General features: G+C 38.1%; 4 protein-coding genes across 4 annotated transcripts; 2 read left to right on the plus strand and 2 right to left on the minus strand.

The window, feature by feature from the left end:
- Window positions 1-10,598: 10,598 nt before the first annotated feature.
- Window positions 10,599-12,819, minus strand: LOC107762796 (uncharacterized). The gene is made up of 5 exons (XM_075245838.1): window positions 12,322-12,819; window positions 12,134-12,186; window positions 11,920-12,007; window positions 10,988-11,237; window positions 10,599-10,729 (listed from the first exon to the last, which is right to left on the minus strand). The coding sequence occupies exons 1-5, from the start codon at window positions 12,817-12,819 to the stop codon at window positions 10,599-10,601; spliced, it is 1,020 nt and encodes a 339-aa protein (XP_075101939.1).
- A 545-nt stretch (window positions 12,820-13,364) lies between these two features.
- LOC142177362 (uncharacterized) lies at window positions 13,365-14,282 on the minus strand. Its single transcript, XM_075245839.1, has one exon. The coding sequence runs from the start codon at window positions 14,280-14,282 to the stop codon at window positions 13,365-13,367; it is 918 nt and encodes a 305-aa protein (XP_075101940.1).
- Window positions 14,283-37,218: 22,936 nt separating this feature from the next.
- Window positions 37,219-38,867, plus strand: LOC107782604 (uncharacterized). The gene is made up of 4 exons (XM_016603502.2): window positions 37,219-37,949; window positions 38,048-38,113; window positions 38,450-38,501; window positions 38,613-38,867. The coding sequence occupies exons 1-3, from the start codon at window positions 37,389-37,391 to the stop codon at window positions 38,453-38,455; spliced, it is 633 nt and encodes a 210-aa protein (XP_016458988.1). The 5' UTR covers window positions 37,219-37,388; the 3' UTR covers window positions 38,456-38,501; window positions 38,613-38,867.
- An 11,949-nt stretch (window positions 38,868-50,816) lies between these two features.
- Window positions 50,817-62,259, plus strand: LOC107782603 (E3 ubiquitin-protein ligase HOS1). Its single transcript, XM_075245459.1, has 10 exons — window positions 50,817-51,167; window positions 54,177-54,567; window positions 54,828-54,962; window positions 55,042-55,217; window positions 55,531-55,941; window positions 56,069-56,227; window positions 56,997-57,491; window positions 59,936-60,073; window positions 60,870-61,534; window positions 61,655-62,259. Exons 1-10 carry the CDS (start codon window positions 51,051-51,053, stop codon window positions 61,830-61,832), a joined length of 2,865 nt encoding a protein of 954 aa, XP_075101560.1. The 5' UTR covers window positions 50,817-51,050; the 3' UTR covers window positions 61,833-62,259.
- The last annotated feature ends 9,830 nt before the right edge of the window (window positions 62,260-72,089 follow it).

The following is a 72,089-nucleotide window of genomic DNA, read 5'->3' on the forward strand; positions in this document are numbered from 1 at the left end:
ATTGCAATAGTATATATATCCATGGTCAAAGGAAGAGATTCAAAGTAATATATAAATGTCACTAACGATAGTTGAGTTTAAGACCTATAAAATTTGAAATACCTTCTTCTTTTAATATTTATTTTGGAGCTTGATTAATTTAGATATGTGTCTGCGACGATTCGATTGGACGATTTGTGTAATTGCGCCTTGTAATCCTTTTTTATGCTTCACACATGTATATTTATGATTTTATGACTTACGGGGTTGATTAGTTTTATTCCGGGAAGATTTCGAGTTGATTTGGACCCTTTAATTCTTGGCTTAGAAGCTTGAGTTAGAAATGTTGATCAAACTTTGACTTTTGAAAAATAACCCCGGAACATTATTTTGATGGTTTCGATAGTTTCGTATCATAATTTTGGACTTGGGCGTATGTCCAAAATCAGAATCGGAAGTCCGTAGGTTGATTTGTGTTGCTTTGCCGAAATTTGGCAATTTGAATTTTAAAAGTTTGACTGTAGGTTGTCTTTTGGCTATAGGGATCGTAATTTCATTTTTGGACTTAGAATAGGTCTGTTATGCTATTTAGAACTTGTATGCAAAATTTGGTATCATTTGGAGTTGATTTGATAGGATTCTGACGTTTAGTTACAATTCTAGAAGTTCTTGAAATTTACTTTGAAATTCATGCATTTTGGTGCCCGATTCGTAGTTTTAAGTGTTATTTTTGTATTTTGATCACGCGAACGAGTTCGTATGATATTTTTAGACTTGTGTGGATGTTTGGTTTGGAGCTCCGAGGGCTCAGATGAGTTTCGGACATGTTTCAGAATAGTTTGAATTGAAAACAAGAATCTGGCGTGCTGATGCCTCTAGTATCGCAATTGCGAATACCAAGTCCGCAATTACGAGCTTAGCAGGGGGCGTTCAGGTATCGCAATTGCGAAGTAGCTCAGGAAAACGGGTAGTTCACATTTGCGACAAAAATGTCGCATTTGCGAGGAGGACAGGCTTCGCAAATGCGAAGCTAATGTTGCATTTGCGACCTCCTCTTAGGTTGTCAGTGGCCGCATTTGCGAGGATCTCTTCGCAATTGCGATATCTACAACTGATCAAAAGGGCTAGGAGTTGGGATGTTTTAATATATTCTCTCATTTTAGAACTCCTAGACTCGGTATGAGGCGATTTGGAGAGGAAATTTTCATCTACAAATATTGGGTATGTGATTCTTATCAATTTCCAACTATATTTGATTACATCTTAGATTTAACATCAAATTTATGTGAATCAAAGAAGAAAAATTGAGAAACTTTGTCAAGTTTTTGAAAAATAAGAATTTGAGTTTTGAGAGCCGATTTGGACTCAGATTTTGAAACTAATCTCATATATGGACTCGTAAGGTTATGGGTAGTCGGAATCTACCCTTGGACCCGAGTTTTGACCAGGCAATCCCCGAGTTGACTTTTGTTGACTTTTTGGAAAACGTGTAAAGTTCATAACTTTATCTATTATAATTATTTTTTCTTGCATTGTTTGATGATATTAAGTCAATTTTGGTTAGATTTGAGCCGTGTGGAGACCAATTTTAGGGGAAAACTATCTTTGAGGGTTGAGTTGGCCTAGTTGAGGTAAATATCTTGCCTAACTTTGTGTGTGGGGGGGGGGGGGGAACTACCCCTTAGGAATTGGTTTGTTTATGCTAATCGTTTTATGTAAAAGTCGTGTACGCAAGGTGACGAGTGGGTACACAGACTATATTTGATATTTGACCAGTTTAGGCTATTTAGACTCTTATCATGCTTTTAATTGGATTGTCTTAACATGTTATATTTTTCACTATTAATCCACCCTTTCATGTGCTAATTTACCCATACATGATTTATTTTACATTGTTAATACTTATTTCACCTCCTACTTGCTAATTTGATCTTGTATGCTTTAGTTGAAGTTATTGTCTTCCTTGTGTTTTGTTACATTTTTAAATTTTTGACTTACTTGTAATTGAAGTTGTTGTTTCGTGAAATATTTTATTGTTGAGTTATTGTTGTTGAAGTTGAGAAAGTCATTATCACATTGAGGCGAAGTATTTAATTGTTGAGATACCTTTTTTGTTGAGCTATTCACTTTTATTTTGTTATTACTGATATTCTTGTTTACATTATGGTTGAGCCATGGCTATTTGTTGTGGAAATATTGATATTGTTGGTTCTTTTAGCAAGTTGTGGCATATGGGCACTTGGGGTGAGAGTTGCGATTATGCTGTGATATTGATGCACATGCGGCAGTATAAGGCTTGGGATTGATACGCATGCAGTAAGATAAGGTGGGATTGATACGTGTGTTGCTAGTAGGGGAACTACTTGAAGTCATGCGGTGGTGGGCTAAAACGCGGGTAGCTATTTCAGAAAAAATAATTTTTAAAACTAAATAAGGCTCCTGCGGTGATATAAGAAAATATTGTGATTGAAATTAAGAAATGTGGATACGAGGTAGTACCTCGGTTGTGATTCTTGTTGTACACGAGGCACTACCTCGATTGTGATTCTTGTTGTACATGAGGCAGTACCTCGATTGTGATTCTTGTTGTACATCTCATGTTGGAAAAGAGTTATTGATGGAACACTTCTTGTTGTTTTGATTCTTCTTGTCCTATTAGTTTTGCATGTATCTGGTTCTCTTTAATTGCTTCCTTTATTTTATCTTTATACTTACAATTCTATCATTAGTTTATGTTATTTACTTGTTTTGTATCATTTATTTCTCCGCTTTTCATTACTTCTCGCTATTATGTTTTTATTTTGTTTATTATGTCCTAGTAGGTATCTTGACTTGGCCTCGTCGCTACTCTACTAATGTTAGGCTTGATGCTTACTTGGTACCGTTGTGGTGTACTCATACTACGCTTCTGCATATATTTTTGTGCAGATCCAGGTATGCCTGCCCGTGCTGGGCGTTAATGTTTGATTGTAGCTCATCCGGAGACTTCAAGGTATACCTGCTTGGCGTCCGCAGGCCTCGGAGTTACCTTCTTTTATCTTTTCATTCTGTTGTATTTCTCATTCAGACAGTGTTATAGTAGACATTCTAGATTATTCTGTAGAGCTTATGACTCAGTTCCACCGATTTTGGGAGAGTTGTGGTTGTGATCCTATTTGGAAGTTTATTTGAGTTTATCAGTCTTGCTTTAGTATTTCTGTTTGATTATTTTTTTAAGCTATTATTACATGTTAGGCTTATCTAATCTTAGAGATTAGGTGCCATCACAATATCCTAAAGTGAAAAACTGAGGTCGTGACAATGTCGTGGTTCATGAAAAGGAAAACACTTCCCCTAGGAGTATAAAATTCAAGATCTCAATCTTACCACTTTAACAAAATCCATAGGAGGAAAGAATTATTAGAATGAATAAAAACGGAAACTTGGAGGTGTTTTTTGAGTTATTTGTCAAAATTGTATGGTGGCACATTCATGAGTAAATTTTATGGTTGATTATTCAATTATGTGTTCATTACCCTAAAGTCATATTTTTTTTATTACGTAAAAGTCATTCAACTTTGTATTCATTACCCAAAAGTCACTTTTCTTTCTTTTGTTACACAAAATTTATTTTACTATGCTTTAGTTATCACAATAGTCACTTTGACCAAATTTTATAAAACCTTTACCTGAAATATCTATTATGCTCTTGACGTAATATCTATCCCAATTTATGTAATACCTTCTATATTATATACTGTATAATATATTTTTGCCTAGGTATTTTACTTATAATTTAAATAACTTAATATTATTTAATTTATTAATTTTATAATATATTTGACATTTAATTTTCCCTTAACGTTAATTTTTAAGATAAAGAGGTAGCATTATTAAATTTGTTAGTAACATTACCGTGAATAAATCTCAAGTCAACATTCATAACCATACCTAATGAAATTTGTTTAACGAAAATTTTAAAATTAAAGCTCACAGATTTATCAGTCAAGTCATATTCGTTAATCGAATAAACAAAATACCCACATTTAGCACACTAACATATCAAATTAACACTTTCAAAAAAGAATATTTACAGATAAAAGCTTTAAAAGACTTAATATTAAATACAAATATCTTTGAATTTTTTTGAAAGTTTTACTGACTATAAAAAACTATCATTTGTTAACTAAATATGTTTTTGCTATTTCAAATAAATATTAAAAAATTAAATATTTTTTGCCGTTTTTATGTTTCAATATATGTTCATGTTTGAATATGATTAAAAAAATTGAGTGCCATGATAAAATTAAATATATGAATATACTATAAAATAATAAATAAAATAATATAATATTATTTTAACAAGAGTAAAATACCTAGGTAAAAGTATATTATATAATATATAATATATAAAGTATTACATAATAGGAGGATTTATAATGCCAAGGGCATAATAAACTTTTCAGGTGAAAGTTTTATAAAATCTGGTCAATGTGACTATTGTGATAAACCATAATAAGATCATTTTTGTGTAACATAAGAAAAAAACGTGACTTTTGAGTAATGAACACAAGATTGAATGACTTTTACGTAACAAAAAAAATTTTAGGATAATAAACACAAAGCTAAATGACCACCTATAAAATTTAATACACATTCATTTGCCTTTGACATTCATGGTATATCACAAACCACACACATGACGATAAATGAGGATTCTGGTACAAGTCTACACTAAAAAAATTCATTTTTTAATTAGAAGAAGAAGATGTGACAAGCATGGTTTTAAGTCTCCAAGTTTTTTCAATTTATAATTATCGGAGAGTGGAGGCTGGAGACCCTTCTATCCAAGAAATCGACCAGGTCAAATAAGGAAAATAATTAATGAATCTAAGAGGACTTTCCCTTCAAGTCAAATGAAATATAAAAATCTTGCATAAGGAAAAAGAGAAGCAAATACAGCATATGACTGGTAGCAGCCCTCTATCTATATCCCCCAATTCAAACGTAGCAAATAGAGATCTCGTTTTTTGAGCAAAATATGTGGGAGTGTTTTGATCAAAGTGATGAAAATGGGAGCTAACAAGTCTGTTGGCAGAGCATAAGGCGGTGACCTTATATTTTTTCAAATATAAGTAGGATAAGTTTTGGCCTGGCTTACAACTATGAGAGTTATAAGTAGGATAATTTTGGATGGCTTATTTCTTTATAATTTTTGCCTCTTCTGCTCTGGTTTGGCTTGGTGAAAATTCTGTCACTATATGGTTGAAGTATGCTTAATCATAGCTACTTTATTTTAATTGATATTCACTTGTCTGTTAGTATTTTAGAATTGATGGATCAGCAGCTGGATGATATCTTTGTGATTTGTGAATAGTAGAGCTTACTGTATACGGTCAAAATCGTGTTTCCTCTTCGTGTGACTAATCGAGATTGGGACATGATGGACTGATGTTCGTCATTGTAATATCGAGCTATGATGCGAAGTCGAGCTGCTGAGTTCGAGCCCTAGAAACCGATCAAGGTCGGGATCAGTCAAGATCGATATCGAGCCCAGATAGAGGTCGAGCAAATAGAGACCGATCGAGATCGAAATCAGCCGAGACCGAGATCGAGCCCAGATAGAGGCCGAGCGAATAGAGGCCGATCACGATCGAGAGCGGCCGAGTTCAGGCTCGAGCCAAGGGACAAAAGAGCCGTTATAATCGCATTTGGGGAGAGAATCTCGACGGAAATCAAGGAAAAGCCAATTAATTAATCTATCACGGGATCCCACTATGTATTTTTAATTATATCAAAAGTAAGATTCCTCCACTATATTAAGAGTAGGTTATCATTGATTCAAAGGACTCAATTCATTTATTCACATATTCATTCATACACTCTCACATTCAGAAATTATTGCGATTTACATAACATCTAGCTAATATTATCCTTTTTTGGGCTTTTGATATTGATTCATCTTGTTCATTTATAAATCATTCTCTACTCAATTTGGGTTTGTATTCATTCCTTTTTACAGTCAATATTCAATATATTTCTACTTATTTTCCGATTTGTACCAATTTATGCTACGTATCCTTAGAACAACGTATAAATTTAACTCTATCCGTTTTTCGGGTAAACAGTTTAGCGCCCACCGTGGGGCTAAGGATAACAGTAGTTATTTGGTACGAATCTCTGCAAAACACACCATTTTACACTTGCTCTTGGAAGTGTCTTTGATTTCAGGTTAAAAACGACGAACTCTCAATTAATGGCCCTACCTATCGACAATGAAGCTGGCCTTCAAGATGAGAACAACAACCTGGCGACCGGGGATGATAGGCCACCCGTCGATCCCTTTGGAGCTCGGGCCGTAGATCCAATTGACGTTAACTCACATGTGGCCATCGTGGCGAACCAGCGTTCCGACCCCGAAAACAGCATTCATGGTGGAACTCGATATGCAGTTCGAAATACCCAAAATGTTGGAGAATGTGGGATCAGCCTGCATATGATTTTCAAAATATTGCAAGCTCAACAGGTAGCAATAGCTCAGTTGCAAAGCCAAACCCAGGCACCGGGCAGGGCCGAGCCCGGTCCACCCCGAGAGTTCACCCATAAAACGGGGCCAGCTGTAGTTAGATCAAATGAACAAGAATCGGGGACTAATCCCGAAATTATTAAGAAGTTCGAGGAACTGACAAAACGAATTGAGTCAGGAGAAAAGAGGATTGAAGCAAACGACAAAAAAATAGAAACTTATAACTCCAAGGTTGACCAGATCACGGGGGAACCACCGGTATTGAAGGGCTTGGATTCCAAAAAAATTCGTACAAAAGTATTTCCCCCCGAGCGCAGCTCCCAAACCGATCCCCAAGAAGTTCCGCATGCCCGAAATTCCTCAGTATAATGGGACGATCGACCCTAACGAGCATGTCACCTCTTACACATGCGACATTAAGGGGAACGATCTAGAAGACGACGAGATCGAATCCGTATTATTGAAGAAGTTCGGGGAAACCCTGTCAATGGGGGCAATGATATGGTATCATAATTCACCGCCTAACTCTATCGATTCTTTTGCTATGCTTGCAAATTCTTTCGTAAAAGCACACGCCGGAGCCATAAAGGTCGAGACCAGGAAGTCGGACCTTTTCAAGGTAAGGCAAGAAGATAACGAGATGCAAAGAGAGTTTGTATCTCGTTTCCAAACGGAACGAATGGATCTACCACCGGTCAAGGACGATTGGGTTGTTCAAGCTTTCACTCAAGGACTGAACGAACGAAGCTCGATGGCTTCACGACAGTTGAAGCAGAATTTGATCGAGTACCCTGTTGTTACCTGGGCCGATGTACACAATCGATATCAATCGAAGATTAGAGTCGAAGACGACTAGTTGGGTTCTGGGTCCATTATTAAAAGGGACATCGACCGAGAACCAAGGTTGAACAAGGACTGATATCGGCCATATAACGGAGATCATAGGGGTAGCGAACCTGCATGCAACTCCGTACGAGGCAAAAGGAGAAGTGATTGAGGCCAAAGGTCTTGGGGGCTGATAAACAGGAATGGGTTCGACAGGCATACCGGACCTAAGGAAGTACCACGGTTATCAGAATATAACTTCAACATCGATGCATCCGCCATCGTGTCGTCTATCGGACGCATCAAAAATACTAAGTGGCCTCGACCTCTGCAGTCCGATCCAGCCCACAGAAATCCCAATCAAATTTGCAAGTATCATGGCACACATGGCCACAGAACCGAAACCTGCAGGCAGTTGAGAGAGGAGGTAGCCTGATTATTCAATGAAGGGCACCTTCGAGAATTTTTAAGTGACCGGGCCAAAAATCATTTTAAGAATAGAGATTTCAATAGACAAAACAAACAAGAAGAGCCGCAACACATCATCCATATGATCATCAGAGGGATCGATGTCCCCCAGGGGCCGGTGCTTAAACGCACTAAGATGTCTATTGTAAGAGCGAAGCAATCTCGGACTCAGGATTACACACCTAAAGGAACCCTGTCCTTTAGTGATGAAGACACGGAAGGAATCATGCAACCCCATAATGATGCACTCGTAATATCTATACTTATGAATAAAACTCAAGTTAAGCGTGTGTTAATTGATCCATGTAGTTCGGCCAACATCATTCGATCAAGGGTCGTAGAGCAACTCGGTCTACAGGACCAGGTCGTGCCCGCAACCCTGGTACTGAACGGATTTAATATGGCATGTGAAACTACTAAGGGCGAGATAATCTTGCCAATAAACGTGGCCGGGATCATCCAAGAAACGAAGTTCCACATGATCGAGGGCGATATGAGATATAATGCCCTGTTCGGGAGGCTGTGGATCCACAACATGAGAGCAGTGCCCTCGACCCTTCACCAGGTTCTGAAATTCCCAACATTGGAGGGAATCAAAATGGTCTACGGGGAGCAACCGGCCGCAAAAAAAAAATATTTGTCGTCGATGGAGTGATTCCGATATCTTCACTACCATCGACAAAGGGATTAGATTCGAAGGAGGAACGGGATACCAAATAGCAATCAGAAACGCCAGCCTCGACCCAACTAGAGAATCAGAAGACTGACGAAGATGTTGACTACGGGGTCTTGTTGGTTCCCCAAGTACACGCAAGTATACGTGGTCGTCAAGTAATAGAGTGACTCGAAAGTCGGATGTCGAACCCATAGAGACTTAGATTGATCGTTAACTAAGCAAACTAAAATCAATTAATTGTCCAAACTAAACGTTGTTCGTCCTCGAGCAATCAAACTACACTTTATATAGACACGACCTTTTTACACAATTCTCCTAACTTATCACGCCAAGAATCTTTAAAATAGACTAAGCACAAGGGTGTAACATCTTCACCTTAAGATTTGACTCACAAGTACCATGCATTATTCAAAACTCACTCACTTACTCTAATATAGAGGTTAATGACATTACCTTTCCTTCATGAATCAAGTGCCCTCACACAACAAAAGAGAGTAGTTCCACACACAATAAAATTTAAGAACAATTAGGAACTCAAGATAGAAAGAATTCACTCACTCTCAGAAATAGCATTCATATGCCACAAAAGATGCACCATAGGCTTGCCCGTAGTTTACTACTCTACTAATCGAGCTTATTCAGTCTAAGATCAAGTAGGACTTTAATTGATTGTAATGTCGGGTACAGGTCGGGTAGGATACATTTGGATATAAGAGTGACTACACCTCCCTAAGCACTTTAATACATATACTTTAACATTCAAACCCACTACTTATGTCAAACCATAACTCCGCCTTCACATCGATGTATATTAACTCCACACTTCTTTAAGTACAATTGCATCAAGAGTCACCACTATCAAGGAATATTTTTCACAACAATACAACTATTTTTTTCTTTTTCACTTCAAGTGGCTTTTAGTTTTCAAAACAGTGCACTTTTCTCCTTATTTCATTCGTTCCACTCAAAAGCCAAACCATTCACCCCACTCTTTAACTTCTACAAAGTTCATAACAATTCAAGTGCGCATGAGAGGTGGAAAGGTTCAAATAGACGGTTAATTCTAACAAATGGGTAAAACTTGTAATGTGGTTGCCAAAGAAACAGGATTACAGGCTCAACAGGGTTAACTACGATACATAACAATTAGGCGGGTAAAATATATATATCTGGCTCAACAAAAGAAACGCCTATATCACTTCTAAGACTGAACAAAACTACTATTTTGCTTTGCAAACATACGGGGCAAGTTCTAAACCTCAAATGCAATGCACAGAATACATAAACCTCACACACACGGCACATAACTCACTCAGGATTGGACTCATCAAGACACTCTAGTCAAAGCAGTGAAGCAAATTTAAGATCAAATGATTTAAGGTACTTATACAAGAGTCAAAAATTGAACCTAAGCGTCACAACCAAAGTACTCACTATTCTCAAGGCATAACAAAGTCAAGAGATATTGCTCCAATTCAATTCATCTCACAGTGGCTCCTACTCCTAAAAAAATAAAACTAACTATACCCGGTTCAAATAAAATCCTTGAAAAAGAACCGAGGCACAAAGAAAAACCAAGAGGGAATTACTGCACTACATACAAAGAAAATCTTTTTGTCCTTTTTCCTTAGACTTAAATCCCTCAAGAAAACTGTCTAGGAGATCCATCGTCGGGAAAAGTCCAATTTTTCTACTTTTTTTCCATTTTTTTCATAGCTACTAAAATACTACATAACTACGAAAATAAAAATAAGAAGCTAAAATCAAAAGAAGAAGTTAATATTTTCTAACATACTACTACTAATTATCTAGAGGAATTCTTCCACCCCGCACTTAAAAAAGTGCAATGTCCCCAATGCACAAATAAAGCAAAAAAATAACGAGAGTGGACAAGAAACTCCATGTAAGGCCAAAAGCCGAAGCAATCACGACTCACGGGGTACTTAGACTTCCCCCAGGCATGGTCCTTTGTATGAGCACCCTACACTTAGTTCTCACCATCTAGCTCGCTTTTGCACTCTTCCAATGGCTTTGATTCCTATTCTTATAATCACAAAATAAAAACAGACACTACAAAAATAATATAATAAAAATAAAAATAAAAGAAAGCAATAAAGATGGGTTTCCTCCCAACAAGTGCCTAATTTAACGCCGCGGCACGATATAGAATCTTGTCAAATCATTGGCAAGTAACACCTTCAACTTCTGACAATCAAAGTCACCTCCATAATAGTGCTTTACTCTTTGTCCGTTCACTAAGAACGTTCTCTCGCCACCTAAGACGCGCAAATCAATTACACCATGTGGAGTGACTCTTACTACCTCAAACGGGCCTGACCATCTCGATTTGAGCTTCCTCGGAAAGAGTCTCAACCTCGAATTGAACAAGAGAACCAATTGGCCCGGTTCGAACTCGTGATGTTGAATATGCTTATCATGCCAGCGCTTGATATTTTCTTTATATAACTTGGCATTCTCATACGCATGCAAGCGAAACTCATCAAGCTCGTTCAGGTGCATCAACCGCTTTCTACCCGCTAAGTCTGCATCAAAGTTCAGCTTCTTTAATGCCCAATAGGCCTTGTGCTCAAGTTCCACCGGTAAATGGCGTACTTTCCCATAAACCAGCTTGTAAGGGGAGGTTCCGATTGGAGTTTTGTAAGCGGTCTGGTATGCCCATAGAGCATCATTAAGCTTTGTAACCCAATCTTTCCTACTTGCACCAACCGTCTTCTCCAGGATCTGCTTTATCTCTCTATTTGAAACTTCCACTTGCCCACTAGTCTGAGAGTGGTAAGCGGTTGCAACTTTATGTTTGACCCTATATTGCGCTAAGACATTGTCCAAAAGCTTGTTACAGAAATGGGTGCCCCCATCACTTATCATCATTCTCGGAGTGCCGAATCTTGTAAAGATATGCTTTTTTCACAAACTTAACCACAACCTCGGCATCATTGGTAGGAAGAGCTATGGCCTCCACCCACTTCGACACATAGTCAACGGCCACCAAAATGTACTTACACCCACTGGACGAGGAAAACGGACCCATAAAATCAATTCCCCAAACATCAAAATTTTCAACCTCCATAATATCGTGCAATGGCATCTCATGCCTTTTCGTAATTGTTCCTGTTCTCTAGAACCTATCACATCTCCTCACGAACTCATGGGCGTCTTTAAACACCCTAGGCTAATAGAAACCCGATTGCAATACCTTAGTTGTTGTTTTGTCACCCGCATGATGACCACCATAAGGAGATGCATGGCATTCATGTAAGATAGCATTTATTTCAGATTCGGGCACACATCTTCTCATTAGCTGATCAATACACGATTTGAACAGGAATGGCTCATCCCACACATATGACCTCACATCTCGCAAGAACTTCTTTTTAGCATAAGGTTCAAGATCGGGCGGCATCTCTCCACTTGCCAAATAGTTCAAAAAATCTGCATACCATTATACCTCTCCAGCAGTAATGGCCAACAATTGCTCATCCGGTAATGTTTCCTTGATGACATCTCCCTCAGCTATATGATTCTGAGTTTCTAACCTGGACAAATGATCAACCACTTGATTCTCTGTTCCTTTACGATCTCGGATCTCTAAGTCAAATTCTTACAAGAGTAAAAACCAACGTATTAGCCTTGGTTTAGCATCTTTCTTTTCAAACAAATACCTGATGGCTATATGGTTTGTATAGACGATGACTTTGGTGCCAACCAAATAGGCCTAAAATTTATCGAATGCCCACACTACAGCAAACAACTCTTTTTCTGTCACAGTATAATTTATTTGGGCGGGAGTGAGAGTCTTGCTTGTGTAGTAAATGGAGTTAAATATTTTGCTCCTCCTCTGGCCCAATACGGCCCCAATTGCACCATCACTGGCGTCACACATCATCTCAAATGGCTCGTTCCAGTCAGGAGCCACTATGAATGGTGCACTCACTAACTTCTTTTTCAGCTCCTCGAATGCTTTCAGACAAGCACCGTCAAACTTGAATGACACATCCTTGTCTAACAACCTGCACAAAGGAGAGGAAATTTTTGAAAAATTCTTTATAAATCGGCGATAAAAATCTGCATGTCCCAGAAAACTCCTAACTCCTTTCGCTGAAATCGGTGGTGGTAACTTTTCAATTGCTTCCACCTTAGCCTTGTCAACTTTCAGTCCATTTTTGGACACCTTGTGTTCCAGCACTATACCTTCACGTACCATAAAATGGCATTTTTCCCAATTCAGTACCAGATTAGTCTCTTCGCACCTGGAAAGCACTTTAGCAAGATTGGTTAAGCATTCATCAAAAGACGGACCAAACACAAAAAAATCATCCATAAAAACCTCCACAAACTGTTCCACCATATCGGTGAAAATAGTCATCACACACCTTTGAAAAATCGCAGGTGCATTACACAACCTGAATGGCATTCTCTTAAATGCATAAGTGCCATAAGGGCATGTAAAAGTGGTCTTTTCTTGATCTTCCGGGGCAATAGCAATCTGATTATACCCCGAATAGCCGTCAAGGAAACAATAGTATTCCTGTCTGGCTAACCTATCAAGCATTTGATCAATGAAGGGGAGAGGGAAGTGATCTTTTCGTGTAGCATTATTCAACTTCCTATAGTCTATGCATATTCGCCAACCAGTCACAGTCCTAGTTGGGATTAATTCATTTTGTTCATTTACTACAACAGTCATACCCCCCTTTTTAGGTACATATTGAACAGGGCTTACCCACTTGCTATCGGAGATAGGAAATACTATACATGCGTCGAGCCACTTAATTACTTCTTTTCTTACCACCTCTTTCATGATTGGATTGAGGCAGCGTTGATGCTCCACGCTAGGCTTGTGTCCATCCTCCATGAGTATTTTATGCATGCAGAATGCAAGGCTAATACCTTTTATGTCAAATATCGTCCAACAACGGCATGCTTGTGCTCCCTCAGCACCCTTAAGAGCTTTTCTTCCTGCAATTCAGACAAATGAGAAGAAACAATCATAGGTAAAGTGATAGAATTTCTTAAATATGCATAATGAAGATGAGATGGTAAGGGTTTAAGTTCCAATTTTAGGGCCTCCTCAACTGAGGGTTTAGGAGGCGGGCCGATTAGCCTATCTAGAGGCTCAAATTGGGTTCTTTCTCTTATGTATTCACACGATGCATCCAGAATGTGCAACATCTCCTCAACCTCTTCTTCAAGTTCCAAGTGATTGAACAACATCAATGCCTTTTCTAGTGCATCTTCTTTAAACGCCCTTGGCTCTACGGCTAGTTCATTTAACTCCACCACCGAAATCATGGTCAGGTCCTCGTAATGACGATGCAACTGAATGGCTCGATATACATTGAAGGCTGCTTCTTCATTGTCCACCCTCAGGATCATCTTACCTTCTCGGACTTTGATGATTGCATCTCCAGTGGCCAAAAGAGGCCTTCCTAAGATGATAGGAACTAACTCATCAGCCACGTAATCTAGGATGACATAATCAGTAAGAAAAATAAACTTTCCAATCTGCAGCAGGACGTCCTCAATTACCCCCTCAGGATAAACATAAGATCTATCAGCTAATTGTAGCATCACCGTAGTGGGTCTCGGAGCTCCTAAGCCCAATTGTTTGAACACTGACAACGACATCAGATTGATACTTGCACCCAAATCACACAAGGCTCTACCCACATCAAATTCACCAATCCTCATGGGGATGGTAAAATTACCCGGATCCTCAAGCTTTTGTGGAAGCTTATGTTGAATCCTGGAAGTGCACTCCTCAGTAAGTGCTACGGTCTTAAACTCATTTAACCTCCTTTTATTGGCCATTTTGTCCTTAATATATTTTGCATATTTTGGGACCTCACGGAGCATGTCCACCAAAGGGATGTTCAAATATATCTGCTTAAGCATATCTAGGAATTTGTGAAACATGTGGTCATCATTCTTATTTCTCAATCTTTGAGGAAAAGGGGTGGCAGCCTTTCTGATTTTTGCTCAGGCTCTGTTTTGTCTCTCTCATCTACCTCTACAAGTTTTGGCACTCTTTCTTCTTCGAGCCCATATTGCTCCTTTTTCTTCTTAGGCACTTCTACCAACTCAGACTTGAGCATTTTTCTCTGTATCACTTGGAAGAGCTCCAATAGGTCTAGTATTCTAATTGTTAGCCATCTACCCAAACTGCCTCTCTAGATTTCTGAACTCTGTGCGCAATTGTTGATTCTCAGCCCTGACTTGTTGACTCTCTACCATAACTTTCTGATTGTCTATCAAGAGCTTTTTCATCATGTCAGTTAGACTCTCATCTGCTTGCTGTAGCGGTTGAGGTGTATGATTGTAATTCGTTTGATGCCTGATATTCTGATTTCCACCCCAAGAGAAGTTAGGATGATTCCTCTAGTTCGGATTATATGTGTTATTATATTGAGCATTTTGATTCATCGGCCCTCTAGCTTGTTGCCCCACGTAGTAGATGGATTCAGGATTCACGGGTCATATGTCACTTGTGTGACCTTCACCACATAACTCGCAGCAAGTAGACATCTGTTGCACATGTTGCATTTGTTGTGTGTGGTGCATTGTCATTTTATTCATCTGATTCGCTAATCTCGCTATATCTGCCCTCATTGCTGAGAAATCATCAAGCTCGATCACATATATTGTCTTTTATTTAAGTGCTCTTTGTGGTTCCCCATCTCCTTGCCAATTATTATCATTAGCAGTGAAATTGTTTAGCACGATCTGGATTTCACTATACGGTCTTTCCATGCAACTACCCCCACATGCTGAGTCAAGATTCATCTTTGATGCCTCGTCCAACCCATCAACGAAAGTGTGACCCAACACCTCATCAGTTTGATAATGGTGTGGGCAGTCTCTAATAGCCTCTTATTTCTTTCCCAAGCTTGTCGAAGAGTCTCACCATCTCGTTGTTGAAACCCAAGAATCTAGCTCCTCAGTGACTTTGTCTTCTTTGTGGGAAAAAACTTGATTAAGAATTTCCTTGCTAGATCATCCCAATTCTGGATTGAGTTCTTGGGCTCCTTTTGTAACCATTCCTTAGCTTCCCCCATCAGTGAAAAGGGAAACAATGTCAGCCTGACATAGTTCTTGGAAATGTTCGGATAATTGTAAGTGTCTGTAATTTCTAGAAAGTTCTGAATGTGCCTTTGCGGGTCTTCATGAGATAGACCTACATATTGCCCTATGGATTGAATCAACTATACCATGTACTGTTTAAGTTCAAAGTGACCCGTGATACTAGGCTTCACAAATCGCCAAAGTCATAAGAGCCAGATTGGGCCTTGCAACTTCTATCATCGTACGCTCTTCATTACCTGCCATCTCTATTGGCTGTGGTTGAACTACGATGTCCAACTCTCTTTAAATTATAGTTCTAGCTTCAACTTCCCTCCTCACTCTATGAAGTGTTCGTTCGATTTCAGGGTCAAGAGGAAGGAGATTCTTTGCGCTTCTACTCCTCCGCATTCAAGGGAAGAGCCTGCATTATCACAAATAAAGCAAACTAAAAATTAAAACTTGAACAAATAACGAATAAAAGCTTAACTTAACTAAACAATCAATAACTAAGTCTCCGGCAACGACACCAAAAACTTATTGGTTCCCCAAGTGCACGCAAGTATACGTGGTCATCAAGTAATAAAGTGACTCGAAAGTCGGATGTCGAACCCATAGAGACTTAGATTGATCATTAACTAAGCAAACTAAAATCAATTAATTGTCCAAGCTATTTAAGAGTGACATTTTTCTATTAATCTACTATTGCGAAAATTAAACAAGTAACAACTAATTTATCAAGAATGCAAATGCGTATGATGAGATTTTACTTCAGAGGAGATGAAAATTCCAGGGTTGTGGTTGGTTTATCAATCCTATTAAGTTCAATAATTACACTCGTTAATCCAGATTATCTATGGTTGCTAATTAACCAGATCGTTTATATGAATAGTATGTTCCCACAATACTACTCGCCTGCCCACAATATATCAATCTTATATTCCTATGGTATTGAGTCTATCATGAACGAATATAATACGGTATTAACTAAGCAAGACTGTTAGGTATATTCCTATCCTAACCGCGAAATCTTCCCCCAAGCCACGGGTTCAGAAACAAGCTTTCTCTAATTCTACTCTAATCTAAACACGACTTTCCCAAGCATAGCATATATAGTAGGGTGAATTGGTAGCTACAACAATTCACAAGTAAAAACTAGAATTAAAGAAACAATCACAAGATGATAATCCGAATTAACGAAGATGTAATTAATAAACGTTAATAATCATATCAACCACAACCCTAGAACTTAGAGTGATTAGCCACTCATATTCGTAGTAACAATTTTTCAAGTATTTTGCATAAACAAATTACAAAGAAAAGATAAAGGGATGAAGAACTCTATGATTTTCTCCTCCAAGAGTAGTTCCACGTGATGTTCTTGCCTCCGGTCACAAAACTCCTCTAAAAATGGTGTTTAATGACTATTTATAGGTGTAGGAAAAAGATCCAAACGGAATAACCAAATCCAAAACCAAATAGGAGACAAAATAGGCTTTAAAAATCCGAACACCCTCGCTACAGACCATACCTCGTGACCTCTATAGCGCACTCCACCGCGCCTCAGGCCTTGCCTTGCCAGCTCGGTAGCAAGCCACAAAGCTTGCGCCGCCTTCTCAATAGCGAGCAACAGAATTCGCGCCGCATGCTTTCTAGCGAACAATGAATCTCGCGTAGCCTGGGGCTGTTTCGTTTTCAATTTTGTTGCTTCAGTCTTGAATTGTTTCTTTGCCTAACTTTGTTTCAATTGTTTCTTTGCCTAACTTTGCTTTCCTTCCTTTCTCATTATCGTTTCTTCTTTCAACTCCTCTTTTGCCTTGTTTCCTTTTTTTTGTCTTTCTTTAATTTGCTTTTCCAATATTAATCATCACTCCATCATCAAATAATCACGACAAATATTCATGAGCCACTCATGACATCAAAATTATTCCCATCGTCAAATAGTCACGATTCATTCTTGTAGTGCATAAAATACACATAAAATCTCTACTTTGCTCACAATTTCGTTTTCAACGTACCTACACAAAAAATAAGCTCAATTAAGCGCAAATATAGTGTAGTTTAGCATTAAAGCACTGAAATATAAGGTAAGTAATGCACTAAAAATATAGAATTATAGCCAAATATCAGGTCCCTCGATCCTTCGTGGTCCCCGATGATTCCGACGCTACCCAATCAACGATAGAAGAACTGAAGTAAATCACGCTAATCGAACATCTGCCCAAGCGAAAGGTATACCTGGGCACGGGGTTAGATCCCGAGCTCAGGAAAAAGCTTATTCAATTTTTTATAGCTAACATGAAATGTTTCGCTTGGTCCCATCTTGACATGACAGGGATCCCACCGGAAACAACCACTCATAGACTAAGCTTGGATCCGAAATTCCATCCGGTAAAGCAAAAAAGAAGGCCCCAGTTCTAGGTCAAACATGCCTTCATCAAGGATGAGGTAACTAAACCTCTTAAAATAGGATCCATTTGAAAAGTAAAATACCCCGAATGGCTAGCAAACGTGGTGGTAGTCCCTAAGAAGGGAAACAAACTTAGAATGTGTATAGATTATAAAGACTTGAATAAAGCATGCCCTAAGGATTCTTTTACTTTGCCTAATATCGATCGTATGATCGATGCCACGGCCGGCCACAAGACTCTCAATTTTCTCAATGCCTACTCCGGGTACAACCAGATACATATGAACCCGGAGGATCAGGAAAAGATCTCGTTTATCACTAAGTACGGTACCTACTGTTATAACGTAATGCCACTCGGTCTAAAAAATGTTGGTGCAACTTATCAACGCCTAGTAAACCGAATGTTCGAAAAACAAATAGGAAATTTAGTGAAAGTTTATATTGATGACACGTTAGTTAAGTCCCTGCGAGCAGAGGACCATTTAAAGCATTTGCAGGAAATTTCAGACATACTGAGGGAGAATAATATGAAGCTCAACCCCGAAAAATGTGCATTCGGGATTGGCTCGGGTAAGTTTCTTGATTTCATGGTATCCAATCGAGGAATCGAGATCAACACCCGATAAAATCAAAGTTATCGAGGACATCACGATAGTAGATAATGTAAAGGCCGTGCAGAGGCTAACGGGACGGATAACCGCCCTAGGATGATTCATTTCTCGTTGCCGAGGCTAACGGGACAGACTAGGCATCGTACTAAAATTGCCCACAAGTAATGTAGTTAGACAATCTATCAGAACTACAAAATTGACAACAATGAGGCCGAGTATGAGGCCATGATTGCAGGTCTCGAACTAGCTAGAAGCTTAGGAGCGGAGGTCGTAGAGTCTAAGTGTGATTCCCTCCTCATGGTAAACCAAGTTAACATGATTTTCGAAGTTTGAGAAGATCGAATGCAGATGTACTTGGATAAATTACAGGTGACACTACATCGATTTAAGGAATGGACTTTGCAACATGTACCCCGAGAACAGAACAGCGAGGCGGACGCCCTTGCAAACTTGGTTCATCGATCGAAGATGACGAACTCAACTCGGGGATTGTGGTACAACTCATAAGATCGGTGATCGAATAAGGTCACGACAAACACCACGAGTCTAACCTGGGATTGGAGAAACAAATATATAAAGTACTTCAAGAACGGGAAGCTTCCATCAGACCCAAAGGAATCGAGATCTCTGCGCATAAAGGCAACACGGTTCACCCTGTCCGAAGACGGAATGTTTTTTAGAAGGACGTTCGATGGATCATTGGCAATATGTTTGGGACTGGGAGATACCGATTACCTCCTACGGGAAATTCACGAAGGCACTTATGGAAACCACTCCAGTACCGATTCGCTGGTCCACAAAGTAATCAGAGCAGAGTATTATTGGACCGATATGGGCAAGGAAGCAAGGGAGTTCATTCGAAAATGCAACAAATGCCAAAGACATACGCCCATGATTCATCAATCCGGGGAGATACTCAACTCTGTCCTATTTCCATGGCCTTTCATGAAATGAGGAATGGACATCGCCGGCCTCCTCCAATCGGCCCTAGGTAAAGCTCAGTTTATTTTGTTTATGACTGATTATTTCTCTGAATGGGTTGAAGCACATGCTTTCGAGAAAGTCAGAGAAAAAGAAGTGATAGACTTCATTTGGGACCACATCATATGTCGATTCGGGATGCCATACGAGATTGTATGTGATAATGGAAAATAATTCATCGGCAGCAAAGTAACTAAATTTCTCGAGGATCATAAGATCAAAAAGGATCCTATCAACACCGTATCATCCCAGCGGGTACGGACAAGCCGAATCGACCAACAAAACCATCATCCAAAATCTTAAGAAGAGATTGACCGACGCCAAAGGAAAATGGAGAGAAATACTACCCGAGGTCCTATGGGCATACCGCACAACATCGAAATTCAGTACCGGAGCAACGCCCTTCTCGTTGGTTTATAGCGTCGAAGCTCTGATCCCGGTTGAGGTCAGAGAACCTAGCATTAGGTTTCGATATGCAACAAATGAGTTGAATAACGAGACCATGAATACGAGCCTAAAATTGTTGGACGAAAGACGAGAAGTCGCTCTCGTCCAATTGGCCGTCCAAAAACAGCGGATCGAAAGGTACTATAATCGAAGAACCAATCTTCGACATTTTAAAATCGGGGACTTGGTGCTAAGGAAAGTCACCCTCAACACCCGAAATCCTAATGAAGGGAAACTGGGTCCGAACTAGGAAGGACCGTATCAGGTTCTCGAAATCGTCGGAAAAGGATCCTATAAGCTCGGTGTGATAAACGACAAACAACTACCGAGTAATTGGAACGTATCGCACCTAAAACGATACTACTGCTAAGGTACGACCCTCCCATGTTCATTTGAATTTCGAAATTAACCCTTGCAGGTGTTCGACCAGAAACAAGGATGGATTCTTCAACTCAAAGCCTTTAGGTTTGAAAACACGCGTTGCACTCTTTTTCCCTTAGACCGGTTTTGTCCCAAATGGATTTTTCAGCGAGGTTTTTAATGAGGAAACCATTGATCGTGCTAACTTAGAACAATTCGATAGTATCCGATACCTCTTTACAATCAACCTCGAATACTGGGTATATCAAGTTCGATGCAAGGAAATTACTTCATGGCAACAGGGTCTCGATAGGAAAAATTTGTAAGGGCCACATGGTCAAACGAACCATGCCCGCATAGTTTGCTCGAGTCCTGGCACAAAACATGAATGCATGTATAATGACATATAAAGAGAAATTTCTTCTTTACCGATATCTCATATCTCAGAAAGATTCTTCTACTTCATGTTCTCGATCTGTTATGTAAACAGGCTTAAGGGCCGACCATGACCGGAGTTCGAATGATTACCCCATAAATCGGGGACTGCCATCCGAAAAATCAACGAGATCAAGCTCTACAAAGCCTAAGGGCTACCTTAATTCGAGTTCGAGAAATCACCCTCACTCGACTACAAAGCCTAAGGGCTACCTTAATGTGAGTTTGAGAAATCATCCTCACTCGACTACAAAGCCTAAGGGCTACTTTACTTCGAGTTCGAGAAATAATTCTCACTCGACCATAAAGCCTAAGGGCTATTTTTTACTTCGAGTTCGAGCAAACACTCACTCGACCATAAAGCCTAAGGGATACGTTGCTTCGAGTTCAAGCAAACCCTCACTCGACTACAAAGCCTAAGGGCTACCTTAATTCGAGTTCGAGCAAACACTCACTCGACTACAAAGCCTAAGGGCTACCTTAATTCGAGTTTGAGAAATCACCCTCACTCGACTACAAATCCTAAGGGCTACTTTACTTCGAGTTCAAGAAATCATTCTCACTCGACCATAAAGCCTAAGGGCTATTTTTTACTTCGAGTTCAAGCAAACACTTACTCGACCATAAAGCCTAAGGGCTGTTACTTTACTTCAAGTTCGGGCAAACCCTCACTCGACTACAAAGCCTAAGGGATACCTTAATTCGAGTTCGAGCAAACACTCACTCGACTACAAAGCCTAAGGACTACCTTAATTCGAGTTCCAGAAATCACCCTCACTCGACTACAAAGCCTAAGGGCTACCTTAATTCGAGTTCGAGCAAACACTCACTCGATCATAAAGTCCAAGGGCTATTATTTACTTCGAGTTCGAGCAAACACTCACTCGACCATAAAGCCTAAGGGCTGTTACTTTACTTCGAGTTCGAGCAAACAATCACTCGACCATAAAGCCTAAGGGCTGTTCTTTACTTCGAGTTCGAGCAAACACTCACTCGACCATAAAGCCTAAGGGCTATTTTTTACTTCGAGTTTGAGCAAACACTCACTCGACCATAAAGCCTAAGGACTGTTACTTTACTTCGAGTACGAGCAAACACTCACTCGACCATAAAGCCTAAGGGATGTTTTTTACTTCGAGTTCGAGCAAACACTCACTCGACCATAAAGCCTAAGGGCAATTTTTAACTTCGTGTTCGAGCAAACACTCACTCGATCAAAAGGCCTAAGGGCTACACTAGTTCGGCTATGATCAAATTATCTGAACCCCGACATTAGAAAACAACTTCACAATTCTATAAGGCAGAAAGGAAGAAAGTTTTTTATACATGTCAAAAATCATTTACAAGGGCAGCATGACCCAATCAAATTTCTTTACAAAATACCAAAACGGTCTTATAAGAAACACAAAAAATACTAAAAGACTTAGTCCTCTCCGGGAGCAATGTCTTCGCCCTCGAGGCCCTCTTCACTTTCAAATCCGCTCGCACTCCCGGTATCATCATCATCAGGAAAGGCCAACACTCTAGCTTTGGCTTCAAGCTCCTTAGCTTTATCTGTCTCGGCTGTAAGATCGAATCCACGAGCATGGATCTCTTCGAGAGTCTCCCTCCTAGACTGGCATTTAACATGCTCGGTAACCCAGTTTGCTCAAGCCTAAGAAGCCTCGGCGACCTCCATTGCTCGAACCTGAGCAGCTTTGGCATCAGATCGATAAACGGCCACCATTGCATAAGCATTGTCCATGGTCTTCTTGACCTCCGATTGGCCGTTGTAAGTTATGTGGCCAGCCTCTCTCGATCAGAATTTGTTGAACCCAACCGAGACTGGAACTCCTCGATTTTCTTGGCTTATACCAAGACTTTATCTTTCAAGCTTCGGAGTTGGGTCTCAGCCGAAGCCAGTTGAGTTCGGGCAGTCTCCTTTTCTTAGGCGAGGTGGTCCATGTTCTTTTTCCATTCCTCGGCATCCGATTTCACTACGTCTACTTCAACACGAAGTTGTTTGATCACATCAAACTTTTGCTCGACCTGCGGGACCGAACTATTAGCCATCACTCACGAGTCAATATCATCAAATTCAAAGATTATTTTTACCTGCTCGGATAGCTCAGCTTGTTCTTTCTAAAATGCTTCCAGCTCAGTCCGAAGTCCTTTTACTTCTCCTTCTTTCTGCTCACTCAGAAGCTTTAAGGCGTCTCTCTCCTCAGTAAGCCTTCGAACTTCGGCTTCGTACCGGATCAGCTCCCCTCGGGATTGGAAATACGCCTCGTGATGAAGCACAAAAGCCTACAAAAATAAGAAGGAATTATACAAGGAAAGAAAAACACAAGTATGAAAATTGGCAAAGAAAGAATGAACTTACCCGATTCAGGGCTTGTTGGGCTTTGTTAAAAAGGCAAGGCACTCCCACCTCGCTCGAGCTCTTCTTCGGAGCCTCCAAGTCACTCGGACCAGTGACATATTCTACCCCGATAAAATAACCACGGAAAGTATCCTCCCCTCCATGGGCTCCTTCCCCGTGACAAGTCTCCACAGCTTAAGCGTCACGTATCATCGATTGGGTGAAAGAAGGGAAAGAAGGGGAATCTCCGATCTCTATTTCCTCGAGTAGGTCTTTTTGGGCATCGTCTCCGTCTTGGGGAGCCTCAAGCTCGGTTTGCACACCGGCATCCGCAGCTTCTTCGACGGTCTCTTTGCCCCGAGGTAAAATATCCTCAGTCTCCCTCGGCTCAGGAACTAGGGTCGAAGTCCCCTCCTCGACCTCATTAAGCCTGGTCGGAGCAGTATCAACTCCCACTGATACTGAAGTATTCTGAGTATCTAGCCCGTGCACAGGCCAACAACCCGCAATTACTTTCTTCTTCTTCTTCATCTCTTAGACTCAGGACCTACTCCATATTCAAAGGGATTATGTTCACCTTGGGTTTACGAGCCGCTCTCTTTTTGGGTTTTTGACCCTCGGAGTCCAAGGCCCTTTTTCTCTTAATCACCTTCTCCGATTTGAGATAGGCGGTAAAACTTTTTCATCACCTGATGGGGGTCTCATAACCGCATCTTTTACGAGACCTACAAAGAAAGAAAAGTAAGTAAAACTTATGCATTAAAAAAGACTTGAACAGATCGGTGAGCCAAGAGGAAGGTTTACCATGAGTACGAGCCTCCCACCGGTTCTTTGACAAATCGTGCCATGCGTGCTCGGCGTATGTTGACGTTGAAACTAGGCTCTTGACCCAGTTCTCGAGATGGGGAACCGCATTCGGCATCCAAGAAATGGCTGTGTCAAGAAAAATACTGATAAGAAAAGATAAAGAAGTAAAAACAACAAAAATTAAAAACGGAATCACATTTACGGTTCATATTCCATTTCTCGGGAAATGGCATACTCTCAGCCGAGATTAGGTCCGAGGTCTTCACTCGAACAAACCGGATCATTTAACCCCGATCTTTATCTTCATCTATGCTTGAGGTGAACGCCTTGGTGGCCCGGCGTTGGAGTTTTATCAGCCCACTTCGGTAAAGACGAGGGCTATATAATCTCACGAGGTGGTCGAGGGTGAAGGGAAGCCCGTCGATTTTGCTCACAAAGAAACGGAGCAGTATTACAATCCTCCAGAAAGAAGGATGTATTTGGCCAAGGGTCACTTGGTACTTCTTGCAGAAGTCGATGATGACCGGATCGAGGGGACCTAACTTGAAAGGATAAGTGTAAACACTCAAGTACTATTCCACGTGGGTAGTGATCGCTTCCTCCGGTGCCGGTATCACAACCTCTTTGTTTTTCCAACCACAATCTTTCTTCACCAAATAAAGAAGGCTTTTGGGTATCGAGTATATATATCTCGATACCGGCTCACATCAACCAGCAACTGATGAGAGTTTCTCGACCTTAAAGTCAGAATCGATAACACATCCCTCGGGAATGAGTTCTTCAAGGCGTGGCTCTACCACCGGTTTCTCACCGGCCGGCCGAGATGAGGAAGCAGCCTCTTTCTGAGGAACAGTTTTAGATATCTTGGCCATCTAAATTTTCAAGAACAAAGAAGATGGGAAATTGAAATTTTTTGGTGTTTGGTGAAGAACAAGAAAAGAAATTTTTAAACTTGGAAATAGAGAACTTTGGAAAAGGCGAAGAACTGTGAAGGTTAGAATGAGAAGAGTTGAAGGTAAAGGTTTAAGATAATGAAGAAGGGGGACTATTTATAGATTTCACAATGATGGTTCAAAATTGGCAGTGGCCGACCATCGACTGATGCGCATTTAATGCCTTGGTAACTGAATCGACGGGACATTTATCACATACGTCACAATCGGGCTCAACGCAGACATCAATGTGTATCTAGTCAGAGATTGAAAAATCATATCGTTTCTCGTCACATTCTTTCTGAGAAACGAGGGGACTATCTGTATACGGTCAAAACCGAGTTTGCCCTTCGTGTGACTAATTGAGATTGGGGCATGATGGACCGAGGTTCGTCATTGTAATATCGAGCTATGATGTGAAGTCGGGCTGCTGAGTTCGAGCCCTAGAAACCGACCAAGGTCGGGATCAGCCAAGATCGATATCTAGCCCAGATAGAGGTCGAGCAAATAGAGACCGATCGAGACCGAAATCAGCCGAGACCGAGATCGAGCCCAGATAGAGGTCGAGCAAATAGAGGCTGATCACGATCGAGAGCGGCCGAGTTCAGGCTCGAGCCAAGGGACAAAAGAGCCGATATAATCGCATTTGGGGAGAGAATTTCGGCGAAAATCAAGAAAAAGCCAATTAATTAATCTATCATGGGATCCCCACTATGTATTTTTAATTATATCCAAAGTAGGATTCCTCCACTATATTAAGAGTAGGTTATCATTGATTCAAAGGACTCAATTTATTCATTCACATATTCATTCATACATTCATACACTCTCATATTTAGAAATTATTGCGATTTACATAACATCTAACTAATATTATCTTTTTTTGGGTTTTTGATATTGATTCATCTTATTCATTTATAAATCATTCTCTACTCAATTTGGGTTTCTATTCATTCCTTTTTACAGTCAATATTCAATATATTTCTACTTTTGTACCAATTTATACCATGTATCTTTAGAACCACGTATAAATTTAACTCTATCCATTTTTCGGGTAAACACTTACAATTCAAAAGAACTTTTACAATGCTGTGAGAGAAGGAAATTTAGTATAAAAGTGCTATCATATGTTTCGAGTGTTGCCTCTAGACTTTTGCTTGTAATTCAAAGTTCTTATGTTGTTTTTGTAGAAGTTGCTGCATTTTGGGGATACAAAAGCTTTGTCTTGTTGATTGTATCTTGTACTCTACACTAAGTTTTGAATTCTATAAATTATCAAAGTAATCTTTCTAATATTTTTTCTCAGGTTTACAAAATTAAGAAGACCGAAACTAATGAACTTGGGACCAAAAAAAAGAAGTGGGTAAGTTTGGAAAACATGCAAGACACTTCAATTTTTTTTAGTTTTTTTACATAGTTGTGATTCTATTTTATGTGATTCTTTTGCAGAGCTTCTGAAGAATATAAGATCAATTATTGAAAAAGAATGCTTGACTAGTGGAAAGATGGATCCATAAAGCCTTGTTGCAAAATTTATTCTAGAAGTTAAAATTACTTTATCTTTTATGATTTAGTTAGAGTTAAATTTTATTTGAGATATAACGGGTCATTTGATTTGAACGTCTAATTTGTAAGGAGAACCTCTATTATCTCAGTACTATGTTCTTTGAATACAACGTCTAAAGACATTTTCTATTTCATATTTGTTACATTGTGTATAAAGGCTGATATTTATGAATGTAGAAATTAAATATATATTTGAGTCATGACAAAAAGTTAAATAAAAAATTATTATTCTTATATTAGAAAATTTGATATGGAAATTTTAATGTGATATTTCACAAGATTTTAAAAAATGTCACTAAATTACTTGACATTTACTTAAATGTCATAAAAATTTTATTGACATTTACCAAAATGTCACAAATTATAATGCGACTTTTTTAAAAAGCATTAAATAAATGTCATAATTTATTTACCAACATTATTTTAAATGTCAGCAATTTATGTGACCTTTCAAAAAATATCATAAATAAATATCGTAAATTTCTTACCGATATTTATCTAAATGTCAGAAAATTTTCGACCCCAAAATTTACGACATTTGATACAAATATAAATTAAATGTCGGTAAATGAATTTGCGATATTTACGCAGCATTATATGACATTTATTTAATGTCGCCGTATCCTTACTTTCTTGTAGTGAGATCAAGCAAATTAAAAATAAAGCATAAAATATGATATATTGTAGAAAAATTGTTAGATATGTAAACAACTTATGATGGTTCATGTGTATGGATCCAGAAATAAGGTATGACAAAGGATTAAAATCAAGGGTCAAAGGCGGATCATCAACGTTATAAGTTCAGATTCATAACTCTATCATATCTCATTTTATGGGTTCAAAATTCATTATTTATACATATTTAATAACTTTTTGGGCAAAAATACAGAGCGTGAGCGAAAGCTGTGTGTTCAAATAAACCCATAGCATCTACATTAGATACATCATTGTTAAGGATTGTGGTGTTATGAATATGATTTTTTCATCTTTAATCAAATGTCTCAAATTCCAACCCCGCAAATGGAAATAATTCTAATATGGAGCTTCATTTTTAATGGGCTATACACCATGCAAATTAGAATTAATCAAGGTTGTGAGTGAAAAACTAACTAAAAAAGAATAAATGTGGGACTTTGTATCCTAGTAAGCTTCCACGTCGATTAAAGAAAGAGCAAACAAGCACCATGCAGGAAGCATTGTGGTCTCCAGCATCAGAAGTTCACAACACTTCTTGTTACTTTTTTTATTTTGAAACGGCCAAGACACTAATGGAATTTTGTGAGAAGACGAGGGTAGTTATGATATTGCAAAAATGTGTACATCCTTCTTGTATCTTAAATCTTGAAAGTTGTTAATTCAGCTTGAAACCTTCTATGCGCACTCTCTTTCTTTTTGGGATTAGATTTGAGGCAGCTTGCACTTATTCTCTTTTTTGTTTTGTTTTGTTTTGTTGTTGTTGTAGATAGTTTACTATTTTCAAGCTAAGGTTAAGTTCTTTATCGGATTGTGGTTAACATTTCAAACTAATTTGTACTTATGTAGAAACAAGTAACTGAATCTCATTAATATTTAATGTAGCCTATATTCGTAAGGTACTTCAACTTTCACAAGAAGTGATCACGTAGATTTCAAGGTTCAATTTTGCCAATAACCATGAAAGAGATGTAAGGGATATGAAGAGAAAGTCGTGCTAGCTTATAAGAGACAATATAAACTTTCCCGTTTGAGTAATTTTGTGAGTGAAGTTAGCGAGTTATTATAGAGTAATATTAAAATTCGCCTCTCTTATTCTAACTCAATATCACGTAGAAATGTAAACCTTTGATTAAACTAATTAATTTTATATAAAAAGAGATTAAATCTAGTTAATAATAATATTCCCAAATTTATAACTAGTCAGCTCAAATAAAATCGGACAGTGTTGGTGGAGGATTAAATGTTGTGTACATTCAATGTTTCAAGATCTTTAATGATAGAAAAATTTCAAGCAATAAATAATAATAAATGGTATTAACGTAAATAAGGAGAATGATTCACCCAATATTGAATGGGTAGATGATTCCTCCTTCTTATGGTGATGAGTGACAGGGAAATGCTATAATATTGGAATTATTCTCGGATCTAATGGAAAAATATGAAATAATATATAATTGAATCTTCTCAAAAAGGTAGTGTTTGTATCTTTTCTAGAGAGAAAGTCTTCTTCTCAAAAAGTGTTATTCTCAGAGAATGTTGCCTCCCCTTTTCCCCTATCTCTTTTCTTATTTATATGAGACATACCCTAATCAACCCTAAAAGTACAGACACCAAGAATATTCAATGAAATATTCTCTTGAATATCCTATTACAAAAACTAGTCGTTAGCACTGCCCTTGATACTCGACCTCGGACGTTATTGGCTGCTCGGTTACGAGCCCCGTTACCTACTAGTCAACCTCGATCATATCGTTTTCCACGATATCGCTCCATGCTAAATCCCACTGAGGCAGATTTTGACCTATAAAGTTAGTCCCTCTGTTTATTGATGTCAACCATGGGTGACCTTGATGAGCGGACTCTGTTAGTTAGGATTAAAAAGTTTTATGTGAGCAGGTCGAGTAGTAGCGCTTCGGACGGGATGGAAACGTGGCCTTCCGTGAGCCGCAACCTAGGGTCATATCGTTTTAGAGTGATGTCATGTCACATCATTATTATGCGTTTTTCCGATACCCTATATCGTTTCCCGCGCCTTTGCCGTTTCGATTCTTGAGCTGGGCAACGACGATTTGATTCCTCGATATTGATGCTCTAACTCTTATAAATAGGGATACTCAATCCTTCGATTCACTATTTGCATTCTAAAAATTAGATTTTCATATCTTCTTCTTCCTTCCTCAATCAGAATCTCTGTTTTCTTGACCTTACTTCATACTCCTGCCTTCACTGATTTTGGTGGTTCCTACTACTCTTGACTCTTCTGCGTTTACATCTACTCTATTCATAAACCAAATGGTTAATGTGTCTTCCAGTTCTAGGGGGTACCTGACCCTGTTCCCTTAGCAGCGCGCATGCCTCCCCCTGACGATGGGGCTACCATTGTTGCAGAAGATAAAAGCTTTCCTACAGTGGAGAAAATAATTCCCCGTGACGAGAAGGCTAGAACTGACTTCTCAAAGCTTCCCGAGGATGACCCTGAGGTCGTGGAGTCTGATATGGACGCGGCTGCCCTTGCTAATTTCAGGGCGAAGTTCAAATTTCTAGTCCACATCGATCTGGTCCCGGCTGGACGCAATGTGGTGCAAATACATCACCCTGGATATTGGGTGTTCTACGCATATCCATTCTATGTGGGCTACTCTTTTCTCATTCTCCCATTGGCAGAGGAATTCTGCCGCTACTACGGCGTCTGCCCGGCTCAGCTTTCTCCTTATATCTACAAGTTCATCCTCATATTGACAAAGTACGCGGAATTGGCTGGCTGTGGGGTCTCTCTTTGACACCTAATGCACCTCTTCGCGCCGAGTTTCCATAGGGGACGATGTTGCACCTTCGTCATCGTGGAGGCAAAAGCTTGGTAGTAAAGATGGACGATAAAGCAAATCGTCGATTCTGGTTTAATTACTTCTACGTCAAGACTGAGGACATGGTGGCGAACACAAATGGATCTCCTGAGGCGTGGAATTACGCCCGTAATTATTTTTACTAAGTGCTCGTTCTGGTCGTAGTCTAACCGTTCTGTCTTTTTCTCGTTCAGCCGAGACCAAGTCCCCTCCTTTGGTCGTGGATATTCACGATTGGGTTGGCGAGGTCTTGCCTCACACTGTGGGGATTCGTGCGTGGCTAATCTTTTTCAAGAGGTTCGGGCCTAAGCTTTCAGCAACCCGTGAGTTTGTCCGTCTGTACTCATATATATAGTGACTTTTTACATATGTCGTCATAAACTTGTGGTCGCATGTTCGTCATGACATTAAGAGTTGGCATTCTAATCCTTTTTGCATGCCGAGGGTCTTTGAGGAGGTAGAAAGCTCCTGCTCCGGCATTCCGTAAGAGGGTTTCTGTTCCTGTTGCTACGGTAAGACTTGCTCGGTCGTCAACTACTGTGGCGGGTGTTTCTACTTCCCTTCTGCGTCATCTAATTGACGAGGACGATGAGGAAGGATCGTTGCCGAATGATGATAATTTGCTTCCCCGCAAGAGGCGATCTGTCGGTATCGGCGAGGGAGGTGTCCGCGTGGGGAGTTCGGTGATGGAGGGCTTTGTCATTAGAGAAACAGCGACCATAGATCTCGGAGATGATGCCAAGCTGTTGTCCAAGATTCGGCCATCGTCGGGGGCCGAGGGATATACGTTGCTCCCTGAGGTCGAAACGAGTTTTGAAGGATCGTCGGTGCAGGTCCCTGACGTTTTACAAGGGGTGAGACATCGACCTCGTTACCAGCCGGGGATTCTTCCTCTCGGGTTGATACCAAGGGCAAAAGTGTAGCCGAAGAGGATTATGAGACGGACTCTGATATAGACGCCGAGGAGATTAGGATGATGGGAGAAGGACTCACCCGAATTGAGGTGAGGTTGGAGGGGTGCACGCGGACTATTGCGATCCCTCTAGACCGGGATCTATTAGTTAACACGGAGGACGTGTTCCCTTATCTTGGTCCACTCTGTTCCGATGTGGAGGGTAAGATACTCGAGAAGCTGAAGGATTCCACTTTGTCGAAGAGCATAGCCAGCCTTGCTCTTAGGATAAGTTTGGTATTCCGTTTCCATATTCGTTTTTCATGTCGACTCTGACTGTGTTCTTACTCGCTCTGGCTTTCTTTTCAGACCGTGATTTTGGAGATTGAAAGTTCCCACCGAGAGGAGAGGCGTAAGGACATCTTCCAAAAGATGGAGCAGAAATATTGCGAATATTGTGATAAGCACTGTGAGCTTTGCCGACGATTTTGTGGCAGTAGAAACTTCCGGGCCCTCCGAAACGAGCTAAAGGAGAAGGGTGACAAATTGGTAAAGGTCATCAGAAAATGTAGTGATATCGAGGGGGCGTTGAAAGACAAAAAGGAGGAGCTCGAGGTGAGTAAGGGGTCGAGGCCCAATGCAACGACCTTCAGGCCCAAGTGGTCTCGTTGCGTGCCGAGCTGGAGGAGTGTTAACTTCAAGCAGCTGTTTTGAGTGGCGAGGTCGCTGAGAAGGTTGCGGGTTTGGAGAAGGCAGAGTCGGCCCAGTTATCCGCTGCGAGTAAAGCGAAAGCTTTAGAGGACACGATTCGTGTTTTCCGTTCTGAACGGGATTGCGCCATGGAGATGGCTAGGCTCAGAGAGGAGCGGCTTGATGAGTGGATAGGGGAGTTAGAAAAAGAGGTTGCAGACCTTAGTGATCGAGTTGTTACCCTCAAGGTCGAAAAGGCACAGTTACTGGCTCAGTCGTCCTCATCCCGCACTTCTGCTTTTCCTAATGTTCCTCGAGATCTATATGAGGAATGGATTCACGCCAAGGCCCAGCTGGATATATTCAAGGATCTGATGGAGACGAGGGCTGTTTCGGAAGCCGACTTAGAGAATGCACGTGCTAAGGCACATGAAGCTCGGTTTGCTTGTGGCTATGACCCCGCTACACAACAAACTGGTGATGATGAGGAAAACGTGAAAGGGATTGAGCAGGATGCCTGGTACGAAGATGAGTATCCCGACGGAGACATCGATGGTGGAGATACGAGTGGAGATGATGTTGCTGAGTTAGTTAGCACGTAGTTGCTTTTCTTTCTCTTGCTTGTAACTCTTGTACGTATTTTTGCTGGCATCTGCTTTAGCCTTTGTAAGGAATATATTTGAAGTATGAAATGTCATTTTCGTTGTTTCGTATCTAATTCTTTTCTTTATGTTCGGGCTTGCACGCTTCTTTCTTTTGTTTTGTCATTTGGTTGCTTCAATCATAAAAATTTCATTTTCGTCATGGCCAAGAATTTGAACGAAGTCGAATGTGAGTTAATTTGAACGAGGTCGAATGTGAGTTAATTCGAGCGAGGTCGAATGTGAGTTAATTCGAACGAGGTCGAATGTGAGTTAATTCGAACGAGGTCGAATGTTAGTTAATTCGAACGAGGTCGAATATTAGTTAATTCGAACGAGGTCAAATGTTAGTTAATTCGAACGAGGTCGAATGTTAGTTAATTCGAACGAGGTCGAATGTTAATGAATTCGAACGAGGTCGAATGAGAGTTAATTCGAACGAGGTCGAATGTGAGTTAATTCGAACGAGGTCGCATTAACTATGTTAGTTAATTCGGACGAGGTCGAATGTTAGTTAATTCGAACGAGGTTGAATGTTAGTTAATTCGAACGAGGTCGAATGTTATTTACTTAATTGTGGCCGGGGGCCGAGTAGATATTGAGGCAATTTTGTTCTGTCGAAAACATGGGCGAACTTCATACATTTGTGTTTTGCTCATATACTTGGAGAAATTTACATGTTTTTCGGGCTGGCATTCCAGTCCCAGTTTATCTAGTCTATTCATTGGGTGACCTGGAGACATGTTGAGAGGTTGGGCAATGAACTGACCATCCAGTGTCTCTTTCCGTTCGTATTTCGACTTGAAGTGTCCCCCTTGTCGCCTCGTTAAAAACCTCCTTGAGAAAACCCAATTGGGACACAACTCAAGTTAGGGAAAATGAGTACGACTTGGAGGACGCTTTTTCTTAAAAGTTGAAATACTTGAAGTGGGCGACATTCCCATTGTTTGGTAGTAGTTTTCCTTCCATTATTTCTAGTTGAAATGACCATTTATTTGCTGTTGCCGTAATTTTGTATGGGCCGACCCAATTCATCCCTAGTTTGCCTTCCCGCTAGTCTTTACTTGCTTGTGTTTTGGCCTTGAGCACGTAGTCCCCGACTTTGAGTGGTCTGATCTTGGCCTTTTTGTTGTAATAGTGTTCTGCCTGCTGTTTTTGGGCGATCATCCTCATGTAGGCCATATCTCTCCGTTTTTCGGCTTCGTCGAGCTCTTGCCTTATGCTTTCATTGTTCCTCGGCCCGCTCTCATAGGAGTATCGCAAACTGGGCTCTCCGACTTCGATTGGTATTACCACATCAGTCCCATAGACCAAAGAGTAGGGCGTCTCTCCTGTGCTCGTTTTTGGCGTTGTGCGATAGGCCCAAAACACTTCTGTTAATAGCTCTGGCCATAATCCCTTGGCGTCCTCAAGCTTTTTCTTCATGATGTTTAGTATTGATTTATTGGAGGATTTCGCTTGCCCGTTGCCCGTGGGGTGGTATGGTGTGGAGAGTATTCTTTTGATATGCCACTTCTCAAAAAATTCGGCGACCTTTTTTCCAGTAAATTGGGGTCCGTTGTCGCAACTGATCTCTTTGGGGAGGACGATGCGACACACAATATTTTCCATATGAAGGCGATCACTTCCTGTTCGCGTATTTGGGCGAATGCTACTGCTTCTACCAATTTAAAAAAATAGTCAGTTAAAACTAAAAGAAATCGTATATTACCTCGCCCCGCAGGGAGGGGGCCGGCGATGTCCATTCCCCATTTGATGAAAGGCCAAGGGGAAGTGACCGAGTGGAGATGATCGCCCGCTTGATGGATCATTAGGGCGTATTTTTTGCATTGCTCGCATTTTTTCACGAAGTATGCGGTCTCTTTTTTCATAGTAGGCCAGTAGTAACCTGCCAGTGTGAGACATCTGACCAGAGCTCGATTTCCTGAGTGAGCTCCACAGTGGCCTTCGCGGAGTTCTTCTAGGACGCGCCACGTTTGATTCGGGCCTAAGCATTTCGCTAGGGGGCCGCCATAAGTCCTTTTGTATAGGTAGTTGTGAATGATGTTGTACCTGGCCGCTTACATCCAGATCTTCTTGGCTTTCTTTTTATCATCTGGGAGTACGCCGTCCTTCAAGTATGTATCAATACGGTTGCGCCAGTTCCAAGTTAGATTTATAGTCCTTACCACAATTTGATCTATCGATGAGTGGAGGAGGGTGACCACGTTTCCTTCTCCGGTTATGCTTTTAGCTGCTGCCGCTAATTTGGCGAGGCCGTCTGCTTCGATGTTTTGCGCTCGAGGGATTTGGTCGAGCTGCCATTCGTCGAACTCTGGTAGTAGTTTGCAGATCTCGGCCTGGTATTTTTGTAACCTTTGCTCTTTGATCTGGAAAGTCCCTGTGACTTGGTTGACGACGAGTTGAGAGTCGCAGCATAAGATGACCCGCCTCGCCCCGTACTTGAGTGTTAGCCTTAACCCTGCAATCACGGGCTCATACTCGACCTCGTTGTTAGTCATGTCTGGACATCTTATGGACTGGCGAACCACTTCGCCTGTCGGGACTTCGAGCATAAGTCCCAGTCCGGCCCTCGACGCATTGGAAGCACCGTCGGTGTACAAAATCCATAGATCTTGTGTTTGTGGAGAAGCGTGGGCGGCTTCTTTTTCGACTTCGGGCATTATTTTTGCGCTGAAGTCGGCGACAAAATCGGCAAGGACTTGTGATTTTATCGCCGTCCGCGGTTGATATATGATATCATGCTCACTTAATTCTATGGCTCACTTGGCTAACCTGCCCGATAGCTCAGGCTTGTGCAAAATACTTCGCAAGGGGGAAGTTGTGACTACCGAGATGGGGTGACACTGAAAGTAGGGTCTAAGCTTTCGTAAAGCTACGACCAGGGCCACGACCAATTTTTTGAGCTGGGGATACCTCGTCTCGGGGTCGATTAAGGTTTTGCTAATGTAATAGATGGGAGATTGCGTACCTTTATCTGGAATGTTGGCGGAGGATTAAATGATGTGTACATTAAATGTTTCAAGATCTTTAATGATAGAAGAATTTCAAGCAATAAATAATAATAAATGGCATTAACGTAAACAAGGAGAATGATTCACCTAATATTGAATGAGGTGGATGATTCCTCCTTTTGACAGTGATGAGTGATAGGCAAATGCTATAATATTGGAACTATTCTCGGATATGATGGGAAAATATGGAATAATATATAATCGAATTTTCTCAGAAAGGTAGTATTTGTATCTTTTCTAGAGAGAAAGTATTCTTCTCAAAAAGTGTTCTTTTTAGAGAATGCTACCTCCCCTTTCCCCCATATCTCTTTTCCTATTTATATGGGACATAACTTAGTCAACCCTAAAAGTACAGATACCAAGAATATTCAATTGAATATTCTCTTGAATATCCTATTACAAAAACTAGTCGTTAGCACTGCCTTTGATATTCGACCTCGGCCGTTATTGACTGCTCGGCTACGAGCTCCGTTATCTACTAGTCGACCTCGACCATATCGCTTTTCACGATATCGCTCCATGCTAAATCCCACTAAAGCAAATTTTGACCTATACAATGTCCATAGTCGAATTGGACTGCGAAATAACATTAAGAGAGCTAGGGGTGTACAAATCGAATCGGAAAACTGCACCAAACCGAAAAGTCAAACCAAACTGATTAAAAAACCCGATTAAGTTTGGTTTGATTTGGTTTAGTACTGAATAAAAACTTTTTATATAATTTTCTTTAAAATATCAAGAAATATTTGCGATTCTCTTATGTGATGTAATATTTAATTAAATATAAAGTGCTCCATATTTATTAACTTTAAATAATGGGTTATATGATCACTTTCTTATCAAGTGTAATTAAAATACGTCGTTCATCTATTTATTCTTCCATATTCATATCAATATTTCTTATATTTTTTTTATCGAATTTGAAATGGTATTTCGATAATTTTAAATTAAATAGAATATATCATTATACAGGTATCAAATTATTTTTTATGTTTAATTACTAAATTCGATTAACCTTGAAAGTGTGCATGAATAAAAATTTTTTTTGAGACAACTAATAATATAATTATCATGTGTTACTAAAAAAAATCCTCCTATAAGAATATCTTAATAGATCATATGTTTTACTAAACATATTTTTTTTTCAACACTAAACATATATTTACTTATAAAAAATTTAACAAAGTAAGATTGAAATAATATTTATATAATAAAAAAATCTGAAAAACCCGAAAACTCGAAAAAACCGAACCATTCAAAACTGATAAAATTAGTTTGGTTTGATTTTGATAAAAAAAATCGAACCAACCCGTTCTATGTACAAAGCTATGAATTTGAATGGATGAAGGAGTAATAGTGCAGAAAATATACTTGAGTTTCACATCAGGTGGGAAGAAAATCTCGAGCAATTTATAAACAGACTTCATAAAATATTTTCCTTTGAGCTAACTAACTTATAGGAGTACGTGGAAGTCAAAGGATTAACGTAGAAAGTGGTAGGTAGTTTGATCGTATTTCTTTTTTATGCTAGTAATATTATTTCCTTATTCATAGTTTGTTTTACTTCGTGTTGTTTCTTTCACTTCAGTTATCTTATTATTTTAATGTTGTTACTGCTTGATACTACTGTTTCTTTTTCTTCTTTCCTTGAGTCGTGAGTCTATAAAAAAAACAGTTTTTTTACCTTCACAAGGTAAGGTATAAGGTCTACATATAATGTATATATTATAGACCATACTTATGAGATTTCATTGGATTTGTTATTGTTTTTGTTGTAAACAATCAGGAGAAAATGACCAGTTAAATCTCAATTTTTTGTTGCCAATTAATTTTTTTGATTAATTATATTAGATAAAGAAAAATTACTCTGGTTTGACAGAGGAGTGCGAGAAGCACTAAAGGGAGTGTCAATAGCATGATCTAAAAAACTTAAATAGTCCCCCCCACCCTACGTGTCATTTTATGCACATTTTATACGTATACTCCTATATCCCATATCTTTTTAGTACATCATATTAATATCCCTCGTTCTATTCCTCATACCCACAAGGCAAACCATAAAAAACCTCCTCTCGTTCCTCTCTTTGCTTCCACCGGCGCCGTCCTCATTTCTCTCCTTTGAACCCATAATTCTTGCACACATAGTACAATCTTTGGCCCAAGTGTTTTTCTTTTCAGTCCTCTGTTCTGTAATGGCAACGGCACCGGTCAAGTCACAGCCACTGCATTATTTCTCTTTACCCCAGTTGAAGTGGGGCCAAAAAAGCCACACTAACACCAACCACCGCTTCCGCCGCCGCGAGTCTCCTTCGTCTACAGCCGATAACCACCTCAATACACCCCAAACCACTGACTTGAACGGTGGTTCTGACTCCGACAAGCTCCCAGTAGAAGAACAAAGACAAGAAGAACATGTAGTAGAAGAAGAAGAAGGGCAAAAAGAGGAAAAAGTGTTGTGGAATTTAAGGCCAAGAAAGAGTGTAATGAAGGTGGGGTTAGAGGCTGAAACGGCGCCGTTAAAGAAGAACGTTGAAATGGAAGTTGAAAGCAGTAATCATATAAGGTCGCAGAGGGTGAGAGATAATAACGTGGATAATGGGCATGGATTCGGGTCGGGTAAGAAAGAGAAAAAGAAAAAGTTATGGATCTCGTTGTCAAGGGAAGAGATAGAGGAAGATGTGTATTCTATGACTGGGTCAAGACCCGCTAGGAGGCCCAAGAAACGATCCAAGACAATTCAAAAACAACTCGATGTATGAAAAAAGCTAGCATCTTTTTTTTATTTCTTTAATGCTTTTGCTTTCTTTTTTTGTTCTTATGGTCTGCTTGGTGTGTGTGTGTTTTTTTGCAGAATGTTTTCCCTGGGATGTATTTAGTAGGTCTCACGGCTGATTCGTTCAGAGTTAATGATACTACGGTATAGGCTCAGCTCACTTTCTATGTCTGTGTTTCTTTCAAAACATTACATCCTCAGAATTTATGTGGCATACTTTCTTTTTTAGTATGTCGCTGAAAATGTCATACGTCCCCGTTTAGAAGTAATTTAACGTTTAACTTCCTATTTTATCCGTAATAAGATGAGTTTTAACTACAAATGTATATGACTTGTTTTAAATCACAATTTTCAAAAGTCTCTCTTTTCTAACTCTGAGCCCAATCAAACACCGCCACATAAATTGGGAGTATTATCTTTGGCAAATGTGATGCTTTATATGATGTTAAGATATAATTGAGAATTGCATGTTTGTTGCAGAAGTAGATATGGCATAGCTGGTGTATACAAACTTTTCCTTCTCTTGCAAAAGGTCTGGCCTTTCTCTTGTTGACTATTTGTGTTTTTGATGGTTCTCTATCATGTTTGATTTATTTGGTGGGTATTATATAGAGTTTTAACGGCTTAATATTATGGATTGCAGATTTTGCAAGGATTGAGGAACCAAGGTGGAAGCTTAGAGCTTGAGCATTGCTGCATTCATGCCTCAATTTTGGAGGTATAATGTATTGAATTACGTAGAAGCAATAGGATAGCATCTTGGGATTGTATCTAGTGTTCGTCTAGTTTATTTCAATTAAGACTATATGGGTATATTTTGAATGATTTTGGTTGCAATGGTGTAGCCTAATGTATGTAAAAAATAGAATTTGAGATATGGATGGATATAATTTGTTACTTTCTGTTGTTATTTGATTTTCCCTCATAATGTGGCTTGACAGGCTTCCAGACTCTGTTTGGGGGCAGGGGTCATTATTTGTTCACAAATTGATTCTGTTCCGCGAATGTCAGTGGAGATGCTGCTTGCTTTCCTATATTGGGAAGGAGATCTCCAGCTTGTCTGGAGCTACAGATGACAAAGGGTGAACAATTTATGTGCTTTCTGAACATACTTCTTGATTTGCATGAGTCATGATTAAGACTTGAGGATAACTTTCGTGTCACTGACGAAATTATGCTAGGGGAATTTTTTTCTTTGGATATTGCAAAAGAAAGGCAAGTATTAATTTTTATCGAAGATAGCATGTAAATTAATGTTGCCTTGAGATGTTTCGTGCCCTCCAAAGAATGATGTACATACTGTTTTTTGCTCGTTGAAGTTCTGTGGCAATCATATGATAGAAACGTACAGAATTCATAGGGATCATGAAATTAGAAAGTTTGTTTATAGATTTTCAAAGTGCAAGATTTGGTCGAATGTCGTTTATACTCTCAAGCTGTGTTCTCTACAGTGTGCAGCGAAATCTGCCATATAATTTTCAAAGTTTTAATGCATTTTGATATCTGGACAATATTGGTGCAGTATACTAAACTCTACTTTCAGACAGTCTTACGTATTAGTGCCGAAAATGCTACAGTGTGTATTAGTTAATTTATGGCTTTTAAGCACTCCTCATCCGTGATTTCAATGGGGAGATTATTTCCTTATGATCTAGCAGGATTAGTAAACTCTATCTCCTTTTGGTTATTGAAATTAAGTGCATCATGCTTATGTGACTGGGAAGGATTGGATTTCTTTTTTCTAACTTAGTATATATTGATTTATCGGGTAAAATATGTCAGTCAAACTTGAATATAGAATGTGTGTTTATTCAAGTATACAGTCAAACCTCTCTATAACACCCTCGTTTGTTCCGAATATTTTTGGATGTTATAGTGAAGTGCCGTTATAGAGAACATATATTATAACATAACATAAAAATTGGTTCCGAAAAAGCTTGGCTTTTATAGAGAAGTGTTGTTATATAGGGATGTTGTCATAGAGATGTCTGACTGTACCAGTTTTGGTTATAGAACATACTTGAGTCTATTAGAACTAGCAAGACCAGGAAAGGAAAAATGAAGAAGATCATCCATTTATTCTGTTACTAGCTCTGATGAGTAATCTCCTGCTCTTCGAGATTATTTCCTAATCGGAAGATTCGCCCAGCCTGTTCCTGCGTAAGAGGGAGGTAAGAGATTTAACCTATAAATAGAAAGCAAAAATCTTTCCATTTGGTGTATAAAGAAAAGTAGGATGAAGCAAACAATGAAGGATCAAAACAACAGCTTCTGTAGTATCAGGAATTCTGCGTTCCCCATCAACTTTCTTTCCTCTTTGCAGTCTAACTTATTAAAATGGTGCATGCACTTAGATTCTTGCTCTTAAGAACAATATACCTCTTTACTATCATTGTACTTCACCAGACCATCAGTGCTTGATCCACAAATATAGCAGCATCTTCTGCATATCTCTGTGCCCTCCCCTCAACCTCCCCCGTCAGAATACATACTAATTTGTAACTAGGCTGCTGGTTATAGAGGAACAGAAATGTTAGTTTTGAACCTTTCAGAAACTTGGAAATTTTGAGGCTCTTTATGCTTTTCATTTATAAATGATGTATTTAGTTACATCTCGTATTTTTATGAAATTTCTGTTATATAATATGGAGGTTAAGTATATTTTATGATTTTGAATACAAAATATGTACAAAAACATACATATTGCACATATATATAATTAATTGAAATTTATATTATAGGTTAGAGGTGTGTTCTCACTTCCCTCCGAACTCCTGTCTCTTGTTCACTTTCCTCCTCTGGCTTTATGATATTTTGACTCTTCTCTCCTCCTAAGCATGGTAAGAGGTGTGTTCTCTTGACCGTTTCATTGAAGATATATTCTACGTTCCTTCCGGGCCCGTAGTTGACATCTTTGACTGGTACGTTGGTGTATGTGTGTGTGTGTATATATATATACATACCATTTCCATATAAAAGGGACAATGGAATGTATGATCCCACAGAGTTAATGTTATTGCTCTATGTAATGCTTCTCCTTCTTCGTACTTCCATATTGCTTATTCTTTTTTCTTTTTTTTTGATAAAGTAAGCGGAATTTTATATATGGCATCCAGAAGATGCAAGGTGTACAAAAGAGAGTACTTAAACAAACAGTCAGCTAGGAACAAAAAGGAGCTAAGCAAGAGCTAAAGAGGTGAACAACAACAACAACAACAACCCAGTCTAATCCTACTAGTGGGGTCTGGAGAGGGTAGTGTGTACGCAGACCTTACCCCTACCCTGGGGTAGAGGCTGTTTCCGATAGACCCTCGGCTTCCTCCCTCCAAGAACTCCCCACCTTGCTCTTGGGGTGACTCGAACTCACAACCTCTTGGTTGGAAGTGGAGGGTGCTCACCACTAGAGCAACCTACTCTTGTCGGAAAGAGGTGACAAAATAAAAAAACTTCATATGACAGTCATTAGGAACTAAGATATGCCAACTATACAACCATAGAAGACATCTAGCCTTAAGCACCATAGGAGGAGTTGATATCCTGTCAAAACACCTCCATATTGCTTACTCTTAAATGGTTGTCCTGATCACCTTGTATGAAACTCGAGCTGTTTTTGTGTTTCCTGTGACTGTGTGACATTAATTCCCTTTATAATGAATGGGAAATGGTTTTTCTAGGAAAGCAAATACAATGTGAAGATGAATAGGTCTTGGGGCTGATCCCTCTTGCCCTTCAAGGGCTGTTGTTTGCCTGCCCACAGAGAGGAACTTAGTTGAAAAATCAATCCACCGAATCATAGTTCTGTAGCATTTGGTAGGTTGCTTCAATACGTGGTTTATGTTAAGGTAGGACTCCTTTTTACTATGGTGTTTTTCCATCTATAGCTTGAGGCTGTTTTATTGATTTCTGGTAATCTAAGAGTTCGTTAAGGAAGTGATGGATGTCTTAGTTGGTTTTTCTTGTCGGTTGATATATGAAAGGCTTACGTTTTATGGCGCGAGGTCTAGATTATAGATTGGATTTTCTCGTCGAAGGGGCAGTTCCAGTGCATGAAGCTTTGCTATGTGCAGGGTTGGAAAAGAGGGTGAACTACATTGGGTCTACTTTTTTGTGACTTCTTTGATCACGGCGGAAATAAGTCATGAGATTGCACGGGGAAAATCTTGATCTGCATACAGTGCTGGCGTTTTCATCAGTGATTTTCTTTGATCTTCTCACACTAATGAATATACTTTTCTTTAGATGAAAATTTGCGATAGGTTGATTCTCAGTGAATATAAACTATGATATCATGAATCTTCTAAATTCAGGGCCCTCGAAATATTGATTGGACTAAAGCGGAATTGCTATAGATCATTCGTATAGTTGATTTTCTTTGAGATTAACATGTAGTTGATTGAATAACACATTGACCACCTCTTTAATCATGCTTCAAACATCTCGCGATCTTCTCTCTTTGCTTCAAAAGGTTTAGAAGATAGGTTTAACTAAACAAAATGAAAAGAAAAGAAAAGAGGGATTGAGCTCGCATCATTGAATTGAACCAGCAAATCTGTAGAATAGAATAAACTTGGTGTTACAATTTAAAAACAGAAAGTCGAATAAACTGAATTGTTAATTACAATGTTCTAACTTCTCTGTTTATATATAGTACTAATAATTTATTTTATAGCATTTGGATTAAAAAAAGGTTTTGATTTTTGTTTTGCTTCTAGGATAGTTGCTTTGATTTTAGTTAGAATAATTCGTTTTGAACATATTTTGCTAGAAGTGGTGTTGGCTTTCGCTTGTCTGAGGGGGAAAAAAAAAACACTCCAACACAAATTCATTCAAATGATCTATAATTGCATGACAAGTCAATCTTGATGACCGGCATAGGCGGATGTAGAGTAGTGGCTCTAGGTTCATCTGAATCCATAATTTTTGACGTGGAATATAAATTTATAAATAAAAATTTATTAAAATTGCAACAAATGGTAGGTTTGAATTCATAAGTTTAAAAGTATAATGAGTTCAATGCTAAGAGTCTTAAAGGTCGAACTCATAAAATTTAAATCCTAAATCCGCCTCTAAGAGTCTTAAAGGTTGAACTCATAAAATTTAAATCCTGAATCCGCCTCTAAATTAATCGAGAATGAGCTACCTCCAAGCTATTACATGGATACGCAAGAAAAAAATGTATTAATACAGTCAGATTTTTCTATAACATCTTTATATACCAGTCATTCACTATAAAAGCCTAATTTTTTTCGGAACCGATTTTTATGTTATTTTATAATATGTGTCATCTATAATAATATTCCACTATCACAGTCAAAAAATAAAGGCTTGACTGTATAACAAAGAAGTTTTCTGTATCCTTGCCATTGTCCCTTGATCACAAGTGGTCTAGTCAATGTTATTTGACAAATCAATCATGCAAGGATTATCATCAATTGCAATTTGGTTAGTCAATTGCACTAACCAAATTGCTCAATAGGCGATAATCCTCCTATGCAACCAGGATGGCAGTAAAAAGTGTTAAAGTAAGCAAAAGCAGAGATAGGTAAATGTATATTCCCTTACTAAAAAGGCGGACTACTACTGGAGAATAGTTTATGATTGCGTCTTTGATTTATATTACTCGCGTTAAACCTACCAAAGAAATAACATCAGCCTCCTAAAAGTGCTTTCCTAGGTGGGAGAAAGAAAAAGATATTTAGCTTTTCTGTCCGCCTCCTCTATGTAACAAACTAAAAGTAGACAACAACTCTCTTTCAATAGAACTGACCGATTATATTAAACACTAAACTGAAATTACAAAGCAAACACTAACTAGAGTAAAAAAGATTGCAACATAAAGCTAAGAAGAAAGGACATAATTGGGGATGGGAAGATACCAAAAATACCTTTGGACATAATTCACGATAGCCTACTGATAGTGTTACCATGTACTATTTAAATTCAAAGTGCCCTCAGTCTGAATCCCAGAGTAACCTTTGTGAAAGCCTGACCCAGTTGCTTCTTCTCGGCCCAATATTAATTTGTGTGACATCCTTGTCGGTAGGGGTGTACATAAACCGGGTTGGTTCAGATTTTATCAAAACCAAACCAAACCAATTATATCGGTTTGGATTGGTTCGATTTTGTCGGATTTTTCGGGTTTTTCGGCTTTTTTTGTTACATGAATATTATTTCAATCTTGCATTATTAAAGTTATAGATAAAATTTTGATAAGTGAATATATATATATGTTTACTAAAAATTTAAAAAAAAAATAACAAACATATGACCTATTAAAGTAATCTTATGGGAGAATTTGTTTTAGTAACACATAATAGTTTGTTTTTTTAGTCGTTTACCAATAATTTTTGGTTGATGTATGCTTTCAGGGTTAACCAAATTTAATAATTAAACATAAAAATCAATATGGTACCTAAATAATGATATGTTCTATGAAATTTTAGATTATCGAAATACCACTTCAAATTCGAAAAACATATAATAAATCTTGATATATGAATATGAAAGAATAAAGAGATGAATGATGCATTTCAATAACACATAATAAGAAAGTGATACAATCTATTAGTTAAAGTAAATAAAAATGAATGCATTTTATAGTTCTATATATTATATCCCATGAGAGGATCTCAAATATTTCTAGATATTTTTAAATAAAATTCTATATAAAGTCTTAAAATTATATATAAAAAACTATATATTTATATGTCGGTTTAGTTCGGGTTTTTTTACTCAATACCAAACCAAATCTAATCGGATTTTTAATCGATTTGGTGCGGTTTTCTGGTTTGGTTTGTACACCCCTACTTGTCGGTATCCATATTGGGCTGGGCTAGATTATTCATAACACTCTACCTAATTATTTACGATAATATGGGCTAATGATTTGATTTTCAAAATTATTTTTCTGTTATCGGTATGTTAATAATAACGGTATCAATAAAAATACATTCAATTAGAAGAAAATCAAATCTTGAATGTTCTAATATGCTAGTGTTGTGAATTTTTTCGAAAAATGTGTAATTTTTTTGGCTTAATAATTTTAGTGATGTGATGCCTTTAAGGAAATATAAAAGTGTTTGTTGAATGTAATTTGAGGATAAGCCATAATGAAAAGAATAAATGGAAGTCGTTAATAAAGGCTCAGTCCTGGAAAATATCGCATTACAACAATGCAATTATTAGACTTGTGTTATAAAATAAAAGCAACTTAGTAAAACATGAACAAGACATGTTGTTATATGAAGTAAAAGTAATTTAGTAAAACATGAACAAGAAATGGAGATAGAGAGAAGGAAGAGATTTTCTTCTTCAATTGTGTGTATTTTCTTATCTATTACAAGGCCTTTATATAAGCATGAAAAGTGAAGAAAAATATGTCATTGAATATGTCATTAAGCATTTGAGAAGATCATGGAGGAAGAGTAGACATCCACCATAATTTGATTTTTCTTATAACACTCCCCCTTGGATGTCCATAGATAATGTGCCTCGTTAAAACCTTATTAGGAAAAAACCCTATGGGAAAAAAAATTCTAGTGAAGGAAAAAGAGTACACATGTTTAGAAATACGCCTTTTGGTTGCCTCGTTAAAAATCTTGCAAGGAAAACCTAGTGGGACAAAACCTTATAAGGGAAAAAGAGTACAACGCGTATTAACTCCCCCTGATGAGAGCATCAATTCACATCCTTGAGCCTTCGCTCCCAATCTTGTACACTAGTTTCTTGAAGGTTGACGTCGGTAGAGATTTGGTGAACAGATTAGCCATATTATCACTTGAACGGATCTGTTGCACATTGATATCATCATTCTTTTGAAGATCATGTGTGAAAAATAACTTTGGTGAAATATGCTTTGTCCTATCCCCTTTTATGAATCCTCCCTTCAATTGGGCTATGCATGCTGCATTGTCTTCATACAAAATTGTGGGTAGTTTGTCACATTTCAAACCATATTTGTCTCGAATAAGGTATATTATAGACCTCAACCATAAACATTCTCGACTTGCTTCATGAATAGCAATTATCTCAACATAATTAGATGAAGTAGCCACGATTGATTGCTTAGTCGATCGCCAATATATGGCAGTGCCTCCATATGTAAACACATAGCCTGTTTGAGATCGAGTTTTGTGTGGGTCATATAAATACCCAGCATCGGCATAACCAACAAGATCGGGACTACAATCATTGCCATAAAATAATCTCATATCGGTAGTCCCTTTTAGATACCGCAATATGTGTTTGATTCCATTCCAATGTCTCCTTGTAGGAGCAGAGCTATATCTTGTTAAGACATTAACTGAAAAAGTTATGTCAGACCTTGTAATATTAGAAAGATATATTAGTGCACCAATTACACTAATATATGGTACTTCGGGACCAATAAGCTCTTCATTATTTTCATGAGGTCGGAATGGATGTGCTTTATCCATATATAATCGCTTTAAAATTATTTTAGTGTATGCTGATTGATGGACAAAAACTCCATCTTTCATATACACAATTTGTAGACCAAGACAAAATTCTGTCTTTCCAAGATCTTTCATTTCAAATTCTTTCTTTAAATAGTATACTGCTTTAGGAAGCTCCCTAGGAGTTTCAATGATATTTAAATCATCAACATACACGGTGATTATAATAAATTTAGATCTATATCTTTTTATAAAGATACAAGGACAAATTGAATCCTTCTTGTACCCTTCTTTCAACAGGTACTCACTCAGGCGACTATATCACATGCGCCCTGATTGTTTCAATCCGTATAAGAATTTTTGAAACTTTATTTAATAAATTTCTTGGAAACCTTAATATGCTTCAGAACAATTTAAATCCTTCAATAATTTTCATTATACGCATATCACATTTTTTTTTGTATTTTCAGATTAAAACCTGAAATGGCGACATCCACCACAGAAGAACATGTCTCTATATAATCAATGCCAGAATATTTACAAATTTTTTTGTGACACAAGTCGTCTTTATGTTTATCGACTTGCCTTTTTTTTTTCCGCACAAGAACGCATTTATACCTCCATTGGCTTTATACTTTCAGGTGTTGGGACTATCCATCCAACTTTATATTTTTCAGGTGAAATCAATTTTTATTGCGTATTTTTCATTTGGCCAATCATTTATCTGTCCAAATTTTATGATAAATTTGAGCTCAAGATCCTCGTCAATATTAATACTATTGAGCGCTATATTATATTAACAATATTGTCGACGATCATTTTATATCGGTTCTACTATTACCCAATAAAGACATAACTTATTGAGATCTCTTTATCTTATTATTTTCAGGTACTTGAGCCTCTCCCATGAGGTCTTATGAAGTGTTATGTCGTGGTGCTCTTCTAGAGCACTTGCCTCCTTATTATGACCATCTTGAACATTTGCTCCTCTCCTTCTTCAAGGAGTTTTATCTTTGGAACCGATTAGTTTATTATGCTTCATGCATGCCATAGACTCTATTCATTATGAACTTTATTTTATTTGGAGCATTAGCAGTTGAATATGACATTTAGTTTTGGGTCAGCAAATACGTCTGGCAATATTTTGTAAATGAATTACCACTTGAACTTCAAGTTCACATTTTCTCATACGAGGATCTAGATGTACTCATAATAATTCATTATATGCATTACTTTTTCAGCTGCCCATTTTCTCCCCCTATTGTTGGGATCACCGACACATATCCCTAGCCTTATTTGAGGATCCATCTTTGTACATTGTGGTGGAACAATTAAATCATATAGCACATTCATATTTCTAGATGGAAATTATTTGGTTCCTGACCCTGAACCGATTGTGATAGGGAGAACTTATCTTAATTTGGCTAGATGCGTACAAGTGCTGTTGTATATTAAATAATACATCACATACCAAATTTTATTTTAGAAATTTTGTTCTCATAAATAATAGTTTAGCTATAATTGGAGGCATACAATTTCTGCTAAACCAACTTGGATTTAAACCAATATTATCAAGATAAATAATCATAATTTATATTTTGGAACTGTGCTCTAATAATTTGAGCAATCAATCTTGGAAAAAGCCAAACTACAAGTTGATAACAAATGCACATGTGACCAAAGAATAGATGCTTCTATTAAAATCATATAATAGTAAACGATCGACATGGCAGGTGACTGGACCCATATATTTATCACCTTTTATTAGTTCCAGAAATCAAAGGATTCAATCCCAACTTTAACTGATATATCATGAGAATAAGCAGTATAAGAGAATTCTTGAAGAATCTTATATTTCTTCAATATATGTCAATGTAATTCTCAATTAATTTTTCGCATTATAATTGAACCGAGATGGTCAACCGATCATGCCAACTAATATTTGTTTTAGTAAACCTCTAGTTTACTTGTGACATATGATTCCATCATCATGCTTATATTTGTGTAGTACAACTAAAAAAAAATCGGGTAATCTTTCATATTTATCCGTTATGATTATAGAAATATGAAAATATTCAATATTTCTTTCATTTATAATCTCAATATGCCAACCACTTTGACTTATACATTTGAAACTCAAAAAGTTTCTTTTGAGACTTTGCAATATCAATGTCGTGAATACTTTTATTCATCTGGGTAGTAACAAATTAATTTTTTCGGAGCTCTTAACAATTTTTGTACTACAAGATCTTTTGTCACACCATTCATATAGTAAATATCTCCTTCATGGAGAAGGCACAACAAAATATTTTTTGGTGTATCACATGTACGCGACCAATGACATATTCATGTAACCACACAATAATATTTATTCTCTTTATTTTACTCAAATCTCCCTCAGAGGTGAGTTGTGTGCTATTCATCCAATCATGCATTGCATGTATTTATTCATTACTTTTATCACATATTACAATATTCACATTTAGGAATGGGTCTGCATTCTCAATGCTTATCACAAGTCACATTTTCTTCAATGTATGTATCATAATCGGCGGCGAGCTTTATTATTTTGCATACCAACTTGATGGTAAACATTACCTTCACATTTTGAAGAACTATTATTATTATTATTATTGTGAAGGCAATGTTTACCTCTTGAGTTAAACTATTCATAATGTCATTTGGATATAATTCTCAACAATAGACTTTCGTTTACTCAAATCAGCTAAGTAATTAGTATCAAACAGATATATGAAAATACAAAATAATATTAAAAATTCACATGTGGTATTTGCTGCAATAAGCTTACTTCAAGATGAAAGTGATATGACTAGAACATTAAAGAAAAATAATGTATCAAATAAAATAATATAGTATTACTAGTTACCATGGACTTTTATGGAAACTAAGTATTATGCTCTCTAGAAAAACACAGAGATATAGCAGAACCTTTAATTGAAAAAAATCATTAACAATATTTTTAACATTAAAGAAAAAGTCAATACTGGAATGACTCTACCATCTTGTTGCCTCCCACATCAGTTATAAAATAGGAGCAGTTATGTATTTTAAGTCACAGGAAACTAAACCCTTTTTTTATATTTAATGGAGTGTACTAAGAATATCGTGTACAAATAATGAAAAATTGGATTGCAGAGATACAAACTCACTCAATTTTTCAATATACGAGAATTAAAAGTTTTGATCGGCCAATGCTAATTCAAAATATTTTTCCATTTGGATCGTATATTTATTTATCAATAACGTATGCTAGTTGTGCTATTAAGATTACCCGAGAGAAACTTACCTCACATTACCTTTTCAAAAGTCAGAATGGCGCATGATGGTCAAGCATATATTTTATAGTAAAACGTTCAGTTAAGGGAAACTTTACATAAGGTTCTTGCTTTTTTTTTTTTTAACTAAGGAACCAAAGTTCCTCAAATGACTTTGCAAAAGCTGTAGTAGCTCCCCAATTTCTTGTACTTCTTTTGGTCTTTGGTTTAGTACGTAACTCTTGGCTGCATCATTATATACTTCTGATTCTTATAATAAGATTTATATAACCAAGATACGAGATGAAAAAGATCAGACCAAACTTACAACAAATATTAGAAACTCGTTCATTGAAATGGATATTGATAATGCAACAAAATAAAATAAGTAAAACATGGAGAAGTAATTAGTTTATATTTAAGTATTTTCGTTTATAAAGTAAAACACTTAAGAATATGAATGGATTTGTAAGAAGAAAATATTTAGCATTGAAAACTTTCATAACAAATAAAGAACCTATGAGAAAAACGAATAAGAAAATAAATTAATTAAAAAGGATTAGAAATCGTATCTTAGCATTAGCATTATATGCCTTATCACAGTGTACTGGTCTGCTCAACCTTATTGTTACTTCAGTTATGTTTGATACCATTCCTTGAAATTGCTAAATGAGAAAAAAAAGCTTATCTCTTCAAGATGAATATTAGGCACGGCAGGAACATGCCTTTTATGATGTAGGACAATTTTGTAGATGTAAGTAACTCAATTGATTAGGGCATCGTGCTGATAACGTGTTATAAAATAAAAGCAACTTAGTAAAATATGAACAAGACATGTTGTTATATGAAATAAAAGCAATTTAGTAAAACATGAACAAGAAATGGAGATAGAGAGAAGGAAGAGATTTTCTTCTTTAATTGTGTGTATTTTCTTATCTATTACAAGACCTTTATATAGATATAAAAAGTGAAGAAAAATATGTCATTGAATATGTCATTAAGCATTTGAGAAAATCATATAGGAAGATTAGACATCCACCATAATTTGATTTTTCTTATAACAATTCGCGATTTATAAAGTATGTGATTTATAAGACGGCATTTATGCGATTTACTATTCTGTAATTTATCAGTAGCATTTGAAAATCGCGATTTATTGGCCCATATTAGTTATGAAAGAAGAGAATAAGAAAAAGAAAAATAAGCAGCAGTAAAAAGGGGAAAGGAAAGCGCACACTCGAAAAGTGTTTCAAAAACCCTCTCTTCTTCTCCTCCGTCACCGGCAACGACAGCTGAAACTCTGAAAGTTACGCTTCAAAAATCTCATCTCACATTCATACTACAACCGTAAAGGTTTCTTTCTTTCTCACCACTTCCTCAAATTTTCAACCAATGGAGAGAAGAAGATTCGACGAATCCTCTGTACTTCCTCACTCTATTGCCGTCGGTTCAGGTCTCCGGTCTTCTCCTCCACCTCGTCCTCCCAATTACACTTGTCGCCGTGTCCAGGTAACGTTAAATACCTCATTTTCACTTACAAACACCTTCTTACACTTCCAATTTTTTTCAATAGTTGAGTTTAAATCTATCTTTTGCTCACCTCGTTGTTTTCCTAGTTTATCTATTTTGCTAATGACAGCTTAATTTGCATTATTTTTAATCCTTTTCTGTGCTAAAAATGTGCTGTAGTAATAAATGTAAGAGATTTGTATGTCAGTGTTGGGATATTGTTTGATTTAAACAATCCCTAGTTTTAGAGGAATCCAACTATATTTAGTTATGGCTAATTATTGAGTATTGGAATGACATGGCTCCAATTATAGTTGGATGGATATAGCCTCATGGTTTAGTTCAAGTGGCAAAGGTTGAGGACTTGTGAATTAGGTCACATGTTCGAGCCTTGCGTCATGTGAACTAAGCTTGGTATTTAAGTTGAGAAGGGTTAGAGCGGCCCATTATCTCCGAGTTTCGTAGGCTGCTGTTGATCCTAAGTTGGCCCCAGACGGGCTTCTTGGTCTTTAGAAAATGTTAGAGTTGAATGGACATAGATGATTCCTGTAGCGGATCCGAACTTGTTTGACATTGAAGTGTAGTTATTGTTTTTGTTGTTGTATATCCATTTTGGAATAGTCTTCATACGTTATTTTGTGATGTTACTCCACAGTTTGAGCATGTATTTTTACTGGCATTGCTGTTTGCATATGCTTTGCTTATTAAGCAACTCCAAGGGAATATATCTGGTGTTTCGACATGCAGAATAGAATCTCTGTTTTTCACATACGAGCTTTGTCAAGGTTAAACTATGTGGTGAGTTAGGTCTGTTGTGATGCAGTTGGGTGTTCTAGTGGAATTGGGAGGGTTTCTCGTTAAGAGTGCTCTCATCAAAACCTTAATGATGGATAGTGTGTATGCTGAAAGAGGACACCGCAGGGATACGGCTTTAAGAAATAAAATTGGAGATTTATTAGGAATACACTTTTTTCCTTTAAGATTTCATATTGACATGGGGTTTATCTGGTAAAGAGTCAATTACGATACTGACTGTATCTTATAGTCATGGAGTTCTTCCCTCTCCTTACATGTTGGCCTCTCTATAGCCGTTCAGGCAAGTCTTTTTGTGGCGACCGTTTGATGAAGAAACATCCTTGCCTCCTTGGTTAAGCATCTTTGTGATTTTTTTCATCTAAAGATAAATGCATAGGGTTGATGTGGGGAAATTTGTAGCAATTCCAAAAGTCTAAATTTGTTATCTTTGAGAATGATGGTAACTTTTCATAGTGGGGGTAATTTTGGATTTATTTATATGTCAGTTGTGGGCAGCACCTGGTTGGCTGCTTGTACTAAAAAGAATATGAAGATTCCTCTTTCGAGAAGATATATTGGTACTTGGAACTTATTATTTGTCACAAATGGCTACTCTATCTTATTTCAATTTTCTTTCGTGAATTGCATCATCATCATCAACAACAACATATCCAGTGTGATCCCACATGTGGGGTATAGGAAGGATAGAGTGTACGCAGACCTTATTAGTTACCCCTACCTTGTGTGAGATAGAGAGACTGTTTCTGATATACCCTCATCTCAAGAAAAACGTTTCCAAAATATAGACCCTCATCTCAAGAAAAACGTTTCCAAAATAAGTTTAAAAAATACAAGAGTAAAGATGCTATGCTGAAAATACCGAAGAAAAGAAACGTATTGGTAGCAAAAATAATAATATAACCAAAGCAAAGGCAACAACAATAGTAATAAAATTGAAGAATAATATAACAATAATAAGGAGAAGAGGGAACAAATAAGGTGCTCTAAACTAGAACCATGTCCTGCTTTATAAAAGAGAGAAATCGCTTGACTACCTATTAATCTTCTATCCTAATTCTCGACCTCCATGCTCACCTATCTAGGGTCATGTCCTTAGTAAGCTGAGATGTGCCATGTCCTGTCTAGTCAACCTCTCCCCAATTATTCTTCGGTCTACCTCTATCTCTCCTTAGACCTATCGGTGTTAACCTCTCGCACTTCTCACTGGGGCATCTATGAACCTCTTCACATACCCGAAGCACCTCAGCCTCGCTTCCCTCATTTGGTCCACCATGGAGGCCACTCCCACCTTGCCCCATATATTTCCGTTCCCAATCTCACCTCTCCTAGTATGCTCATACATCAATTAAGCATCCTCATTTCCTCTACTTTTATCTTATGAATGTGTGAGTTCTTGAGTGGCCAATACTCTGCCCCATATAACGTAGTTGGTCTTTTAACCACTCTATAAAACTTAACTTTTAATCTTGGTGGCACCTTCTTATCACATAGGACACCAGATACGAGCCTCCATTTCATCTAGCCCCCACTCTAACATCAATCTCCTCATTTCCTTAGATTATTGATCCAAGATATTTGGAGCTTTCTCTCTTAGGATGACTTGTGTATCAATCTTCACTTCCATATCCGCCTCATGTGTTGCGTCACTGAATTTGCACTCCAAGTACCCTGTTTTAGTCCCGCTCAATCTGAAACCTTTAGACTCTACGGTCTGTCTCCAAACCTCTAGTCTAGCGTTAACCCCACCGCCTGTCTCGTCAATCAATACTATGTCATCTGTAAATGTATATTGCATCAATCTGCATGCAAAAGTAAATCATTGAATCACCATCGTATTTTGAATCAAGGGTTAAAACTAGGAAAACAACTATAGGCACCCTGAAGGATCTTACTTGGTTAGTTGGTTATTTAATTTAGTCTTCGAGTTGGTGACTTTTCTTAGACGGAGACCCAGGAGCAACTAAGCAAGCTAAGGTTTTGCTGTTATTCTTTCCGATTTTCCCTTTGTGTGTTGTGTATGAGGAAAAATGTTTTCTTGAAAAATAAGTAGGTTTCACACTTATTTTCCGTGTTTAGTTAGTTAGTGGAAAAGTATTATTATGGATTGCTAATAATGTCTAAGTGTTGGTAGGAGCAAGGGTGGATGACCTTCCAGTTTTTATAGAATTATTTCATAACTGGATCTCACTGCAGGGAGCATTGAAGCACTTGGCATCAATTGATCCATTGGAATTATGTGATGAAGCCAAAGTAGAGCACTGCCGGGCAACTAGAGATCTAAGAAGTTGTGGACGACATGTACAAAGTGTGTTGAATTCATGCGGTCATGCCTCTTTATGTGAGGAATGCAGCCAGAGATGTGATGTTTGCCCTATATGTAGGATCTCTTTACCAAAAGATGCCGATAGACTTCGACTGCGCCTATATTACGAGTGCATAGAAGCAGGTCTCATCTCCAAGAGGTGTGATGATAGATTACAAGAGAAAGAGGACAGTGATAAACAACTGGTTGCTGATATCCAGCGGCTTTATACTTTGTTTGATGTGGCACTGGAAAACAATCTGGTTTCTCTAATATGCCACTGTATCCTTTCATACTATTAGTGCCAGTGGTGGACTAACATCTTTTGAGTTTCGAATAGTTTTCTTGCAAGGAAATTAGTTAAAAAGCTGTTAATCTTTTTCTTTATTGTTCTGTTAATTCTTTGTGAGAGGAGATAACCGTAAAAGGAATAAATTGGTGGTTGATTGTATGGTTCTTTTCTTACTTAGGAGAGTAGAACCTCTTAACTTCTTTGTAGTTGGTTATATATTTTATTATGTTGTCTTAACGACTGCAAACAGATGTGATAGATGTTTGTATGGATGAAAGTGCTGTGTCCAGTGATCCCATCATTGCTTTCTTGCTTGATGAGGTGGTGGTCAAAGATTGGTGCAAGAGGACGTTCAACAATATTTTGACCGAGATTCAAGTGATATGTATCCTAATAATTAAAGCTTGTAGTGTACTTCTAATTCCTTATCAAAGGGGAAATAGCGTTCCTTGATTTTGTTATAGATAATCTATCCATGAATGCACTGAAAGAGAACTTGAGTTTATTTCTCAAGTTCTCTGTGAAGTTAGGTGGTATCTCTAACGTCATTGACGTCTTGGAATCATCATTCAAAGGTTCTCTTTCTGCAAAGCTTCATGATCTACACCACCTTCAAGAGAGCATCTTAAAGACAAAACAGGTAAGCTTTCCACAGATTCTTGCAAGTGGACCCAAGCCACCTCTTCTTCATTTCTTATTTTTGCCTTTTTTTTTTTTGGGAAGAAAATCTATGAGCACAAAGAAATTGCACAGGTTCACTATTTCTTTATGCTACTTGCATTAACTAGAGATTCTGGATGATGTGATGAGCTAGTGATTATCACTATTCAGCTTTTGTCTGCACTGTTGCTTTCTGTATCTATTATGTTACACAATTTGAATTTTGTATCTTGCCGGTCTGACAACTTCTTGATTACACTCAATGAGATTATTACTGCTGTGCAAATCTGCAGCATGTGGATATTATGATTTGGTGTATAAGGCATGAGTTCTTGGAGAATGTGAGTTCTAGGCATAGAGATTTTGCATCGTGGCGAGCTCTGGTCAGTGGAAGGAAATCAGCTGCAATTAAACGTGCATGGCCCGATTCAATAAGTCATTCTGAGGAATCCAATGGACAATATCGTTCCACTCTCTTTATTGAAGATGCTCTTTCGAATATTGAAGCAGCAGAGCAGGGAGACGTAGATGATCATGAAGAAGAGTTAGCACTTGCCTATTTGCAGAAGGATGGTGGTTCTTTATATTCGAGGTCAAAAATAGAGGGAATGGCTGGATGCTATCCATTTGAGAATTTGCGAGCTGCTGTTGACATTCTCTTTTTACGAGGAAGTTCAGACTTGGTGGTCGCAAAACAAGCAACTGTATCCTTTTGTAATTGAATATTTAATATATTTTATGTTTTTGTTTTCTTTTTTTGGATAAGTAGTTGATTTGTAGTGGATTTTTTATGAGAACTGTTCCCTTTCTCTTTTCCTTCATCCTTCAAAGTTCTTGTATTATATGTTTGACCGGCAATGGACAGTACCTGATGAGGAGTGGAGACATATCATTGATGATTTTGCTGCCACTTTTGGTGTGACCAGACACTCGCTATTGGAATCCTTTACATTTTTCCTTTTAGATGATGAAGGTGCTCTGGCTCTGAAGGTAAGGATGGAAGTTCTGTTCAATAATAGCTTCTGAGAGTATTTTGTAGACTTCGTTATCTTATAATAATCTCATATCAATTTTTCTTAATGTCGTCATTAAAAATCAATTTTTTTTATTGTCAACTGTGCTCCTAATGAGTTGTAACTTGTGCATTTGCACTGTCTTTCTCTGCCTGATCTTAGGATGTAATCAAATGCTATTGAACGGAAGTGAAATTAGTGAGTGGAAAAGGACGAGGATACCCAATGTTAAAGTATATCTTTTCCGTCCAGGAGAGTAGACTAAGTATTTGGATTTACTTTTATTCTTTCCGAGTTTTTGTGGGCGGGAGCGGGACATCTATTTGGGGGAAGACCATCAGAGATGATGCTCTTCTTACAGACAGTACTGCCCTCCGATTGCCTTTCTAAAGTTGAGGGATATTCACTTTGTGCTTCAGGTGCACATTGCAACATTCCATTATCAGACTTGGCTAGCAGCTAGAGTGTTTACAGGATGTAAGCGTTTTGACTTGTAGGGTTTTGACACATTTTGTTCCTCTGCGGCCAGAGTTTATGTGATAAACGCGATTCCGGTTTATGTTTTTTTCTTGGGCATCTTATGAACTGTTTTACCTTTTGTCATTTCCACAACCTGAGTAGATTTGGTTATTGTCTCTTCAATTTGTCCTTTTCCAAATAAAGAAATCATCATTGTGAGCCTTCTTAAGCCATTATATGGTCTTTGGACTGGTGCGTGTGCTGAATATCAGTTACTTGTATCCCAGGAAGCCTGTCAACTTCTCCCAGAAATATCAAGTCCAACAATACACCCGAAGGTTGCTCAGGTACTCTTGGAGCGGGAAAACCCTGATGCAGCTCTCATGGTTCTGAGGTGGTCTGGACAAGACGGGACACAGCTAGTTTCACTTCGGGCGGCTGTGACTGGTGTTCGTGTGCGGGTAGAGTGTGGACTTTTGACTGAAGCATTCACGTATCAGAGGCTGGTCTGTGCTAGGATCAAGGAAAAGAAGTTGAGGGGTGAAGAATTTCAGAGTGCTTCTGTTGAAGTAGAGGATCAATGCTGGTCGTGGGGTCTCTGGATGGAGACTCTTGTCACTGAAATTTGTTGTCTTTGCATTAGGAGAAACTTGGTTGACCACATGATAGAACTGCCATGGAATGCTGATGAGGAGAAACATCTTCATAAATACCTGCTGGATTTTACTGCGGAGGATCCTTCAACGGCCATAGGAAGTCTTCTCGTTGTTTTCTATTTACAGGTATTTCTTTCTATATCCAGGTTTCATGTTCTATTCTGCAGTTTTGCCAGCTTGCTGTTGCACTCATTTCTTTTATTTTGGCAGCTCATTTACTCACATACATGTTTTTCTCTTTCGCTCGAACTCATTTACTAGTTACTACCTGTAAGAAAATTAAACGAGTATTATGCAATAATCCTTTTGGTGTTGGCCACTAGTGACTAGACTTTTGTCAGATTGCACTTGATTTTTCATGGCAATGTACTGGCAGTAACTGGAGGATTGACTTTGAATGTTGTTTCCTTCTGAAAGTTTTTTTAAAGCTGGGTAAGATCCATCGAAATAGGCAGTCTTAACTTTTCCATCCAGATGAGTGTCAGTTAGAAACATTGCGAAATGTAGATGATTTTGGATTGGTTGACTTTTCACCCATATCTACTTGCACTTAACTTATTTATTTATTTATTAAAGCCACCTTGTAGTGGCGGGGGGTTTGGCATCGACCCCTACCATGTAGATTAATAACCAAAATATTAAAACATGAAGGAGGGGGACATTAAGCGTAGTTGTGATTCTCTGAACTATTTTGGATGCCATACCAGAGAAGTATTGGATCGTTTTCCTCCCTACTTGCACTTGCCTAATTATACTGATTTAGCACTATCAGTGATGGACCTCTGGATGGTATATAGAGTATTAGATATCGAAGAAAAGAATAAGTGCATGTCAAGGGGACATTCTGACAACTACAACAAACTCTTTGGTACAAGTTATGATAGTCATTTTGCACTAAACATGTTTATTATACTATTATAGAGATAAGTCCTTGACCTTAAGCGTTAAGATGTACTATTTTGCTATATTCACTCCGATTATTTTTCATCAACTAGTACCTCAAACAGGCAACTTAGAGCCTGTTTGGCCAAGCTTTTAGGAGGCCGAAAGCACTTTTTTTTTTCTTTCTAAATTTGAAGTGTTTGGCCAAGATTCAAAAGTGCATTTGAGCAGTAGCAGAAGCCGTTTTTCTTTTTTTTTTTGGGAAGAAGCTACAAGTTCTAGCTTCTTCTAAAAAGCAAAAGCAAGTAGAAAATCAACTTTTCAAGACAGAAATATCCTTACCATAAATTTTCATTCCCCAAATTAACCCTCGTTAATTTATCCTTTTTAATTTTTGTTTCTGCCATCGCTTTCTTCATTGTTTTTTATTCTCCTTCTCCTATTCTTCTTTGGAATAGTCTCTTTACTATAAAACGATCTCTTCTTTTATAATAAGATTTATGGAGTAGATTTTTAATTTATACTGAATGAGGTATATTGATATATTTGAATCAACCATGTAAACAATAAGTAATATCATATACCCAATATTATTTCTTTGGATAACTATATTTTATGTATTAAATCTTTGATGTATATATTTTTACTTTATGGTTTATAAATTCAATTCTCTTTTAAATAATACTAGTTGTAAATTATACCTTTACTTTTACTCTTTTTTTTTTTTTTTAACACAAGTTTTTTTTGGAAAGATTGTTTTGCGTACATTCCACCCTCCCTAGACCCCACTTGTGGGATCACACTGGGTATGTTGATGATGGCCAAACAAAATTTGCTCATCAAATATTGCAAAAAACATTTCTCAAATGAATTAGTCAAACACAAACTACTTTTTTCCAAAAGTACTTGAAAAGCACTTTTCAAAATAAGGCAGCTTGGCCAAACATGCTCTTAATACAACATATTTGCTAAAAATGCTACTACTTCGTTGTCTACAACTGCATTCTCTTTCACCCTGTGTATGTGACTGTGTATTTCAAGCAATGAAGCAATAACGAGCTTGATGTTGGATGGATTCCTAAGTTTTTCCTGTGTCTAATTTGTGACTCACTTCCCTTATCAAAAAAATAAAAAAATTTGTGACTCACTTCAAGTGTTAAATTTATGGAATGAAGCTCCACCTATTAACCTGGTCACTTTGGTCAGGCATTTCTCTTTGAAGTTTTGAGTTAGTATCATCACAAATAGAATAGGATTTTTATGAAGACATGAACAATTAAGAAAAATGGAATGTGATTATCTTGTTGGTCAGCAAAATTGAGTTATTGAATTATATTACTGATGATAACGCATGTGAAACCATTAATGATGAAAATCATATAGTTTACCATACAGAAGATAACTTCTACTTGAGCCTGTGACACATATCTATGCGTATGTGTATTAACCGGTACCTCTGATGGTGGGAGGTAGCAGGTGCCAAGTGGAATAGTCGAGCTGCACACTAGCTGTTTCAGACACCATCTTTATTCAAAAAAAGAAGCAAGGAATGTTTGTGTTATATGTATATAATCACTGGCAGGAGTTGATTTCAGGATTAGTTTTGGTACTCTTTTGTCTGTAATCTGTCCATCTGGATGGAGATTTCATATGGTTCCTAACGATTGTAGTACTGTCTTTTCGTACAGCGTCAAAGATATGTTGAAGCATACCAAATTGATCAGAAGCTTCAGGACATGGAGGAAAACTACATTTCTCAAAATTCCGCCACAGAAGAAGTCTTAGACAGGATAAAATCAACAAATCATTGGAGAACTTGTTTGGTTGTAAGTGAACTTGATCTTTTTGATTTGTTGTTCTCTTTGCAAATATAGGGTTTGAATATTTACTAGTTTCAAGTTTTGGTGTTTGAATTGGAATTTGTTAGAGTGAATAGTACGTGTTTGCTCTGTGAATCATGAACCTTTTTTTAAAATGTTTTTTACCCAGATCCTACTCTGGTTAGGAACACACGTGTGCCTAAACACAATGATCTTGTTGTCATTCAAACAGATTATCTGGATTGTTATACGAAAATCATTTGTTTCCATGTCCTAAATCTTAATTGTTCCTTTACTGATTGTATCTCGCTGGCAGCCAGGACCAGTATGTATGGTTACCAGAAGATACAAGCAGTATCCCCTTTTTATTTTATGTTACCTAGTTTGACTGAGCATGAGATCATATCAAGGTTGCAATGGTGGTTTTGATATGGTACTTCCAGTCTTTCCTACCCGTCTTTCTCAACAAACCACTAAGAGGTAATCTACGAAAAGCATGACAAGAGAAGTTGAAGTTATGGTAAGAAAGGGAAACTGCAAAAAAGATAGGGATTAACTAGTTGAATTGTGACGCATAGCAGTGTAGGTCTCTGATCACTGAGTCCTTTACTACTTAAGGTCATTGTATTGCTTTGATATAATAACGAGCTGACTTCTCATCTTCCTTTCCTGTTTTTCTCTTTGATCACTTTTCAGCTTTTATGATGACAGTGACTTACTTAAACAATTGTCATAGTCTTATTTATTTTAATGTGTAGAAATGCATGTGTTGTAATATTTTGAATTTTTTTCTATGTTTTAGGACAAGGGAGTAGAGTTGTTACCAAATATCTTACAACAACAAGTGAGGACAGGGAAGTTGCCTGAAGTTGTTACTTGTAAGGACACAGTTGACATTTCTTTGAAGCCCAATGGTGAAGCTCAAGAACCTATCTTGACCAGTTTATTGGCTAATCCTCCCACTGATCCTACCCTCGTTCAGCGAGTTGATATTGTTAAACATTCTGTTCTTGATGCTCCGCCTGCACTTGGGGGATCATTAAATCTATCTAGCTATAAAGTTGGGCATTATGGTTCTCCCAGTTCCCCAGCTAATCCTGAAAGTATCCTAGGCAAAAAATTGAGATTTGATGAGATTGCGACCCCTGCAAGTCGTTGTATTGATCCTCCTGCTCCTGAGATGAAGATCTCCAGGAATTCATTAAGGGACTCTTCTATTAGCCGCCTTCGCAATTCTCAAACATATAGAGTTTCACCAGAGAAGTCTCAGAATGGGTTTCAGAAGGAATCTTATATTTTTCACCAGATTTCTGGCAACCATGTAAATTCTCTTACCAGCAACAGAGGCATATTAAAAGATTCAGTTGAAGATTCATACATGAATTATCCTGGTAAACGTCTACTCTCAGATGCTGCTGATAGACCTCGGATGTTACCATTAAATGATTCGATAGATATAACTTGGAGGTAAACCTTAATTTTTGTAAAGCCCTTTAATTTCTATCAGCACATTTTGTTGTCTTAGGTTTGATCACCAATCTTAGCTTTAATCTAATTTTGTTATTTCGCTGATTGTCAATTTAAAAGTCATGAAGAAGAAGGTTCTCCCACAGTGCGTCTAGAAACTAATGGTGGACCAAGGTGGAGGTCCGATGACACCAGTGAAGACGAGGATTATTTATCACCAGATGGACTCGCTGGAGTCGCCTCTCCTGCACGCATCTCAAGGGGAGTCAGAAGAAGCAGGATTGCGAGGAGAAGATAGACCTTGTTGTTGTAGAGTCTGAGAATGTGACAACATATGTATCCCTTTTGCTGGATGTGGCTTTTCGTTGGAGACCAGAGTTGAGAGGCATTGAAGTATTTGTTAACAGGTTGCTGCTTGAATTTCTCCTCTTGGCAATGGTAAACTTGGGTCGGAACTGATTTTTGAAGCTCGGCCCCTCGACGTTTCCTCTTTCGACCCTTGCTCTGGTTTTCATTTGGATGCAGCACATACTTTCAAAGAACAGCCAATGCCTGGGTTAACAATTTTTGTATGTGAGATTAGCGATTTGAGGCTTGGCTGTAACATATTTATTGTTTCCTTTTGAAGTGCCCATATTACGGAAATTCTTTGAAAAGCATGTAGATAGATGCGTAAACTGACCTTGATATTCTGTAATAGGCTTACCTTCGGCTTTTTGTTTCCATTTTGTTGTCGAGCAGTTAGGCCTTTTGCCACCCATATGCAGTTGATATCTGACTTTAGAGCACTAATTGAACTCTTTAAGTCCATTTTAAATCTCGAGAATTGAAGTCTAGATCAGGCGAAACCATTTTTTGTTTCACTTTTGTTTTCCGGAGTAAAGTGGGTTAATGGACTCGGAACTGAAAAACGTTTCTACATCAGAGATTAAAATGTATCTGTCAATAGATCAACTTGTTTCCATTCTAAATTAGTTATCAATTGAGCAAAATTTCATCATAACTTATTATTATGCTAGCTTTCGATCTAATAAACCTTTATTTTTATTCGGTATAAGAACCTGATATGCAAAAGCGCACATCGATGGAGCTTAGGGGTCGTTTGGTAGGGTACATAAGAATAATGCTGAATATGGTGTATTAGTTATGCTTGCATTAGTTATGCTGACATTAGTTATGTTGGCATATTTCTTATCCATTGTTTGGTTTGATGTATTAAAGCATTGCACAATTTCTAAAAGAATTATTTGTTTACAAAAATGCCCTCAAAACGAGTCCATCATTTATCTCGAGGAATGTTTTTATATGATTTCTTTTTAAAAAAATTATTTGATTTGTCTACCTATATTGTAGTATAGAACTGAATATTTATTTATAAAAAAAAATGCTAAGTATTTATTTATTTACTAGGGATATAATTTTATTTCTCACTATTTGGATTATTTCAAACTTGCATTAATATAATAGCATATTTTAACTAAGCATAAATTAAGAAGGACAATTTTGTCTATAACTAAGCTAATGCATGCATTAAAACCCATTGCATTATTAATATCATGATTTTCTATGCATTAGTTATGCATAGGATAATACCAAATAGAGTGTATAACTAATGCTTGCATAACTAATGTATATGCAAAATATCTACCAAACAAGGCATTATTAATACACAAAGCTAATGCATATATTATTTTATCTAATGCATCCAACCAAACGAACCTTAGTAGCATAAGTGAATCATATACTTGTAGACTAGTCACTATAAATTTGATAGTACTAGTCTTAAGGGCACTGCTTCAGGTTTTGTACGAATTTGTTTTCGTGATTTTTCCAAAACAAAAAAAATGGAGGGAGCTCTGCAACTTCCGATGATTGATCTTAGCTCTACGGATCGAACCTTACTTGCTGATTCGCTCCGCAAGGTACACCTCACTTTCTATAATCCAAATAGTTTCACACAATGTAGTAAACGATTTTTTTTGACAATCATGGTGTCAGTATTTGCGCACATTCAAATACGACGTTGTCACTCTTCAATCTGATTAGTCGGAAAGAGTTTGTTCTCACCATAACTCTTCCATCCCATAACTATAAATAGGGGTTTTCATAACTCAGAAAAGACACCAGAAGTTATAACAAGAAGCAAAAGAGAGCTCGTGGATCAAACGCCACAAATTTCTCTGCAAGTTTCAAGCTTCAAGTTCAAGAAATCAAGATCAAGCTAAAGAACGAAGAACAAATCAAGATTCAAATTTCGTGCTAGTTGAATTCAAGATCACCGCTCGTGAAAACAAATATAGATTCAAGATCAAGCTCAAAGACCCTTGAATTTATTTATATTAGAAAAGAAGAATCACAGGAATCATCGAGATTGTAACACGCATATTACTTGAAATCCAATACTACGATTGTTGCAATATCTTTCGGTCTTGATTTTATTTTCTTTACGCAATTTTGTTGTCTACAAATTCTGGCACACCCGGTGGCACCATCTCTACCTCTCATCTCAACTTTTAAATCATCAAAGTTCAAAAACACCGAAATGACTTTAAAGAAAATCAGCTCCAGATCAACATTCACCAAGGCTGCTAACTCCAGGTTCTATGCTGATGTGAAAAGCATCCTTGATGTTACCTTTGGAAGTTTTGGACCAATTACGAGAGCAAAGCAAGCTCTTTAGGAAAACAAGCACTCCAAGTGTTGTTCGTATCAACACCTATTTTCGGATCTTCATCCTCAAAAGGAGCAAGATCCTCTACAAATGAACCCGAAGGAGGAAGCGATATTGCTGAAAAGATCAAGAAAACTCTAGCTCTGCTTGACCTCTTCGGATCCAAGAACTCTGTTGTGGAGGAAGATGACGATATTTCAAGTGATAGATTTTTCCCACTTACACCGCATAACGTGAGTCAATCGAGGATCAATATGTGTGACAATCCATGCTATTCTCCATCGTCCACAACAATCATGCAAGCCATAGTGACAAACGTTTCGTCTGTGGATGAGCAGTTGGCAAACTTGACTCAAGAAATCGCTAGCTTGACCAAGTGCATGCAAAATCAAGATACTAGAATTGATAATCTAGCAGACATGGTGGGAATCTTGATGGAAGAAGAATCCACCCATGCACTTGGCAAGCTCCCAGAAGTTCAAGAGATTGATCCTCCCCCACGACAAGTTGCATCCACTAAGGAAATTTCAGTTTCTTTGGAAGGGATGATTCCAATCAATCAACTAAAAGAGTTCATTGAAGGGACTATAAAAATAAATATGAAGTTGCTTCCAAGTCCTCCTTTACCTATGCAAAGCCGTATACTTCAAGGATCGATATGTTGAAAATGCCTCCTGGCTATCAACCTCCAAAATTTCAACCGTTTGATGGCAAAGGCAATCCAAAGCAACGTGTGGCGCACTTCGTTGAGACGTGCAAAAATACTGGGACTTATGGAGATTACCTCGTCAAGCAGTTTGTCCCCTCACTAAAAGGAAATGCCTTTGATTGGTACACATATCTCGAGGCTGGATCCATTGATAGCTGGGATCAACTAGAGCAAGAGTTCCTCAATCGCTTTTATAGCACGAGACGTACTGTGAGTATGATAAAACTTACAAATACTCGTCAATGAAAGGGTGAACCAGTTATTGACTTTATCAATTGTTGGAGGAATGCAAGCCTCAACTGCAAAGGCTGGCTTAGTGAAGCTTCTGGCATAGAGATGTGCATCCAAGGCATGCATTGGGGACTGCGCTACATCTTGCAAGGTATCAAGCCTAGCACATTTAAAGAACTTGCAACTCATGCTCATGACATGGAATTGAGCATGGCCTCCACTGGAAATGAAAGACTGCCTATCTATGAACCTCGCAAAGTCAATGACAAGCAAGAAGTCAGGAAATGGAGCAAGTTCGTACCCAAGTCTAAAAACAAAGAAGCTATGAATGTCAACACATCACTTGTGAAGTTCACGACGAAGATGAACAAGAAGCAGAGTATGAAGTCCACTTCATTTCAAGAAAAGAAAAGTGAAAAGTAGACTCTAAAAAAAATTCAAGAGAAGGAGTATCCATTTCTAGATTTTGATGTGCCAGCAATTTGTGAAGAACTCCTCGAGTTAAATCTCATTGAGCTTCCGGAGATGAAATGGCCAAATGAAGCTAAGAAAATGAATGACCCAAATTACTGCAAATACCATCGACTTGTGAGCCACCCTCTGGAGAAGTGCTTTGTCTTCAAGGACAAAGTTATGGACTTTTCTCGTGAAAAGAAGATTGTTCTTGAAGATGAGAAAGCAAGCGCAAACTAAGTCTCTATCACCTTTGGCTCATTTAGTCCAAATGGATTATGTAGTTTTAAAGAAAGTAAAGATGAAGAATTACTGGAGAACAACAAAGTTGAAGTTGATCAACCTGATGATGATGAAGGTTGGACGTTGGTGACTCGCCGTAGGTGCCACAAAAGGAGCCCATGTAAAGAATGAATAAAATAACCAACAAGGAAGATGATGGTAAAAAGACCAAAGAAACGAAATCTATTTAAGCATTTGAAGAAGGCAAAAGTGGAAGTGCACCACCCTATAAATCCACGACATCCAGTGACCTTGGAGGAGTTCTTACCAAGTTGGTTTCGCACGAAGATTTCTCATAATGGCCTGATGTTGGCACCATCTTCGGAAGAGATAATCGAGTCTATTCCTCAAGAAGTTAATGCTTGCGAGGAAAAAGTTACGTTCACAAATAACGATCTTCTACTAGGTAACACTCCTCATAACCGCCCGTTGTACCTGGTTGGCTATATGCGCGATGAAAGAGTAAATCAAATTTTGGTTGATGGAGGATCCTCAGTGAATATCTTGCCAATTCGCACTATGAAAGAACTTGGCATTCCCATGAACGAACTCTCGAAAAGTCCTATGATGATTCAAGGATTCAACCAAGTGGGCAAAGAGCCATAGGCGCAATCAAGTTGGGGATCACCATTGAAGATATGCAATCAAGTGCATGGATGCATGTGATCAATGCAAAGACTTCATACAACGTCTTGCTTGGAAGGACTTGGATACATGAGAATAAAGTGGTTCCATCTATATACCATCAATGTTTAAAGTACTACGAGGGTGAAGTCGAGAAGAAGATAGTTGCTGATAACGAGCCATTCACCAAGGCCGAGTCATACTTTGCCGATGCAAAGTTCTACTTGAAGAACTGCATTGTGAAGGAGCTAAAACCTGATGATGTCACGAATGGCAAGAATGACGAATCCACGACTAAGAGAGATGAGGTGGTTGCCGACAAAACCAAGGCTGTTATTGAGGAGGTATACCCTAACTCAAATAAATATCATGGAGGGAACACATTGTCTTATGGCAAGAAAGTAACTCTTATGCTCTGCTATGTCCCTAAAAAGAAGAAAGAAGAGGGAGAATCAGCCAAACTCCAGACCAATATGCTAAGGGAGTTAACTTTTCCGATCAAACGAATTGAGTCAATAATGGTTCCATCAATGCTACTTGCAGGGTTTGTGGCCCAAAATCATTCGTAGAATGTGGCACTCCCTACAAAGCGTACAGATGAAGGCTTTGATCCTAATGCTTACAGGCTATTTGCAAAAGTTGGATATAATTCCAATGAGCTGTCAAAATTAGGGAAGCTCCCGTCAGAAGCTTCTATGAGGCAACCACGTGAAGGTCTAGGATAAAAGCAACCTTTGCCAGTTCGCATCTCTATAAGAGGGGTATGCTGTGAGCACCTAATTTTTGACCGTGCTTGAATTTTTTTCCACTTATCTCACTTATTACTCCATCTTTCCCACTCCACTTTTCCTTGTCCCCCATGCTTGTTCCTCCTTGTCCCCCCACTCACAACCCATCTTCTACTCACTCACGTTTCTTTACCATGGAAACCAGGCTGGAAACTCCAGCTCAAAAGGCAACAAAACAACCTCAACATTCACCTACAAAACTCCCTAAATATAGCTCAAATGGGGGGCTGGAAAACGGACCAAGGATCCTCTTCTACACCAAAAAACAAAACCCTAGCCGCCACCCTCTCCCTTCACTCCCATCCAAACACACTTTGACTTCTCTCTCATTTTCTTCTAAAAGCCAAAAGTTAGATTCTCGGATTGACGGATTTTGCTTCATGAGCTGCTAAATTTCTCGTTTCTGCTTCTTCTTAGTAGAGCTGCTAAATCCATATCTAAAAAAGGGGCTATTCGAACTTCTGCTCTTTACTTCACTTTTCTGGAATTTCGAGTGACATTTGAGTTGAAGAAGTATTTTTGGTCGCTGAATCTGTCGCTACTGTTTTGCTGAACTGTTACTGATTTCCGACTCGTCGATTTAGCTTCTATTTGGCTTTCTTTTCCTCAAACTTAATTCTAGAGAAATTAGGTATGTCTCTTCTCATATCTGTATTTTCAGCTTTGTTTAATATGAAATCGCAAGTGTTTTAGCTCTTTACCCATGTCCTGTTTGGATTCGCTGCGTTGGATTTGTAAATCCTAAACTAAATAGGGCCTTTTTCTTAACCCTCATCTTAAGTAGTCAGAAGCAGAGGGAATTTTGTTAATTATAGTGAGCATGTGATATTGTGGTAGAAACAAGTACAAGAAGTTAAATTCCCAATACTTTAAGGTTTTATAACTGTTATATCTAGCAAAAAGTTGTAGCCGTATGCATAAATATATTCAGTTAATACACAATGAAGTGTTGTTCAATGTCCGATACTTTTAGTTTTTTTTATTATTTGCTTTTTTGTTGTTTTGGTTAATTGGGTGAATGATTTTATAAATTGTACTATGGTCTTTTGATTATTTTAAGTTATCATCCAGTCTAGAAAAGCTGATATTCCATGTATTGTTGAAGATAAACAGTCGAAATATTATGACACTCTATTTTTATAATACTAACTGCTTAGTGTAAAGCTCATATGATGAAACCTCTCTAGTTTTGAAATTAAATGGGTTGCTGTCCTTTTCTCTTTTCCTGTTAAGCTTGTTCTTTTAATTACTAATTTATTTACATTGCATGACTTTGAACGTTTTTCCATGTAATATCATTAATTCGTGTGTTGCATACATGCTTAATGTATAAATGGCTTTAAGTGATCATTTTTCTTAGACAATTAGGCAGCTCCAAATATGACAATAAGTTGAGTACTATTATCATGATTGTGTACACGTTCGCGTGACATAATTATGATTTTTAAAAATAAATCAAGCTACCCGTTCGCGCTACTTTGGCCAAAAACAATCTTAATAATTAATAAAGCGTGATAAATTGTGTACACGTACATGTGACATGATTTTAGCGCCTCACATAAAGCGAATTTACACACATGTAATCCATTTTCAAAGATAAATCCATAAGCGCCATAATTAAAAGCGGTAAAAAGGATAAATATACATAGGTTCTAAAACTAAGTAATTAAATAATTTAACTAAGCCAGATATGATTAAGAACGACCGTGCTAAAATCACGGAACCCGGGAGTGCCTCACACCTTCTCCCGGATTAACAGTATTCCTTACCCGGTCTTCTATGTTCGCAGACCATAAGAAAGAGTCAATTTTCTCGATTTGAGATTTTAAAATAAACCGGTGACTTGGGACACCTTAAAATTATTCCAAGCGGCGACTCTGAAATCTAATAAATAATCCCATTTCGATTAATGTCAATTTAATTGAAAAAACTCCCTATCCCCTATCCCTTCGGGAAAAAGGAGGTGTGACAGCTCTGGCAACTCTGCTGGGGACAACCAGAATTCGAGCTTGCACATGTTGACTTTTTATTTGGCTTTATTAATTTTGTATATATTGCGATTTATTTGTGCCTAATGTGCTACTTGTTCGCTTTTTACCGCTTTGATATTGTTGAACTGTACATATAAACTGTCTTCTCTCACACCCCTCTGAGTCTTCTTGAATTTAAATTGGGCATTTGCTTGACATAGCTCGCTTTTTTTGAGATAGTCGAGGTGCTTGTCATCAGGTGAAGGATTTTAGTCACACATATTTTAGGCGGGGAACACCACCAACTAAGCCGGAAAGCAATGCTACCGGTACGCTGACCCTCCTCGACTCGAGTTGTCCACTCGAATAAACCAGTCTAGATACCTACTCCTCGAGGATTTAAACCTAAAAAAACAAACCTCATGCCGGATCCCTAGTAGGTTCGCTTTATTTGCATCACATGCATTTGACTTAGCGAAACTCGGTACAGGGGTCGGGTCTATATAAGACAGGTACCCTCTTTGAGACCATCACGTTCACTTATGTGCTACTTGTTACATCATTTGGAAGACTTGCTTGCATTGTTGACCGATTTTAAAAAATTAGTTGGGCTGAATAAAAAATAATAAAAATAATAATAATAAAAAATTATTCTCCTAGTTTAATACAAATAATTCTTTTTTTAATGAGATTTTTGTAGTAGTGTGACATGAGGTGTAAAGATTAATTTTCAATAAAAATCAAAACAGAAATACTTTGTTTCACCGAACTACGCAGGTTTGATTCTCACCGGATGTGAGATACGTAGGCAACCTCTATCGGGTTCAGCCCACATTTTTCAAAAAAAAAAGGGCATAAAAATTACGCATGTGCATAAAATTTTCAAAAAACAAATTTGCTATTTTTGGTCACCTTTTACTGTTTGGCCCTCGTGTCTATACGTTTTGCCGAGTATTCCGACCGTCTTGCCAAGACAACCTCTTTCCTCGGGAGTACTGAAGGGCCGTTTTCGTAAGAATAGCCTTTTAATTTATTTTTGTCTACCTTTTATCATTTTGTCCCTATATTTGGCCGTTTTGCCTAAACATCCTTTAAGCCTTCCGTAAAAGTATCATAGGGTTGTTTTCGTAATAATAGCCATTTTTTCTACTTTTATCATTCCACCTTTTGTTTTGGCTAATTTCAAAAAAAAAAATCGAGCCTTAATCCCTTTTTATCTTTTGCATATAGTTTAGGTAAGTCATGACCCTTTTGTCTTATTCTTAGGTTCACCATGAATTTTCCACAAAGAAGCAGTCAGAAAAGGGTAAGGGACGAGATACCTCCTATATTCTTGATCAGAGATAAGACCCCGAGTTGTCTCCGTAATTGGTGGCTTGGTTTTGCTACATGGGAACGAAATCAAGTATTTAAGCACCTCAGGTTCCTCCCAAATATCATGGGAATTAAACATAACAGAGATTTAATCGAGTCCCTAGTGGGTTTTTGGGACCCCGTAAATAATGTCTTCAGGTTCAAAGATTGTGAAATGACGCCTACATTGGAAGAATCAGGTGGGTTTACCGGATTGGGGAGAGACCTTCGTGGGAAAAAGCCTGCTGCTCCGAGAAAAGTTGGTGTGAACAACTTTTTGTAAAAGTTATGCCTCCGTCGAATTCCAATGGATTGCTTGGACGAAGGTTGGGTTCCGTTGGAATATTTCTATGACAGATTTGGGGACGAGAAAGGGTTCGAGAACTTCTCAGGCACATAATTCGTCAACCAATTGAGTTATGACGCCTGGAGAGAGTTGAGAATCTTCGCGTTCATGATATCATTTCTCGGGACCATGGTTTTTCCAGAACGTGGTGGGCGCATCAGAATTCGATTGGCTGCGGTAGTCTCATATTTGCAAAGTAGCGAGGATCATACCATTCTTCCCATGATTCTGGGAGATATATTTCGAGCTTTGACCCGTTACCAAGAGGGTAAAGTTTACTTTGAAGGATGCAATATTCTACTGCAGATGTGGTTCATAAAGCACCTTTATCATCATCCAAATTGTAGTAAATTTCAATAATAACTGGCTAAATTACATTAGATGTCACCCAAACAGGGCCACGAATTATAATCTTCCAGAGGGGGTGAGGGCCTGGCAAACATTACTTGGTTCATTAAGTCCTGATAGAATCACTTGGAACTATTATTGGTTCCCTTCTTCTAGGGTTATGCATATGTCGATGTATCGCCCGTTCTTTATACTCATAGGTTTCATAGGCTTTCAACCCTATGTACCCCTACGTGTCATGCGCCAGTTAGGGAGAGAGCAAAAGAGGCCCCCGATTGAAGACATGCGTCCGTTTGTGTGGGAATTTTTAACGGGAGAGGAACTTCCAAGGGAGACATATGCACAAAAGGTTTGGTTCGGTGGTCGATTTTTCGACTTGGACGAGATGGTAGCTGATCGCAAATGTGGGGAGGTAAGCTCCGCATACCTTGAGTAGTTTCACAACCAGGCATCCCAGAGCAAAGGCCAGAAAGAGCCATATGGAATGCATTTGATTGGGAGGAAGAGATCAAGGCCAGAGTTAGAGAAACCGGAAGGGAAGTGGCACGAGAGTACCAATCCCGTATTGACATTTTATAAGAAGATAAGGTCATTCTAGAAAAATCCATGGACATACAACAGGCTGATTTCGAGCGGGAAAAGGCTCAGTGGGCACAAGAGAGGCGAGCACTCAAAGCTCAATTTAGACAAAAAAAGGTGATCACTATCGCTCAACAACATGAAGAAACAGAAGCCCAATTTAAGGTGGTCCGGGATCATGAGCGTAGAGGTTTTGCTCCA

This window comes from Nicotiana tabacum, chromosome 23 (assembly GCF_000715075.1).
Source record: "Nicotiana tabacum cultivar K326 chromosome 23, ASM71507v2, whole genome shotgun sequence".
NCBI classification, from domain to species: Eukaryota; Viridiplantae; Streptophyta; class Magnoliopsida; order Solanales; family Solanaceae; genus Nicotiana; species Nicotiana tabacum.

Excerpts from the sequence above, each read along its gene's own strand:
- LOC107762796 (XM_075245838.1), bottom strand. The coding sequence starts at position 12,819 with ATGGTGGAACAGTTTGTGGAGGTTTTTATGGATGATTTTTTTGTGTTT. Across the intron at positions 12,187-12,321 it reads GTGATGGTGCAATTGGGGCC|GCCTATTTGGTTGGCACCAA; the intron begins GTATTGGGCCAG and ends GATAAATTTTAG. Across the intron at positions 10,730-10,987 it reads CTTTGATGCAGACTTAGCGG|GTGGCGAGAGAACGTTCTTA; the intron begins GTAGAAAGCGGT and ends TGCGCGTCTTAG.
- LOC142177362 (XM_075245839.1), bottom strand. The coding sequence starts at position 14,282 with ATGGCCAATAAAAGGAGGTTAAATGAGTTTAAGACCGTAGCACTTACT.
- LOC107782604 (XM_016603502.2), top strand. The coding sequence starts at position 37,389 with ATGGCAACGGCACCGGTCAAGTCACAGCCACTGCATTATTTCTCTTTA. Across the intron at positions 37,950-38,047 it reads CAATTCAAAAACAACTCGAT|AATGTTTTCCCTGGGATGTA; the intron begins GTATGAAAAAAG and ends GTTTTTTTGCAG.
- LOC107782603 (XM_075245459.1), top strand. The coding sequence starts at position 51,051 with ATGGAGAGAAGAAGATTCGACGAATCCTCTGTACTTCCTCACTCTATT. Across the intron at positions 51,168-54,176 it reads ACACTTGTCGCCGTGTCCAG|GGAGCATTGAAGCACTTGGC; the intron begins GTAACGTTAAAT and ends ATCTCACTGCAG. Across the intron at positions 57,492-59,935 it reads TCGTTGTTTTCTATTTACAG|CGTCAAAGATATGTTGAAGC; the intron begins GTATTTCTTTCT and ends CTTTTCGTACAG.